Source organism: Petaurus breviceps, unplaced genomic scaffold (genome assembly GCF_028583685.1).
Source record: "Petaurus breviceps papuanus isolate PSGF00001 unplaced genomic scaffold, PetGlider_PUasm1.0 90650, whole genome shotgun sequence".
In the NCBI taxonomy this organism is placed as follows: Eukaryota; Metazoa; Chordata; class Mammalia; order Diprotodontia; family Petauridae; genus Petaurus; species Petaurus breviceps.
In genome coordinates, this window is record NW_027187299.1 from 6,443,822 (window position 1) to 6,509,889 (window position 66,068).

Genomic DNA, 66,068 nt, shown 5'->3' on the forward strand with positions numbered 1-66,068 from the left:
TCTCCCCTATGAGTAGAGACCACTGAGAGCTAATCATAATTAATACTTGCACTCTGCTCTGTAAGGACACAACAAAGCTTATTCTTAATTCTAATGCTATGTCTTCCCAGGCACATGGTTGTGCCTTTGGCATTTGTTGCTAAAAGTCTTTGTGAAACAGGTAATGGGACCTGTATTACCATTATTATTACACAGTTAATTTCCCGTGGTTTCTGGATGATCTGAGGGCACCTGGTCATTCATTAGTCCTTCCAGTTAAACACATAAAGATTAACATGTGGTAGGAAATGACATTCCTCAGTATGAAAATGCAAACCAACAGTGAATTAATGCGAGATTGCTGGAATTTTTAAGTACAACAAAGGGCTTCAATTCAATTCAGTGAGCATTCTCAAGGACCTACCATGTGCCAGGTACTAAAGATATAGAGATAAAAGTGAAAATTGTCCCTTCCCTTGAGAAGCTTATAGTCTACTGATGGGAAACAACATATCTAAAAGTAAGTAAATTTGGAGTAGGGGAGAAAGAGGAGAGGAGAGTAAAGGAAAGAAAAGGAGAAGAGAGAAGGGGAATGGAGAGGCCACACAGCTAGTAAGTCTTTAGAGGTGGGATTTGAAACTAAGTCTCAAGTTCAACACTCTTAACACTATTTCCCAATCCAACTCAATCAACTGAAGCAGGAAGAGCAGGAAGAGCAGGAAGAAAATGTTTCCACATATAACAGAAACCTGGTGAGAATGTCTTGTGTTCCCTGTTTCTAGAGCATAGCTAGAAATGGGCATTTTTCTTTTGTAATTCAATTCTTCTCTTCCCTATCCACAGATGGAAAAGTGCTGAATCTTTAGTGACAGGACCAGAGTTCAAATCTCATCTCTGTGATTTACTATTTGTATGACCTTAGGCAAATCATTTAACCTCTCAGGGTCTCAGTTTCCTCATCTGTAAAATTAGGAGATGGACTAGATGACCTCTAAGATTTCTTCTGGTTCTATATCTATGGTCCTGCTTAGGACAGCCCCCACCCAGGTACACTATTGACTCCATGCATAGGGGAAACAACTTATTGATTCAGACTCTAATACACAAAGGGCCTTAGGCAGTCAGAAAGTGCTAGCTCCTTTATTGGGCACCCAAGCATGCCAAATGCTGCACAAAACATAAACTTAAACTCAATGGACTAATTATCTGAATTTAAGACTTTACTTACCAAAAACTGACTTATTCTGCTATAATAAAGTCGGTTTCCCTTTTGCACGGTGACACAGCACAATAAAAAGCATTAGCTCCAAAATTAGAACGTGTATGAGTTCAAATCCCATCTCTGACACTTACTACCTATTTGACTATGGACATGTCAATTAGCCTCCAAGGGTCTCAGTTTTGTCCTCTGTAGGATGAAGGGGTTGGACTATATGGCCACAGAAGTCCCTTCTAGATCTACCATCCTGTGATTGTTTGCCAAGAATGACAACCCTACCTACTTTTGCAATCTCCCATTCTGCTGAATTAAAAGAGCAGCATTTCCTCTCACCATCTGTGCTCTAGGAACAGCTCATTTCTGTGAAGCTCAGCTTAGGAGTTGCCCTTGCTTGGACATTTGTCTCCTCTGCAGGAAACAACAATATACCGCATGAGGCTGTTCATTTTATTGCTTTCCCCAGGGTAGGGGGCTTCTATACTGTGGACTATAAAAGAACTAACATTTCCCTGCACATTTATTACTCCATTAATCTCAAACGCCTTATCTTGTCCTCAACTATATAGGGTTAATTAAGTTCTATTCTGAAAACTGGTTCCACCATGGCTTCAAAAAAGAACTTTATCAGGTCAGTAGACTCATAGAATGTAAGAACTGAAAGAGACCTCTGAGATGTCTTACTACTTACGAAGCTCTGGGCTTGGGCTGGCATGTAGGAAGGAAGGGTCATAGGGCTTTAGAAAATCTTTCATCATTTTATGCCCAGTTAGACTTCAACTACTGACCAAAAAAATATCTCTCTTATCATTCAGGACATAGTATCACTGACATGGTACCAATTAAGGCTCTTTGCTAAATGCTAAATAGTTCAAACAGACATAAACTTCATTAAAACCCCCTAGTGAAGGGAAGGGAAGAATATATACCCTCTTTCATGAAGAGATTAAGTGACTACTCCATAATTATACAGCCAATTAGTGCCCCAGATAAATTCAACCCTAGGATTCTTAGCATTTAATTTATAAGTCTTTCTTAGATGCTTTTTCATTAATAAATGAAACCACTCAAGCACGCCAAAAAACAAAAGAAACTGTAATCTCAGATGATTGGCTCAATACATCTGTCTATCTATATATGTATAAATGTATACACATATGTATGTATATTTACATGTAAATATATTGTGTATATGTGTACATACACACACATAGCCATGCATACTAACAGAAGAATTTTTCCTTTTTTCAGAGAAGTGAGCTCATAAAAGTCATTCATTTCTTTGATTTCCCAAGCCTTACAGAACGTCTCTCCACCAAAGCAGGTTGAAGCCCTTTATAAATGAGCAGATAAACCCTAAAGAGTTACCTCAAGTATACAGACATTGAAGAGCTGCCCTGGATCACACAGTATCACAAGTCAGTTACTGACTTTCAGCCCAGTCCTCTATCCACACCAACACCCTGCCTCTTTGTAAAAATTACTTCTTAAGAAGAAAATTGGCTTATTGGATGAGCTCTCCACTTAATTCTAAGCTCACCATGGTAATTTAAGTGGGTATTCTAATGGCCACTTTACATACTGGAAAGCAAAAAGCATCTAGACTAAAAGAAAACTCCCAAGTCACATGAGAAGTTAAAGGTGAAGGAATAAAACCCAAGGGTCGAGGCTTTGGTCATAGAACACTTCTCTTTCCATCCAAGAAATACTTAGAGAAATAGAATATGCCAAACAACCCCTGGGAATTAGTTCATTGGACATGCAAGTCTAAATTCCTTTACAGCAGAACTCCTAGACCCTCCAATTCCCTCACACTATACTGTAACACTTAGCAATAGTTATCTGAACCCCTGCCACCTTCCAGTCATTCAAGCACAGTTCTCAGATTGGCTCAATGTGAGATTCACGTGTTAGGTTCCTTATTTCTTGTCCTATCTGCTTCAGTGCCCATGCCATTTCAGGAAATCTGCACACACTGTCTTCAGTCCCAGACTGGCTCATGAGTTCTTATTCCTCCCCATCCAAGGGCTGATTCAAGGGTGTTTAGAAGCTGTCTTCATTGTTTAAAGCTCAAATAAGACATGTTTGTGTGATGATAGATAATGAAGTGCAGAGAGGAACCCTGGCTTCAATTTCAGCTGTAATTGAATTGGAAATACAACAAACAGGGAGGTTTGATAATAAGCCTGTCATTCATTGACTGGGAGCTAGAACAGGAGGAGGCTTTAGAAGCCTGTCATTCAGTAAAACAGTATCAATGCCAAGGATTCCTTGTTTATCATTAGAGTCTCTCACCTGAACTGCCCTCATTCTCCTACCTCCTTTTCTAAAAGCTCCTGCAGCTCAAGACAGTATGGCACTAGAACATTGACTTTGATATCAGAGGAGCTGGGTTCAAATCCTTCTTCTTATGCTTAATACCTGTGTGAGCTCCAAGTCATTTCATCTTGCTGAGTCTCAGCTTCTTTATTTGTAAAATAAGGGAGGTGGACCAGATGACCCTTGAGATCTTTTCAAAGTCTAGATCTATGATTCTAGATTCATTATTCTATAATGGAATAGGATTCTATTATAACCAGAGATATAGGTCAATGGAAGCCAAGTCCTTACAAGCATATGAGTCATGTTCTTCCTGATACAATCTTCCACATGCACTTCAGAGTATATGCAGTTACTTTAAGGATGATTTCTGTATGTTTAATACATGAAGAAAAGGCCCTTTGGTTGCTTACTGAGCTGGAACTGAACCAGACAAAGTGATTCCCCTTTCCTCCCCAACTCTAGTGAGGAGGATGAAATGCTGTGGCCCTCCAGGTAGGAGTGGAGCCATGGACCTTTGCTTACCCAGACATGGCCTTTCCATTGCTTCTATCTCTTTTGTATGGATTCTTTTTGGCTCTTGGGTAAAAGAGCATTGGAAACAGTTGTAACCTTATGAGCTTTGAAAGGTTGGGAGTTCAAGCTGCCAGAAGTCCAGAAAGTGGAATCCATACCAGTTTGTCAACAGGTAAGCCCAGGGAGGGTTAACTTGTGGGATCTAGCCCCACAGTGAATCTGACCCAGATGCCATTTTCTGGAAATACTTCATCAGCTGTGCTACATTCAAATGGAACTTGGTGGGTTAAATGCTTTGTAGCAACTATTTAAGTTGGAGCCCGTGGACCAAGGTGATGTAAAGGAGAGTGTGCTCCTATTTTAAAGGAGGTGGGGAAGAGAAGGGGAATGTGTTTCTACATCTGTTTTTATCTTCTCAGTAACTATCCCCTTTGTAAAAGCTAGTTGCTATCAGTTGGTTAAATGATATTGGAAGTATTAACCCTTGAGTAAGTCAATGATATAAAGGAGGTAATAACTGTAATCAGCAATTATGCTCAAGCCAGTAAGGTTAGAGAGAACCCCCTTGCCCTTAATGGGGACCTTAGAATCCAAAAGGGGAGCTATAGCTAGCCAGTCCTCTGAGGACCTGACTCATTAGTACAAATGGGAGTTGGGATAAGGACACTACACACATACACACACACACACACACACACACACACACACACACAGAGTCACTCACAGAGTGTAAAGTCTTGACTTTGCACCTTTAGAGTAGTTATATACAAGAGAAAAAGCCACTCTAAGTTGAAGGTGGTCATGACATAAAAGGAAGAATGAAAGGGCTCTGAATGGCATCTGATATTCTAAGTATAACATGTAGTGTGCCTTATATGGATAAGTTACTTAACAAGTGTTCATTGAATAGAATAAATTAAACTGTAGCCTAGAAAGGTTAAATGATTTGCCTAGAATTCCTGTCTTCTGATACTGTTCTAGTATTCTCTTCACTACATCATATTGACCACATTTTATACTACAGACTATGCTATGTCATCTTCTCTGGCTGATGAAGATGCTGTGATCACCTTCAGACAGTGCTCTGAATGCATCTGGATAATAGGCGGCAGGGTACAGTAGAGACAGAATGGGCTTTGAGTTTGGAGACCCCACATGCCAACACTATTGTTTAATACTTGTATCACCTTGGGTAAGTCACTTAACTTCCACTGGCCTCAGTTTCTTCAACTGTAAAAGGATGGGGTTGGACTAGATGTCCTCTAAGATTCCTTCCAATTCTGATCTATGATCCTTGTTTTTTACTTTTTTGTTTTGTTTTGATCAGACTTGCTATTCATTTGTACATATGGGCAAACTCTCCTTAACAAAGCTCCCTCAACCAATGCAAATCAACAATAGTTCTGTGACTTGACAGTGTTAGAGAGTGACCTGAGGGAGACACTGAGAGGTAGACTTGATCAGGTCAGACTTGATCCCAGGTCAACCAGACTCTGAGGATGCTTTGGGGGGGTTTCTTTTGATTGCTAACTGAAAAGGCACAGGCTGATGCAGTGATAAACCTACCAGCCTGAGGACATAGTAGCCCCTACATTCACATCACCTGGCAAACCTGGAATTGATGCAGGGGCTTTAGTCTTATGTGGGCCAGCCCAGGCCTGAGGCTAGAGCTCCAGCCTCCTGGGCCACTGAAGAGACTGAACATTTCTAGGCTAACTGGAGAGCTTGGGTACTTTGCAGGTCAGATTCAAGACTTCTATTCTGGAAGAACCTTAGAGAGGATTCAAACCACTAGACAATCCTACTACTGTACCCAGTCTACTATAGAGTCCATAAATTGTTATTATGGGAAGAAAGATCATATAAAGTTAGATCTACAGATGGAAGTCACCTCAGAATCCCCCTAGTCTAGCTCCTTCATTTTATAGATAAGAAAACTGAGAAGCAGAAAGGCATAATAACTTGACTAGGGTCATATAGATAGTAAAGGCCAGAGGCAATATGTGAACTTGGGTCCTCTGACTCTACAATCTATGCTTTCTCCACTCTAGCACACTGCCACTCAAGGGCATTCAAGGTAAGACGAGGGGAGAGGAGGGTAATGAGTGAACGTTCAGTGAGTTCATGGAACCTCCAGCACCCACTATATACACAAGATGCTAATATATACTAGAAGCTATTTTTTAAGGCATAGGAACTAAGGTTGGATAGTTGGAGTAGAGTCAGATTATGGAGGCCCCAGGTGAATAATTGGGAGCTGTTATTGGCTAAAACTTCAATTTTAGATTCATAGATTATTAAACAAGAAGAAACCTTAAAGGTTCCTTTTCATCCAATGTCTGCTTCAACTCTGCCTTCTCTCTACCCTGGGCAAGTCACAACCACAATCTGCTTCAGTTCTCTCATCTGTAAAATGAATATAATAATAGCACCTTTCTCCCAGGCTTGTTGTGAGGATGAAATGAAATGATAATTGTAAATTGCTTAGCACAATGCCTAGCACATAGTAGGTGCTATATAAATGTTAGCTATTATCATCATCTACCACCACAACATCCAGTCACCAAGAACTGTTTATGCTTTTCTCACAATACTATTATTTCTTGAATTTACCAGTTCTTTCCCTTTCCCACTGCTACCATTGAAATAGTCCTTCGTGGGGGCAGCCAGATAGCACAGCGAGTAAGAGCACCGGCTCCAGTGTCAGGATGACCTGGGGATCGAATCCGGGCTCAGATACTTAGCACCCATCCAGAAACAACTGGCTGTGCAACCTTAAGCAAGTTCCTTAACCCCAATTGCTTAGGGGTGGCCAGGTGGCTCAGCGAGTAAGAGCACCGGCTCCAGTGTTGGGATAACCTGGGGATCAAATCTCGGCTCAGATGCTTAGCACCACACCCAGAAATAACTGGCCGTGTAACCTTGAGCAAGTTACTTAACACCGATTGCTTAAAAAAAAAAAAAAAGAAAGAAAGAAATAGTCCTTTGTTACCTCTCACCTGGACTATTACAATTGTCTCCTAACTGGTCTCCTCAGTCCCAGATCCTCCCTCCTACGTTATTTTGCACTCTGCGTCTACTTGAATCTTCCAAAAGCACTTCTTGGATTATGCTCCCTTTCTGATCTAAAATCTTCCATGCCTCTTGCCCCCAACTGCCTAAAAAATAAAATCCAAACTTCTCAGCTCAGTGTTCAAAGCTAGTCCCACACTGCTTTTCCAACCTTATCTCCTACTGAACCCAGTAGAATTCAGTCAGTCAGTCCCTAAACAATTCTTAAGTATCTGACCTGTGCTGGATCTGCCTGTCATCCCCTTAAAATACCTTATGCTTTCTTACATTGAGGATCAAGTGAGTTTATCTAAGTAAAGCACTTTGAAAACTTTAAAGCATTATATAAATATTGTTATTATTATTATTATTGCATCTGCAGAAGAATCTAGTTGGCATCTCCTATCTTTCCTCCCTTCTATTCTCATCTCTTCCTCTCAAAATGCTAGTTTAAGGCCCAGTCCAAATCTTACCTCTTCCAAAAAGCCTATTTATAGTGTTCTAATTAGAAAAGATATTTCCCTCCTCTGAATTCCTATAACACTTATCAGTATCACCTGTAAGACACTTAGCAAAGATGGTTTTATATTATTATTATTTGTGTAACTGTCCTCCCCCCCAATAGGGCAGCTAGGAGTCAGGAAAAGTCATCTTCCTGAGTTCAAATCTGGTCTCGGACACTTACTCGCTGTGTGATCTTGGGCAAGTAATTTAATTCTGTTTGCTTCAGTTTCCTCATCTGTCAAATAAGCTGAAACCTTAAGGAAATAACAAACCCCAAATGGGATCATGAATAGTGGAACATGACTGAAATGACTGAACATATAGAACATGGATCACCTTATGTTCCTTTATATTCTCTGTGGTACTTAGTATAATGCCTCGCACACAGTAGGCATTCAATAAGTATTTGCTGAAAGAATGAACATGTCTACACCAAATCACTTTGCTTCAGGACATTCCACTTTTCCCAATCAATTCCAACCTCCCTGGAAATCTACATCTGCCAGCCCTTCAATTGTCCTCATCTCCTCCTGGCTCTGAATGCCAAATAGAGGCACAAGGGACAGCTGCACAGTAGACAATGGACTGTAATAGAATCAAGCCAGAATGTGACCACTAAGAGTGGGGGAACATTGCCTGGAGATCAAGAAATGATATCAACCTGACTGTGCCCCAGAGACACAGACTGAAAACACACAACTTATCTCTTTTTAAAACATTAGCTTTCATTCAAATGGTTTTCCCCAAGGTGGCTGATACAATTTTTTGACTCATGAATAATTTAGCCTTCCAGTCCATTGCTTTTACTGTTTTAAGAAGATTGAACACAGCATCTTAAAATCAGAATGTCTCCACTGGTTTTTCTGTGTTTCTGTGCCATATCAGTAAGGACCATATTATAGAATCCCTATTCTCTGTCCTGATGTTCCCTCTACTATCCTATAGTCCACTCCCAACTTCCTTTCTCCTAATACTTTACATTGCATCTTCCCTTTTTTTCTGCAAGAGGAGCATTTAGAATAGTTCTAAGAAAATATTCTTTGTGCTCTTAAATAAGCAACAGAAATAGTTCAGTTGTAAAGGGAAATACCACACTAAAGAGATTGTTCGGTTGGACTCATCTGTAGAACCTAAATGAGTCCTAAGCTCTGTCCTTTTTTATCTAATAGGTGTACATTTGATCACAGAGGAGATATCAGAGTTACCTCCAATCAAACCCACACATGCTGACACATAGCAAAGAACTGCAACCACTCCAGAGGTCCCTCTGAAAATAGAGTTTATAGAAAAACTATGTAATAAGTACATGAAATGGGAGGAATCCTAACACTGATTTCTGTTCAAGCTTATTGTCAATAAAAATTCAAGTTAAAATATACGAGCTGGAAGGGACTGGAGATGCCGTTTCATCCAAACTCCTCATTTTACAGATGAGAAGATTGAGACCCAGAAAATTTAAGTGAATTGTCCAATGTCACATAGGTAGTAAGTGACAAAAGAAGAAGGAGGTGAGCTCCAATGAACCCTCACATTGCCTCCCTTAACATCAATAATGTTTCACATTTAAATTTACTTATTTTCTAAGGGGAAAAAAAACTGTCAAACTGGAAGCTGAAAAAGGAAGAGTGATTATCTTTATCCTGAGTTCCCAGAACAAGAACACTTATCATGACTCTGCACTGAAAAGTTATGTTTTTTCCTTTTTTCTTTTTCTTAATTATGGAGCATTTCCTTGTTATTTCATCTAGTACCACCTTTCTGGACTTCTCTTTACCAGACATCGTATAAATATACACACTAAACATAGTTAGCAGTCCTCAGCTAAAATAAACAGTTGTTAGCAGAAAGAGCACACTACTAAGTGGGATAAGGCCACACTAAATACAGAGAACTACAATATATACACTGTATATTTGTCTTCCTGTTTCTTATATCCTCTTTCAGAATGTTACAATCATAAATACCAGACAAGAAAATCAGTTTCCAGCTCAAAACCATTTCACATTTGCTCTATTTTTCCATGTACAGTCTTACACAAGATAATTAGATGATTTTCAACATATCAGTTATTAAATGGAGTCTTAAAATAGAAGTAGGCTATATATTAAAAGAGGCTATTTCTCCAACAACTCCATCAGAACTCAAAGCAAAGTTTTGAATATACAAAGTCCCCTTCCTTAAAGTAGCTCACCATACATTAGCAAGCTTAAAAGAAATGGTAAGTAGCTGGTCCAGAATGGGATCACCTCTTTGGACAGCCCAGAAATCAAGCTGATATTGTGGGGGATTCAAGCTAGCTCTAAACCTGTGGGGATCCGGGATTTTGGATAGTAAAAGAAATTACATTTTTATTTTCACTAACCTCTAGAAGAAATTCAGTGTTTTCTTCAATTTAAAAAAAAATCTCATTCTAAGAAAGTGTCCATAGCTTCACCAGACTGCCAAAGGGATCCATGAGACAAAAAAGGTTAAGTACCCTTACTCTGATGATATAAGCCTCCTGTCCAAATCTAAACCTCTAGATCTAGATTTTGGGCTTATATTATTCCAAAGTTGACAACTGTACATTTTCAAAGTCTTCCTTTTTCATAGTTTCTGTTTTATTCCACCATCTTGACTCTTGGAAGTTCCATTTCTATAGTTTCAAAAAATAAATATCTATAAATAACCTACCTTGATGGAATTTCACTTAGTCACTGGGTATCATGGGAATTTGCCAAGCCTGCTTCATAGAGGTCATCCTACAGGGCCTTAGTGGACTTAATAATGCCCTTGTGTCCCGAAAGTACTTCTAAATAACCCTCTTTTGACAAAGAAGAATTCAGAATTTCTCATTTCTCTTCAAGAAAATAGCTGAATGGGAATCATAATCCCTCCCTATCTGCCAGGATCATTATGAGGTTCATATGAAGAAACATATGTGACAGTGTTTTGGAAACTATGAAATGCTTACCTAAATGTAAGACATTATGAGGAATCACAGTTATGGAAAGATACAAAGATGAAAATGATAGAAGGGTAAAATGACAAATCTTGGAAAGGATGTGGAAAAATTGGGACACTAATACAGTACTGGTGGAAGTGTGAACTGATCCAACCATTTTGGAGAACAATCTGGAATTATGCCCAAAGAGTTATAAAACTTTGACCCAACAATACCAGTATTAAGTCTGTTTCTAAGGTGATCAGACAAAAAGGAGAAGAACTTGTATGTCCTAAAATAATAATAGCAGCTCTCTTTGCAGGGGCAAAAAACTGGAGATAGAGCTTATGTTCATCAATTAGGGAATGACTGAATAAGTTGTGATATATGATTGTGATGGAATAGTACTGTCTGTAAGAAATGATGAGCAAGTTGATTTTAGGGAAACATGGAAAGACTTGCATAAAATAAGGTCTTGAATATTTTGATGTAGAATACTGTGAGATAAAGAGTTCAGTAATATATGGAGTCCTGCCTCCATTGTGTAGCAGAAAGCACCCGAGCATCCCCAGGCTAGCACAGGTTCTTTGATCTGCTTTTCTAAAGGAAAGCAACTCAAAAAGAGTTAACAATCTTACTTTAATCAAACAAACATATATCATTTACCTAGTTCAGGGGGGAAAGTCAGTACCCTGAACTTCAGAGAATACAAACAGAAGTTACAAGCAGACAAAAATATAGAGAAAATAACACAATTGAGTAGACAGGGCTTCTAGCTGTCTGATCATTACATCCATACCTAGTTAGTCACCAGAGAGAAGCACCAATATCTGGGTTTTCAAAGCCAGGGGGCTTAACAACTGCCCTGAGTCTCATCTGGCCAAATCACACAACTCTTCCCAAAATGAGCCCCAAAGCAAAACCTTTCCTCAGAGGTGACCCTCTCCAGGGTCAGAGAACATCACAACCCTCATGATTCATTGGGCCACAAAGTAACAAGGTGTTGGTGTTCCTGAAAAACAAACCTTCCACCACAGGCTCCAGGCAAGCACATGCAGCCTATTAGGGGTCAGAGTGTATTTTCAAATAAGGAAAGGTCCTCAAATTCAATTTAGGCTTATTAAGGGGCAGGGAAGATCTTCAAATTTCTATTACCATTACACATTGCCATACAAGGAGTTTGCTAAGGGATACAATGTTAGCAGATAAGCACATTCTGTCTTGGAAGAATGATGGTCAGGGCCTCTTAGCTCAAGGACATTAGAGAGAGCAAAGCTGGCAGCATGGCTTGAACTTGAGAGTTTATCCCTGGTCACTGAGACCATGGGATACTGCACATGCCTAATAGCCTTTATGCATATTAACTTACACGCCCATGCATAGATTATCCCTCCATTTTCTGAACATGGGACCTACGTAGACCCATATTCAGGAGGGGGAAACAGGTTAAGGAGCAATATGTAAGTGGATGGGTTAGGAAAATGGTAACCCAGAGGAGATGCGACCAATCCCAGTTCGAAGGGACCAGGAGGAACTAATTCATAAACAGCTCAGTTTCACTTCTGTACTGTGTGTATGTATCCCTACAGGATACAATGCATCCGTTATGGAGTGTAAATAAACTCTTCTTTCACTTCAGTTCAAGTTTCATTTCTTAAGGGAGTGACTAAACCCCATTTCTTACATACACCTTTCAGAGACAGGGCATAGAATCATAATGCAAATCTGGAAGACACCTCCAAGGCTATCTAATCTAACCCTCTTGTTTTTCAGATGAGGTCAGTAGAGGTTAAGTGGCTTACCCAATATCATGAGCTAGCATTTGAGGCCAAATATGAACTCAGGCCTTCCTGATTCCAGTTCTCTGTCCACTGCCCTACTCAGATGCCTAAACAGTATGTCTCTAGGACAGGTAGCACCGATGGACAACCAACTAAATACAGAATTGAATGGGGGAGGGGAGTAGACTAAATTGCTTTAGGAAAATTGCAGAGCTCTTTTACTGACCCCAAACTTTTCATGAAATACAAAAACTATCTTTTCAATACTAACATTCTATCAGTGTTGCTCTAACACCTCTTCAGTTCGCTCAAACTGGACTTCTTTCTGTTCTTTACAGACAATATTCCATCTCCCATCTTCGTGCCTTTGGATAGGCTGTGTCCATCTCCCCCCCCCCCCCAAGAATGTATTTCTTCTTCACATCCATCTCTTAACGTTCCTAGTTTCCTTTCAAATTCACCTCAAATGACATCTTCTACATGAGGCTTTTGTTGGTCCAACCCAGCTAATAGTGCCTCCTCTAAAAAATTGCCTTGTCTTCATGTTGTACATATTTTGTACTTTTTAACTTAGTACATACGTGTACGTGTGTAAGGCAGCTAGGTGGCACAGTGGATAGAATGCTGGGGCTGGAGTCAAGGAGACTCATCTTCCTGAGTTCAAATATGGCCTCATATACTTACTAGCTGTGTGACCCTGCATCAGTCACTTAACCCTCTTTGCCTCAGTTTCCTCATCTGTCAAATTAACTGGAGAAGGAAATGGGAAACCACTCCAATATTTTCTTTGCCAAGAAAACCCCAAAATGGAATCACAAAGAGCCAGACACAACTGAACAACAACAACAAAGTATGTGTGTAAATGCTGTCTGTCCTGATGGAATGTAAATCCCTTGAGGTCAGGGACTGTTTCAGTTTTGCCTTTATATCCCCAGCACCTACCATTGTGCCTGGCAAATAGTAGGCATTTAATAAATGTGTGTTGGTTGTATTGTAAGACAACAATAAATATGAATAATTCAGAGAACTGTGGGAAGACAATTAATGCAAAGTAAGGAAGATCCATTAAAAATAATATATACAATGACAACAAAAATATAGAAAAGATAATAAAATGAATCTAAATGCTATCTAGTCCTAATGGATAAGCTTGGCCTTGGAAAAGAACTAGGAAAATTCAGTGGGGAAAAAAGCACTGACTTTGGAAACAGAAAACTGGGATTTAAAGCTGGTCACTGATGTTTATTACCTATGTGAATTTAGTCCAGTTGATTAGCTTCCCTGTCTCAACTTAATCTTGCACATAGTAGGAATAGTATATGTTTATTGATTGATCTAATAAAATAGTCTGATATAGTAGATAGTAGTCTGGGTGTAAGTCAGGAAGATGAGGGTTCAAATTCTGACATTTATTAACCAGGAGGGAAAGTCATTTAACCTCAATATGCCTTAAGCAATTCTCTAGTATTTATTTACTAAGTCATAGACCATTCTGAATTGGAATCTTCCAATCTACAATAGTGACAGGTGTTCCAACAGCAGGAGTTCCCTAAACTGATGAAATACAGACTCTCTGTATATGTGAGCATGTTCACTGAACCTGAGCAATGTTTCTCTCCCTTGAATCTCTAACCAAAGTGGAACAGAAATGCAAAGTAGACACACACACACACACACATACACATACACACACACTCTTTTTTATACCAGAGGAAAAAGAAAAATATTATGAAGTACCTGCTTCCCTGGGGGGGGCGGGGGGGAGAGGGGGACAAATCTAATGATTTAAACAATAAATGAATTGTCACTTCTTCAAATTATGAAAAAAGCATGACGACTTTTTGTAAATCTTATTCACTTTGGAGAGGGCAATAGAAAATTACATGAGTTGGCCTTGTGAGAGGCCCAGGGTTGGGAGTGTAAAGAAATTGCTTTACTTGTGGTAGAGATATTTAATGTTAGTATCATTTAATAGGATAATGTCACATGAAGCATCACTAGGAGGGATAACACTAACACTCTGCATACCATGTTTTCCCGATAATAAGACACTGTCTTATTATTTTTTTTTGAAAGAAAAACACCAGAGGACTTATTTTCAGGGGAGGGCTTATGTTGTCCTGCCTCAGCTCTCCTTCGCGGCACTGCTCTCAATGGCGCCAGCAAGCAAATCACTGGGGAAGAACAGGATGACGCGCTCACTGCTGCAGCTCTGATTGGATGCAGCTCGGAGTGCGGCGTGCGTTTCACCCGGGGGGTAGGGGGGGGACGGTGCATACAGAGGGTACCGTAATGTAGCATGTAGCGCAGGGGATCACCTTCACTACAGTAGCGATCTCAATAGGGCTTATTTTCGGGGGAGGGCTTATTTTAGAGGAATCTTACACAGTAAGGGAGGGCTTATTTTCAGGATAGGTCTTATTATCAGGGAAACACGGGTGACAGAGTCAGGATCCAAGTTGATTTTGACAGGCTAAAGCAACAGGCTGAATCTAATGATATGTCATTCAATGGCAGTGAATGTAAAGCCTTACACCTGGGTTCAAAAAATCGGTCAGCCAATAAACATTTGCTTATTAAGTGCTTACTATGTGTCAAGCACTGTGCTAAGCCCTGGGGATACAAAACAAAGACAGTTTCTGCTCTCAAGAAGCTTAAAATCTAATGGGGAAAGACAACAATGGGGGTATGATGGGGAACTCCAAAAGCTCAAGTAGTACTCAAGTATAACATAGAAGAGGCTTGTATACATAAAAGCTGTTCTAAATGTTTTTTTAAGTTTTTAAACATCTATGGGTTTTCAGCAAATTGCAAATTCAATGAGTCTGTGACTTAATATGGAGTCAAAAAAGTTAATGTGACCTTGGGCTGCACTTTGAGGGAAAGAGCTTGCAAGAATAGCAACATAATTGTTCAGTGTTCCTCATCAGACCTGATCCATAGTATTATGTTCGGTCCTGGACACCATGATTCAAGAAGGACATCAGTAAACTAGAGACTGTCCAAGAGAAGGCAGTCAGGAGGGTAAAGAGAGGGGTGGCATGGATTACTAACAATCATATACAATGTCAGATGAAAGATTGAAGGAATTGGGGATGTTAAATCTGTAGAAGAGAAAACTCAATGGGAACACGATAACTCTCTTCAAGTATTTGAAGGATTGTCATGGAGAGATTAGATTTTTTCCATTTGGTCCCATAGGGCAGAATCAGGAAGTTGCAAAGAGGTCGACTTGGACTTGATATCAGGAAAAGCTTCTTGATTTGAGCCATCCAAAAGTGGAAATGAGTTACCTGGAGAAGTGATGGATTCCGCTTTCTTGGAGGTCTTCATGCAGAGGCTGGGCAGCACTTATCAGGCATTTTATAGTGAGGATTAATGTAGATACAGGTTGGACTAGATGGTTACTGAAGTCCCTTTGAACCCTCAAATTCTGTGTTTCTACAATATAGATTAGCTAAGAATTACCTGGCTCCTCCTTTATGATTCCTCTGTTTTAGCCAATTGTCCCTACTTGTCTGCACCTGTATGTTCAGGCAGGCCTTCCTAGCATCAGACCAGTTCTGCCTCTGGCTGGGAAACATGTTAGGAACACCTGTCTCAGAAGAATGTTACTTCACTAGCAAACTCTATTCTGGCTGGCAGTGCCCTCCAACCTCCAATCCTCCTGACCTTTGACCTGGAATTTTGACCCATAGCTGATCAATTTACATTCATACATCATTGATCAAGTACTATGGATATGAAGATGAAAAACTTTGTATCTTCTGCCCTCAAAGAGCTTACAATCTAATGTGGAAGGGCGGTTAAAATGGCTTTTTTAAAATTACACTTTAGATGATCTAGTGCAGGGGTGAGGAATCTGTGACCTGGAGGTCACATGTGGCTTTCTAGGTCCTCAAGTGTGGCCCTTTAACTTCACAAGTTTGGGTTCAGTCAAAAGGTTGCAAGAAGGTCATATATTACCTTGAGGTCACAGGTTTCCCACCCCTGATCTCTAGTGCTTAAGAAAATTGAAATGACAGAATATTATATAATACAAAAGATTTAAAGAGGAAAGGCTCATTCATACCTGGAGAAAAATCAGGAAAGGTTTCATGGTATGTAATGGTCTGTGAGATGTGAGTGGTCAGCTGGGTGGTACAGTAGATAGAGTGCTGGGCCTGAAGTCAGGAAGATCTAAGTTCAAATCTGACTGCAGACACTCAGTAGGTGTGTGTGACCCTGGGCAAATCACTTAACCCATATTTGCCTCAGTTCCTCAACTGTAAAATGGGGCAACACCAGAGAAAGAAATGGCAAACCACTCCAATATCTTTGCCAAGAAAACCCCACGGACAAGTCCATGGGGTCATGAAGAGTCAAACACACTCAAAAACATCAGAGATGTTAGTTTAATAACTTTCATAAATGAGGGGAAATGTGTAAATATATGATGACAGGAAAATATCATAGAACAGTATATAGAACAGTCTGACTGAAGCATAGAGTACAAGAACAGGAATAATCAATAAATTATTTGAACTCAGTTTATTTTCCAAACACTCTGCCTGGGATCTTAGGCCTTGGTTCTCAGTCACTTAGCCAAGGTTCCTCATCTTGGCTCCCTGGTCTCCTGGACCCCTTCTTTGTCTGGACTCATGATCTCTGCTGATACCTACCAGTTTCCTTTCTGTCTAGCCAAATTCCCAGTCTTGCCTCCACCCTATTATACCCTATTCTGTTGCTGCCCAAAGCTTCCTAAATTATTGTCCTGTTTTAAAACCATTTGGTTCCTTTAAAGTCAAGTAACTCAATTATTTTTCCCAGAGAATATCCAAGAGAAATAAATTAGAAACACCTGGGGCAGAAACCATGCCATTACATGTCTCTACAAGTAGCAAAGTACTGTTAAGGTGTAATTTAAACATTGGCACTTTGACTTTAAGGAAAGGGGGTTCCAAAACAGTGGAAAGGTCAGAAAAATATGTAGAGGAAGAGACAGCTATCTATAGCTAGTTAACTAGATGTCTATCTCTAGCTACATATATCCATAAAAAGCCATCTGATATCTATCTAATCACAGAATTTCATGGGATCTATCGATAGAGATATGGGCATATAGTCCAGAATTACCTGTTAAGAAGTGAAACAAGGGGGCGGCTAGGAGGACCCGAGTTTGGTTCTGGCCTCGGACACTTAACACCCACACAAAAACCTAGCCACAAGTTACTTAACCCCAATTGCCTTCCAAAAAGCAAAAAAAAAAAAGTGAAACTGTATACTTTTGTACTTAGAAATTGTTGAATTTTTAAAAAATTTTGGCTTGGTTTTTCCTTTACTATGTATTGCTAGATTTATCGAATTATGTTTTAAATAAATTAAGTAATTTTGTTTAAATATATAAAATACTATTTGGTATAGTAGATTTCCACATCTCTTAGAATCCATGACCAAACCATCCCATGGCTAATCAATGGTGCCTGCTATGCTACCAAAAAAAGAGATGTGACTTAAGCACCTGGTAACAGAAACTAGAAGAAAAGATGAAGAGAGGGAAATAGACCTCTTCTTCAGAACATGCTCTCAAATTTTAAAACAAGCCAAGAATATCACAGTATCCTCAATATTTGATAGAAGGAACTTCTACCAGAAAGCAAATTAACATTCCTTCTACTAACTAGTGGGGTAATTTGCACCTCTTGTAATTTTTTAAGGAATGGAAAAGAGTAGCAGTGACCTATTACCCTGGAAACACTGGTGAGCAGACATTGTAATAGCTTGCCTGATCTACTTTGTGAAAATGCTAAGAAACAGATAGAGGCTGGTTTAATGCTAAGAAACAGATAGAGGCTAGTCACAGCACAGCACCTAAAGTTGTTACCTTAAATCTTAGAAACCATATTCCCAACTTAAACAGACATGGACAAAGCACTTACTCCGGAACTACATCCCAGTTCCCTGGCATGATAGACTGGGTCTCCAGAAGTTTGCTAACTACTCCTATCAGTGCATTAGGCATAACGCTATAGAGCTAAGGTTTTGACAGTGTAACTCCTGATCCCCCAGCCATTTTGCTTTCCATTATCGACCAACCAGGGTAGTGGGTGGCACAGTGCAAGTAGTGCCAGGTCTGGAGTCAGGAACTTCCTTAGAATTCAAATCTGGCTTCAGACCCTAACTAGCTGTGTGACCCTGGGAAAGTTACTTAATCCTTTTTGCCTCGGTTTCCAAATCTATCAAATGAGTAAGAGAAGGAAATGGTGAACCACTACAGTTATCTTTGCCAAGAAAACCCCAAATGGGGTCACAAAAAGTTGGACATGACTGAAATGACTGAACAACTATCAATCAACCAGTAGAACTCAATTAACTTTTGGAAAAGTGGTTTAGCAAGAATATAAAAAATTACCATCACCCTCAAAGGGAACATTCTTCCTTTGTACACCCAAGGTACCTGGGGAGTGGGCTCAAACTTAAAGCATAATGAGAACAAGGGACCTAACAGCTCACATCCTGCACCTGCCAAAAAGGAAAAAAGACTGAGAGATCCACATCTTCCTTTTTATATGCAAATTCAGTTCTGGCTCAGCACTACTTGAGAATTTGAGATTTTTTTTATCCTCCATATGATCCCAATCCCTCAATAACTCATGGTCAGAAACCAGTTTCCGAAAATTCCATGTGTCAGATTGAAACCAGGCAAGGAATTTTTTAAAATTTACTTTTATTTATTTCTTCAAGTATTTTCTGACTATATGTAAAAGAATTTTTTTAACAAAAAAGTATGCTTCAATATGCATTATGAGTTCATTAGTTCTCTCTGGAGATGGATAACATTTTTCATCATTGTCTTGATCAGAGTAGCCAAGTCTGACAGAGTTGATCGTCATTATAATATTGCTGTTACTGTGTAAAATGTTCTTCTGGTTCTGCTCACTTCATTTTGTACAAGTTCATATAAGTCTTCCCAGGTTTTTCTAAAACGAACTGTTCATCATTTCTCATAGCACATAATATTCCATCACAATCATATACCACAATTTGTTCAGTCTTTCGCTAATTGATGGGTGTCCCCTCGGTTTGCAATTCTCTGTCACCACAAAAAAATGATCTGCTATAAATATTTTTGTGCAAATAGGTCCTTTTACCTTTTCTTTGATCTCTTTGGGATATAGACCTAGTAGTGGTATTGCTGGGCCAAAGGGTATGCACAATTTTATAGCTCTTTGGACATAGTTCCAAATTGTTCTCCAGAATGGTCAGAATGGGAAGCTAGGTGGTACAGCAGATAGAGCACTGGGCCTGGAGTCAGGAAGACCTGAGTTTAAATCTGGCCTCAGATACTTAATAGTTATGTGACCCTGAGCAAGTCACTTAACCCTGTTTGCCTCAGTTCCCTCATCTGTAAAATGAGATGGACAAGGAAATGGCAAAACACTACAGAACCTTTGCCAAGAAAACCTCAAATAGGGTCATGGAAGAGTTGGGAGACAACTGGAAAAACAACATGTTTGAACTAGTTCACAGGTCCACCAACAGTGCATTAATGTCCCAATTTTCTACATCCCCTCCAGTATTTTTCATTTTTTTTTCTGTCATAGTGGTCAATCATCAGATTGGTGTGAGGTGGTGTGTCAGAATTGTGTTAATTTGCATTTCTCTAATCAGCAGTGATTTAGAACATTTTTCATGTGACTATTGATAGCTTTGATTTCTTCTTCTGAAAACTGCCTGTTCATCCTTTGATCATTTGTCAGTTGGGGAACGGCTTTTATTTTTATAAATTTGGTTCAGTTCCCCTGGCAGGGAATATTTGTGCACTTATGTGTATAAACCCCCCCCCCTTCCGAAAGAAAAATATTAGAACATTCTATAAGGCTTTCATTGGCCAGTCCCCATATATATGCATGCCAGTTGCACATAAAGTGGCTTCATAGGCAGCTAGGTGACATGATTGATAGAGAATTGGGTCTGGAATCAGGAAAACCTGAGTTCAAATCTGGTTTCAAATCTAACTGTATGACCTTGGGCAAGTCACTTAACCTCTGTATGCTTCAATTTCCTTAACTGTAAAATGGGAATAGTAATAGCCTCTCCTCCCAGGGCTCTTGTGAGGATCAAATGAGACATTTGAAAAAAAGCTTAAAAATGTGACTGACACATAGGAGGTATTTAATAAATGCTTGTTTTCTTCCTTCATAGACATCCTTCAATTAATTACAAATTGAAGGACTTGTAAAAGATGGTAGAATATTTTATGAAGCATGGACATAAATATAACATCTTTTATTCTGCCATTTACCTAGGAAATCATAACCAACTCACCATCTAATCATGAATCTTTGAGGGGGTGGGAGATAAAGGGTTTTTTTCCTTATTAATGGTGATAAAAATTCACTGTTTCACCCTATTTCCCTTGTGATGAAGTACCCAGATTTGTTAGATGTCCAGTGAAGAGTTAGAGGGGGAGATTCCCATAGAAAAAAAAGTGACCAAGAAGATATATTGTTATATATGCCTACTTTCTCTTCTCTAGAAAAATCTTTATGAAACTAGGTTAGATGGACAGATCAAAAAATCCCAAAGGGAATGGAAAAATACATGTCCAGAGAACAAAGAGAAGCAAAATGAGTCAGAATCCACAAATCTAACTTTATACATATCCTTTAACCAACTAAACTACATATGTGTGTATGTGTATATATGTATGTGTGTGTGTGTGTGTGTGTGTATATATATATATATATATATATATATATATATATATATATTTTTTTTTTTTTTAAGAGAGAGAGAGAGTACCCAGACAGGTGATGGAGTTGGGGCAGAAGCAGTAGCTGTGTAGTGAGTACCAGTATCCATAGGTTCTCAGCAGCCATCTGCATCCTGCCTGGCTCTTTTAAGAATTATTCCCCAGTGCCCTGAGGGTGCTGGCCCCTTCTCTCAGAATATCTCTGCCTTCAGATGCTAAATCTCATTGGGAAATAGGTTCCTTTGAACTTTTCAAAGGTATAAAGGAATGCCTCCCATTTTTATGAGTTCTGTCCTGCTGTAGGCAGAGGAAGTTGCTGTGTATGAGGAAGGGGCCAATTAGAGCCAAAAGAGCCATAAGCTAATCCCTTATGGCACTGCTCTATGAGCTGGACTTGTTGCAGCCTGCCAAAGAAGTCTTCCTGAAGCTCAATTCTTGGACTAAAGTAGAAGAGATGGAGAAGGGGCTTGAAGGCAGAGAATCCACTTGGATTGCCTTTTTTTGCTGCTGAACTCTGGAGTACACTGGCTTGGTTCAGCTGCTTGTAATCATTAGCAGTTGTGAGAAATGTACCACCAAGGAGTATATAAACAGTGATTCTTCAACTGTTTGTTCTCAGGATCCCTTTTGCACTCTTGAAATTTATTGGAGATCCTCACAGGAGTTTTTGTTTATGTGGGTCCTATCTACCAATATCTACCATTTTAGAAATTAAAACATCTTACTATTATTATGGAAATAATTTTGACTTCACAAACCCCTGAGAAAGTCTCAAAGATCCCTTGGGGTCCCTGGACTGTGGCACATTTTGAGAACCACTGGCTTCAACCAATCCTGATGGTGGGAGAAAGCAGGGTGGCAAGTCCTTCTTGAATTAGCACCAGCATCTCTGCCTAAATATCCATGAGTTTGAGGTATGGTTGAATTCTCTAAACACTTCATTCATGGCTTAGATCAATGGCACTTCTTTTCCTGGGACCTAACCTGTGGTTAAGTTGCCATATTCCCTGCATGGGCCTAATAATTTCCCTAATAAAAACTCAAATTGAAACCTACCCCCTCCAGCCAATTCTGGGAAAGACGCATTTCATGGAAGGAGAGGGAACAAATGGGAATTATCTGGAATCAGGCTATATTTTCTGAAGCTGCTCCAGACACACATGACTAGTGCCAATCTGGAACTGAAGAGTCTGATGATGACTAGACAAGTAATGTAGTTAGAAATCTTGGCATATTATACTGAAGACTCTTTCTGACCAAATTTTCAACCCTCATAGAACCTAACAGAGAACATAACATAATATAGAACATAAGCCTCAAGGTGGAGAGAGAGGCAGGCAGCACCAGTGACCTACTCAAATCTGGCCCAACATGTGTCCTTGAACACATGGCACTGCCAATTCTCCTGCTCCTATTGTGTTTCTTCGTTTCTCCTCTTGGGTGAATGAGTATTAGAGATTAAATGGACCAGGCTGTGTCCTTGTGAGCTTTGAAACATCAGAAGAGTTACCATTGGTTCAGTAGCCAAGCCTGGGAAGGAGCCAACCCTGTGGAGCAACCTACTTAACCCAGACCAGCAATGGATCAATCTGGTAGCCAAGATTCTATACTATCCAAACAAAGGAGTGACTCACCCATCAGGTATGCCTTACCCGGAAGTGAACTTTTGAACCTACTGTCCCCAAGGACTGAAATATAGGGGGTAGTATATGCCCTAATTCAGGATGCCATTTTGGTACTGTGGGTCTTAATTTATCTTTTCAGCAAATATCTCTTTGTAGAAGTTAGTTGATGACAATTAATTAATTGATCTTGGAAAATCAAGTTATTAAATTGATAGTAGGGTGCTAATCACTGGTATTGAGGAAATATTAGCTGACTCTGGGTGACTACTATTGGGAAGAATACACCATAACTGGGACTTGAAATAATAGCTTTAAAAGATCCCTGCAATCCATCAGGGCTACTCCTAGAATGGTAAGGGAGAAATGGAGCCATCCCTGCTCTGAGAACTCAACCTGCTTGTGTGTAAATTGGGATATTAAGTCCAGAGTCTCACTATACATAGACTGCTACAGTATCTGAAGAATTTAAAAGTTCCATGTCTCCTAAAAAGCAATGAAAGAATTAATGAGTGGTGAACATGAGGATTCTTCGAAATATTACCAGTGAAGAACTACACCAGAGAAACAGTATGAAAGATGGCATCCAAAGTATATGATGTGAAAAGGAGCTCAACTGTTCATGTAGCAAAATGGAAGTGTGACTGATAGCCTGAAAGCTCCTCTGATAATAACATGTTGATATATCCAGAATAAGGCCACCAGCACATAGAGTGTCACTCCTACCCCCTGAAGATTTATGAAAGGACATAGATCAGGGTTGCACAGATAGGGATGGGTAGGGATCTGCACTGACTGGCTGAGTACTGAGTTCAATTAGATTATAGATCTAAAAAAGGATACATTTAACCTAGGAGGTCATCCTTTACTGGATAGGACTAACATGCCAACAGTGGGGCTAAGCCCTGCTTATAAGTGTCATGGATGAACTTCAGACCTAAGCAGTGGAGAAGGTTAAAAAGGAGAAGAAAGGGAGGGACATTCAGGGAGAGAAAAGGAGATAAAGTAGAAAAATAAAAGGGGTACATAAAGAGAGAGAGAAAGATTAGAAGAAAGCCACCAGTAACTATTTCAGTTTTTTCAGTGACACCTGTGTCTACTACTGCTAGGAAATAAGGTCATAGAAAGTCACTCTTGAATGCAAATTTTTTAAAAATTCTGAAGTTTGTCTCAACCTTGAAAATTGGCAAAGGTGACAAAAAGATGGAAGTAGTCAAAGCTAGAATGGTTATGCAGAGGCAATCCCACTAATACAGTGTTGGTTGAGCTATGTCTTGGTCAAACCATTCTGGAAGGATATTTCAAATTATGCTAAAAAGGACTAACCTGTCCATACTCTTTGGCCCACTGTTAATCATATATATCCAATGATGTCAGAGAGAGAAACTTCTCCTATACATCAAAATGTCCACAGTAGCATATTCTTTTGGTAGGAAAGTGCTAGAAACAAAGTAGGTACTCATCTATTAAGGATCAGCTAAACACAAATATAAGAATATTATTGCACTATAATATTAAGATTTAAAAGAAGCACAGGAAGATTGACAAGAACTGATGCAGAGTGAATTAGCAAAACCAGGAAAACAATATGCATAATGATTACAACAATGGTAACTAGAAAGAACAAAAAACTGAAACTAAATGCTGTATAATTATAATAATCAAGCTTGACTCCAGAGAAAAGTTGAGAACTTGCTTCTCCCTCCCTTCACTGGAAAATAGGGGGATTATAAATTATGGATTTAGAATACAGCACATCCTATCCAACATGGTCAATGTGTTTGAATAGGTTTTTAAAAAAAAAAACTTTTTTCTCTTAATTCTTATCACAAAGTATGACTTTCTAGGTAAGAGTAGAAGGACTAATATATTCAGAAATTAATGTAATATAAAAACAAAAACTACAATAAAAATAGATAATTTTAAAAAGAAAAAGAAAATCTTCCTTTTGTCTTTAGTTTCATCTATTTCTTCACCTTGGGAAAATCAGTTAAGTTGGGCTTCTAAATGTAAGATACATGGGCACCATCCTGATGGTACATGTTAGAAATGGCACACTATGCAAAACACACATTTGATTCATAAAATGCATCTGGAAGTCTTATATATAACTGGCCAGCTCCCCCTGCTGTAATTTCAGGGAATTAGTGGATGCAGTGGGTCAGCAATAATGCTAACTCATAAAGAAAGAGGGAAAGAGCAGTCATTCTGAAAACTTGTTTCACATTAGAAACAAATCATGCCAGACATAGGGACAATAAATAATCAAGCAATTCAGGTCCATCTTTTTACAGGGAGAGTTGAGAAAGTCAATAATGTTCTGCTTATAAAATCAGTGAGGGATATTTCAAACATTTAAAATGCAAAATGATTCTTACATTTGATACAAAGAAAAGGACAAGAAACACAATCTGCCCCTAAGACAGACTAAGGTACTTGATGCATATACACAGTAAAGAGAAGGCTGGGAAGAGAATAAGCATTTTTATAGCATCCTCTACTATGTGCCAGGCACTGTACTAAGCCCTTTACAAACATTATCTCATTCAATCCTCACAACAACCCTGCAAATTAGATGCTGTTAATCCTCATTTTACAGTTGAAAAAATGGAGGCAAACAGAGTTTAAGTGATTTGCCAAAGGTCACATACCTAAGGGTCTGAGGCCAGATTTGAATTCAAGTCTTCCTGACTTCAAGCCAGCTGTTCTATCCATTGTACCTTTTAGCTGTGTATATGGTATCTCCCTCAATAAAGCATAAGCTCTCTTAGGGTAGGGACTACTTCTTTTAAGTCTCTGCATCCTCAGCACAAGGCTAGGATGTAGTACTTAATAAATGCTTTTGATTAATAGGTTGATCGGTACAGATTTCATACCTTTCATCATCTTGACAAATCCCTGGAGATGGCTCATTTCTTCAATATCCCCATTCAAATTGGACACTTAGAACTGAATGCCAGACAGGGTGTAAGGATTGCAGAGTACAGTATGACAATTACTTTCCCTGTTCTGGACACATTATTTCTATCAATGCAGCCTAATCACAATGATGGCATATGATTAATAGGAAAAAAATTAGGCTCTATCCAATTTATAAGGAGGAATCAAAGGATCAGAGAAGTAAAATGTCTTGCCAAGGTCACATAGCTTGTAAGCTTGTACTGGAAGCCAGGTATCTGGACTCCTAATTCCATGCCATCCACTCTCGTATGCCATGTCTTCATTTCTTGGTTCAGTGAATGATATCCCTAACTGGAGTAATTCCACAGATAAAGAGGGAGAAGAGGCAATGTGTTCCTCATTCGCCCCTTGCAGAAACCATACTGGCTATATGTTACTTTGACATTTCTCTTTCTACAGTATCAATTTATTTCCCAAAAAAAACCCTTATTATCCAGTGAAACTTATTTACTTTAACCAGTCAAATTTAATAAAATATTTTTATTTTGTCTAAACCTGCGATTTAATTAACATGAGTAATTCTTGGTGTGAAATGCCCTACGCCCCAGTGCAGACCAACACTTCATCTGTAACTTAAAATCTTAAGAGTCACCTGGGACACTGAGAGATTGTGTCAGTATTTGTCAGAGACTTTAATCCACATCTTTCTGACAACAAAGCTGGCCCTGTATGCATTATTTCAGACTGCCTCTCCAAACTTAGCTATCTTGTTAATGTACCACGATACTGCTCAATGTACATGAAGATATTTTAATGACCTTTTAACCTATTTTTTCCAGTATGGTGATGAATTTTGTCTATCCTCACTTTCTCCTTAATTTATCTTGTAACCAATGAGTAACAGTTTATAAATCAGTTGTCAATTAAGATTAGAGTCATAACTGTATGGTTTTTTTTAACAAACTGGAAGATTTTATTCTATTTAGTCCCATAACGAAGGTCCTTTCTAGCTCTAAATTAATGAACCTATGATCCTAAACTCTGAACCTATTTTGTGATTAAATGCTACCTCTGGTTTCAAGAAGGAATTTAATGGGCCAAGAGGGAATTCTCTCTCAATGTTTAGTAATGAATGAATGAATGAATGAAGCATTTATTAAATGTTTCCTTTATACATTCATACAAAGCACAGTGCTAAGAGTGAGGAATACAGACTGAAAAGTAAGACGGTCCCTGCCTTCAAGGAGCTCACATTCTAACAGGGGAGACAATGGAAGGTTTTAGCTATAAGTCAAATGGAAAGGTCCATGGTCCTCAAGGTGTAGTGGCAAGGCATTGGTGTTTCTTCTTTAATGTCATTTCCACTGAGAAAATCATGTATCTAATGTTGAACTATTTGATAATGTCAAGGACTTAAAAGGTAATAAGTGTCTTTCTTGGGTGGTTATTAGCTGTGGCTGTTGCACCTGAAGGAGCAGTTGCAAGGCTGTCTCTCTACAAGGGCTGCTTCCCAGGAGGATGATGGCTGAAAGCCTGGGGCTCGAAGCATTGCTACTCCCAAGGCTCTTGTGTACCTGACTCCATCTCCACCAGAATCTGAGGGGAGGTAGTAATCAAGGTTGTGGAGGTGGTTTGACTTATTATCTGGTATATCCTTTCTCCTGTCTCTCCCTCAGGGTGCCTTGCTGCTTAAGCAAGGGTTATCTGCCCTTTGAATGACAATGAATGAGTCATGATTTTTACATGACACTTTAAGGTCTGCAAATCGTTTTTTTATATATTATATCATTCACATCTTACAACAACCCTACAAGGGAGGTGCCACAGGTATTCACTATCCATCCTAATTTTACAGAAGAGGACGCTGAGCCTCTGGGACATTAAGCAACTTTTTGCTGGTCGCACAGTTCATAAATACCAAAGCCAGGATTCAAATCTAAATCTCCTGACTTCAAAGCTAATCCTCTAATTACAAAATACCACAATTTCATAAGTTTGTTTCTCTCTTTGACTTACTGAACACTATCAGAACTACCTGAAGGTATTGTTTAATTAAGTAAAATAGAGATAATGGCATTTTCCACCGAGTTATCTCAAGGTTATATGTGTTTTAAAAATAGCAAGAAACACACAAAAGACTTGTATAGGCTCAATTATAAAATATTCCTTAAAGAAATAAAGAACAACTTAAATAACTGGAGGAATATTCAGTGCTCATGGCTGAACTATACCAATAAAATAAAAACAATACTACCAAAATTAACTTATATTATAAGTGCTATGCCAATCAAATTACCAAAGAGATGCTTTATAGAACTTGATTAAATAATGACAAAATTCATTTAGAAAAACAAAAGATCTAAAATATCAAGGGTAATAATGAAAAGAAGGAGGAATGTAGGGAAAATAGCTCTTCCAGACATTCAACTATATCATAAAGCAATAGTCATGAAAATTGTCTGATTCTGGTTAAGAAATAGACATAGATCAATGGAACAGACTAGACAAAGCAGAATCAGAAATTAGAGAACTTAGTAACTCAGTTTTTGTTAAAGTGGAAAACATAAATTACCTAGAAGAAAACTTCTTAGTTGATTTTTAAAAAAACCCTGCTGGTAAACCATAAAGCAGTCAGGCAGAAATTCAGCTTAAACCAACTTCTTATATCACAATACATTTTTAATGGATATGTGACCTTAATATTAAAGATCATGTAATTTAAAAAATAAGAAGAGAAGTAGATCATATACATCTCAGCTGTGGATGGAAGAAGTATTCTTAAGCAAGAGATAGAGGCAATTACAAAAGTCAAAATAGTTAACTTTATGTGAAAATGAAAAGTTTCCGCACAAACAAAATTAACGTACCTAGGATAAAAAGAAAAGAGGTTGAATGGGGGAATATTTGCATCAAATTTCTCTAAGGGTTTGGTATCCAAAACATATAAATAATAAATAAATATTCATAAACTATAGCAATTCCCCAATTGAGAAGTGGTCAAAGGATATCAACAAATAGTTCTCAAATGAAGAATTGAAAAGTATTCATAACCACATGAAAGAATATTGCATATCACTAATAATAAGAGAAATTTAAGTCAAAACAACCCTGAGGTTTCACCTCATATCCTACAAATTGACAAAAATGTTATTAACCCCCAAAGTGCTAACGGTCAATGTTGGAGAGGTTATGGAATAAGAGACACACTAACATATTGTTGGTGGAGCTGTGAAATAGCACAACCACTTTGGAAAGCAACTTGGAATTATGCAAATCTGAACCAGAGAGTCTATTACTAGGCTTCATTGATAAGAAGAAAGTCACCATATTCACCAAAATACTTATAATAACACTTTTTTCATGAGAAACAAAATAGATGTTCATCAATTGCAGAATGGCAAAACAAATTTTGGTACATGAATATAATGGAATCTTACTGTGCCACAAGAAATTTTGTGTGTGATGAATACAGAGAGGCATGGAAAGATCAATATGAACTGCAGAGAGAAGTAAGCAGAGCCAAGAAAACAATATCCACAGTGACTGCAACAAAGTAATTAGAAAGAACAACAACACACTAAAAAAATCAAAGGTAAATGTAATAAAATGATAACAATTAAGAGGACTCAAATGAAGAGATATGAGAGGACACTCCCAATCAACCCCTTTGTGGAGGTGGGAGATCCACAGATGTTATATAATGTACATTTTGAACTTTTTGAAGGTATCAATCAGGCATGCTGATTTTTTCCTCTTTAAAATACTATATGTTATATGGAGGGTTTTCTGGGAGAGGGAAAGGGAGGGATACTTGGAAAAACTATGATGATATAAGAAACAAGACATAGATAAAAACTTTTCTTAAAATAAGCAAAAGAAGAAAAAAAAAGTAAGGAAGCTAATTTGCCCCAAACTGACTTAGATATACCGAGAATGGTATCTTGTCTTGGATGTGTTCTTTTTTTTAAGTAGCAAAGCACTATTTTTAACAAAAAAAAATTGGTTTTTTTTGGTAAAAAAACAAAAAATGTTTTTACATCACATATATTTTTCAATATATCCCTCTCCCTTTTTCCTCCCACAGAGTCATCGATAATAATGAAGATTTTTTTTTAAAAAAGGGTAAAAAAAAACCTGTTCAGCAAAACTAACAACTCATCTATAATGTCTCATGTTATGTGCAATGTTCCACATTGTCCCTTACTTTTACATAAAAGGGAGGGAGACATATTCTCATACCTCTTCTTTGGGGACTAAGCTTGGTCATTATAATTTCAAAGCATTCGTTTTCCAATGATGAAAAACAATAAATTTAAGAGAATGTCACAGAGACTTATTGTACTAGGCTCCTGGTGTCAAATGACAAGGGATTAGAAGTTAAATTGCTTATTTAAAATAATCTCAAAGAAAACCAGAGGAAGGCAGACACTGACTGAAATCTATGTTGTCCAAACATAAAAACAATAGGGTAGATAAGGAAAAAAAAAACTTGACAACATTGGGAAGGGGGGCAAATTTTTTATAGGAAGTTTATGTAGAAAGCCAAATTTGTATCCTAAGACATAAAGCTGACTTTATGAGCTATATGGCAGTAATCTTCAACATTATGCAAGAGCAAAGCTAAGCTTTTGGCAGCAAGCTGGAACACATGAGTGCCAGGGACATTCTGTTAACAAAGCACAAGGGGTGAGGAAAGGGGAACAAGTCATTCTTGTGCACTGTTGGGACAGCAAATGCCATTGTATTTATCTGGCATCATTGCCTTTGTCAGTGAAGGCTCACTGGCTACCATTGGTTTCTTTCACTCAGAACTCATTTTGCCATTTAATTATAGATTCAGCTGTCTGATCTCCCAATAAACATCTTGCTGCTTCTACCCATAAAGCATTCCGTCCCCACCCTTTTTGCCTATGTATCCTCACACACTACATAGATACACACACACACACACACACACACACACACACACACTTTTTTGTAGCAATCTATGTAGGTCAAGAAACCTCACCTTTCTATATATATGACAGTACAGTGTTGGAAAGATGACCTGCTAGAAACAGCTGGATGGGGCTTTCCTGGGAGACTATTCTGTCATTGATGTATGAGAGGTCTTTCAGGACCCATGTGACACTCTCAGCCCCCAACCTACCTTCCTGTTCATTTATATTTGTATAACTTTCAATCATGCTGACAGAACTGCCAGTCTCTCTGACTCAATCATAGGTACACTCTGTCTTTAAGAAAGATAACCTGCTTCCCTGTTCTCTTCCTATGGCTTTATGAAAATGGCACTATATTCACTCTACTCCCCCCACCCTTTCCACCCAGACTCCCACCCCTGACTTCTGCAAATGAGTTGACATGTCTCCAAACACTCTTTGGGAGGCCAAACTAGTCCAAACTCCCTTGTCAATCATCCAGACAAAGACATTTTTAGCTGATATAGAGCCAGAAACAAACTCCCTCAAGTGTGTCTGAATTCAGTTTGAAGGTTGGGGAGGAGGCACCAAATCCAACCTAATGACACTAAAAGGTAAGAAACAAACAAAAAAAAAAGATTTACTTGTGTTCCCCTTCTTTCTGGCATTATTCCTAGGCTTTAACAAAACTAGCATACTATCATAGCAGAAAAGTGCTGAACCGATCAAGTATCGTGAGAATTATTTTAATATATTTGTTCTAGCTCATTACTTACATGTTTTTCAATTTAATAGGTTCTGATAGGAGACTATGCCTTCTTCCTGTCTTTGTAGAGATAGGGGACTATAGGTGTAAAATACTGGAGGTAATTAAAGCCAGACTTGGTTGATGTGTTGGCTAGTTTTGCTGAACAAATTTTTCCCCGTTTTTATTCTTTGTTATAAGGAATAGCTCCCTAGGTGAGGGGAGAAACAGCAAACAGCATATCATTAAAAAATGAAGGTGAAATAAAACAAAAGATACCAATAAAATTTTTAGAAGAAAAATATAACTTACGAGGATTTTCCATTTATCATAGGAGTCTGAGAATCCTGTTATTCGTACACCTGCTCTAAATGGCAGATTAAATCTTTGAAGTTTATGACCACATGCAAAGAAGAGAGACAGCACATTAGAATGACTGAATACAGTTAAAGAAGCTCCATGGTAGCCAGCTCCCAGAACAATAACTAGAGGTAGTTTAGTATATTGGAAAACATATTAGATCTCATATCTAGAGACTTGGGTGCCAGTGTTGGTTCTGTATCCTAACAATAGACATTTTTATCTCTCTGAGATTCAATTTCTACATCTATTAAATGGTGATAATAACTATCTATCCCACAGTGTTATTGTAAAGAAAACACCATAGAAAAGTGACTTTGTTATTGTAGACTAGTTCAAAGCTTGGGAAGTTTCATCACATACATAATAAAGGAAAGATTTTGGAACAAAGGATTGAAGTGGAAAAGGTATTCTTGCCTTCTCCCTTCCCCCACTTCATTTGCATAGGAAATCCAAAGCATCTTAAGAAATTGGAAGAAATAAAAACAAAACAAAAACCAAAAAATTCTGAGCCTCAGACTCTATCAAATCTCTGAAGATTGCTGGAAGGTTAACCCTAAAATGATTAGAGGGAGATACAGATTTTCCCTTCAATTGGGAATAAAATAGGAGTTACAAGGTCTTTCTGACCCTAAATCAGATAGAAGCTTGGAGCAGAGAGATTAATACTGATGAGAAAGAAGAAATAGGTTAAAAAATAGACTAAATGCTTGTGGGTCTTACTTAGCTGCCTGGCTGTGTTGCTTTCTAAAAAGGAGTTCATCAATCCACAAACATTTTAAAGAGCTTCCTATATGCCAGGCACTGTGCTAGGTCCTAGAGATACAAATACAAAATTAAGACAGACCCTGCCCTCAAGGAACTTATGGAAAGAAAGTATCTAAGGACTTTTTTCCCTAGTCTGAGGACTTGATATGTGAAAGTGCTGCCTTTCTCACTACAAAAGTCAAAGCATAAGACCCTGGAATCCAAGCTAACTCCACTCCTTTTATGGGGAAAAGATAGTCCCTCTGCTGAGAACTTGATCAGAAGCCAGCAGTGAGAAGCTCTGCGAGGTGTCCAGTAGTGACCATATGACCAGCACATAAGCCAGTAGGAATAGAACGATGACATAACCAGAAGATGTCAGCAACCCTGAGGCACCAGAGATGTGTGACCTCTCTACATAAGCACTTGCTCCACATGTGTCTGCATTAGCAACCACATTAGCACACACAGTGGGCTGCTAGCACACAGGGTAGGTTGCAAGCACAAGTTCTTTGATCTGCTTTTCTAACAGTCTTACTTAAATTAAACAGTGCAGACAGATAACTAGAAAGAAGTGAGTATCCAAGAAAGAATTCAATAGATAGGGCTCCAACTGTCTAAACAGAGTAATAGATACATGATCACCAGACCAGGGAGCACCAATATCTGAGTTCACAAAGGTGGTGGGGGGGAAGAGAAGCCTTAACAATGGCTACCCTGAGTCTTGTCTAGCCAAATCAGAAAGAAACATTCTTCCCATGACTGGCCCCAAAATAAAATACCAACCTCCCAGTAAATAGTTTTCAACTAATAGGCTCAGAGCCAAGAAGGCATCACAACTCATGTGACTCAGTGCCTAATTGGCCCAGTGCCAAAAGGTGAGAAAGCCTTCCTGGCAAGCAAGTTTCCCCCTAAGCAAGCTCCTCCTTAAGCAGGTTTCTCCCACAAGGCAATATAAATTTCCCTGAATCACTTGATGGGCTGTATGTGACTCAGGATGTATCACAGCTATGAACTGGGTTGGAACTGAAAACAACAAGACATCCATGATTGAAATACCTGTGTACCTTTAGACCTGGGAACATGGCCCATGTTCCAAGGGAAAAAGGAACACATGTGGTCACATTGGACAAGGTAGACAGGACAATGTGAGTTCCAAGCACCTCTTGTCTCACAGGAAATCAGGAACTGCTCCCTACCCTGGGAGATGAGGAGGTGCTGAGGGCCACAGTCCAGTTGCCGGCTCACAAGAACATCTCCCATGAGACGGCTCACTTGATGAGCAGCAGCTGATATGGCTGGTTCAGCCCTCCTCCATTGGTTCACATTCCCCATGCACAAGGAATTCGTGCCTGAATAGTGCTCTCTTTAAAAGTATATAAGGAGCCAGCTTTCTTCCTCCCAGACACCATCCCTGTGCCCCTCCTTCTTAGAATACACTGTAAGTCATTTCTTTCCCTTGTCTCTGGTCTCTTCAATCCTCCCTGAGAACACAACCTAGGGCTGGCCCCTAGGTTAGCAGAGTTAGCGGCTGCTTATACAAGGAAGATCCTATATTCCATTAATACTACATTTGGCCCTAAGATCTTAAATGTTCATCACATATGCCAAAAGAATTTTAAGGGCAACTTGTATCTGGATAGGCATTAACATATCAGCTCAACAAAATTCCCACAAAATAAACATACCATGAGCTTCACATTTGCAAAATACATAACAACGTAACAACTTATTAACAGGGTGACCACATGACCTCAAAGAAACACAAAAGTATATAACGTAACATAGCATACCCCCCACCTTATACTTGTTTATACAATCAGGGGATCCTAGGCCAGGGTCTTCCCTAGCACAGCACACCCCCAGGGGAAGCAGAGAACACAACACACTTCACCTCTGCATCGCAGTAGGTTCAAAATAGAGTATTCAAGTAAAGTCCTCCTGGGGGTGTGTCCTTCTCCCTGCACTGCTGTTGCAGGATCCCACCTAGCACTCTCAGGTGCACACATGCTCTAATAAGCTAAAGAGAACAAGTTTTAACACTGCTCCATCCCCTGCTTCCAAGCCTTGGGGGCGGCTGGGTGACAAAGCCAACAGGGTGGGTCCTCAGGGTTTGTGGCACTTCCCCCAATCCCACCATAGACAACTCCACTCTCTGAGTCCCAACCCATCCCAAGGGGATATGGCAGGAAAGTACCCTCACTGCTCCTGCTTTTGCTACAAAGCTTTCATGTTGGCCTGGGGCCAAGTCCTGAGCCCCATGGCTCCTCCTCCTGCAGGTCTGTGGGCCAACAATTCCCAGCTCCTGCCTAGGTTCTGACACAGGCAGCTCTCTGTTCCTGTTCCATGTCTCACCTTATAGGGGAAGGGACTGCTCCACTCCAAGCTCTCCCTGTTCCTGCCTGAGTTCAGGCACAGTGGGCTCCAGGGGATCCTGTCCCCTGCTTCTGTCTCTGGCCCATACCACCCCAATTCCTGGACAGCTGGTCCTCTCCCAGCCTTACATTGGGAGGGGTCACTCTGGTCTGGACTCTGGGCATAGCAAAATAATACAACAATTGGTAAATAATAGATAACTATCCCAGTCCCACTAAACCCTATACTTTCCTCAAAGGTGTTAACAATCTTACTTTCTATCAGTCCAGTGTTCCAGTGTTCTGACAGGTTGGCATCAGAGGTCTCTTCTCTTTATCAGAGGTTTCCTCTCCAAACCTTGATGAGTGATTCACCTTCACAGCCGGGGACACCCTTGATAATGGCTAAATGTTTTTCCATGAGCAACCCCCTACCACTTTCCTTTAGTCTGCACAGATCCTGCCAACTATGCCAAATGTAATAGTAACTGCACTAGCACACAGGTGGGCTGCTAGCACAGATTCTTTGATCTGCTTTTCTAAAAGAAAGACAGCTTTAAAGGGGTCAATAATCTTACTTTAATTAAACATATATAAGTAGAGAGAAGTGAGTATCCAAGAAAGAATCCAATAGCAAGGGCTCCAACTGTCTAACCAGAGTAAGAGGTACCTGATCACAGACCAGGAAGCGCCAACATCTGGGTTTCACAAAGCCTGTGGGCTCACTCTTTTATTTTGTGATTTGGCCAGGTGAGTCTCTGGGTAGCCATTGTTAAGGAGTCCCTCACCTTTGTGAACTCAGATGTTGGCGCTCCCTGGTCTGGTGATTAGGTACCTATTACTCTGTTTAGACAGCTGGAGCCCTGTCTATTGGATTCTTTCTTGGATACTCACTTCTTTCTATGTACCAGTCTGCATTGTTTAATTAAAGTAATATTGTTGACCCCTTTGAAACTGTCTTTCCTTTAGAAAAGCAGATCAAAGAACCTGTGCTAGCAGCCCACCCTAGTGTGGTTGCTAACACAGTGTCTTACATGCATATCCATCCACAAATGCTCCCAGACACATCCTTTATTCCCACTGTTAATGTGTATATTTGTGGGAGACTCTGCCCAAGGTTTATGGGAGAAATGTTTTGTTGCTACTTTGCTTACTAAACTATTTCATTATATGTTTTTCCTTTGATCTCACTGAATCTATAGCAAACTAGTAAAAATAAACACATCAGTGGGTTTGGTATTGAGTAGATGTCAAACCATAGAGTTAATTGAACTTGGGGCAGCGTTGCTGGGTTGAGATGGGAGGCACATGCATGTGAGGTGCCACAAAGGCTATATTATTATTATAGGCATAGATATAAAACCAAAAGCAAGTGAATGAGAAATCTGTCGGGAAATGGGAGCCAAGCCAAGTAGAAATTGGAGACACAACTTAGCAAATCACCATAATAAGAGCAAAGTGAAACTAATAAATCGTTTTTATTCTGTAGTCAGAAAACTTTCTGTCCAAACAACTAAAATTGAGTGGAGTTAGACAAAGATCAATCAATTAGCAAAGAAGCATTTCATAAGGGTCTGCTGGGTACCAGGGACTGTGAAAGATGACAGGGAAGTAGACAAAAACAAAATAGCCCCTTCCCTCAAAGACTTCAATTCTATTGAATGAGGCAACCTGTATATATATAAAAATATACTAAACACATACTGAGCGGAGAGGAACTAGAAGCTGGAGGATGGGAAAATGTTCATGTAGAATAGGAATGTCAGATTCAAATAGAAATGAGGGCCACTAAACCATGTATAAGGATCTCTGAAGGTGGCTTAGAAAAAGAACTGACTTAGAAAACCACATACTAATATCATCAATGTCCTATTATATTTTTTTTGTCAAATATTTCTCAATTATATTTTAATCTTGTTCCAAGGTCACACCTGGGAATTTTGTATTTGATAAAGAAGATAACACTTAGGGCGGCTAGGTGGCGCAGTGAATAGAGCACCAGCCCTGGAGTTAGGAGGACCTGAGTTCAAATGCGGCCTCAGACACTTAACACAAAAACTAGCCGTGTGACCTTGGGCAAGTCACTTAACCCCAATTGCCCTCCAAAAATTAAAAAAAATGATAACACTTAAACTGAACTTCAAAAGAAATATGGATTTTTTAGAATTTTTTTTAAAAAGGGAGGTGAAAGTAGAGTGCATACCAGACATGGGATAGAGCTTGTGAAAAGGCAAGGAAATAAGAAATGTGGTGTCTTGTGTAAAGAATAGCAAGAAACAAAGTCTGGCTGGAACCAAGACAACATGAAAGGAAGTCATGTATAATTAGACTGGGATAGTAGGTTCAAGTTACATGTGAAGTATATTAAATGCTAAAGTAGTTTGTATCATATACTAGAGGTAAGACGGAGCTACAAGAATTATGGAGTAAGGGAGTAATATGTTCATGCTTGTACTGGAGGAAAATCACTTTCACAGGGGTATGGAAGAGAGATGATGCCAAAAGGTATTGGCTGAACATTGTGGTATTAATTTTGGAATGTCATATGGACTAATCTGGATGAGTTGGGGAATAGAGAATTACCCTCATGCAGATTGTGTGGCTCTTCTTGAATATACCAGGTTGCTAAGTAACCCTACACTTTGTTATGGTTCTTAGGTCATGGTCTATAGGCAATAGGACATTCTGTTCATAAGAATCTGCAGGGGTATGTGAGCTCAGATCTGCATTGGGACACATGGAACTCAGGTGTCCTGAACACTGGACTTGGCTTGCTACTGCTCACTCCATAGTCTTAAGTCAATCACTTCACCACCAATTTTTAAAACTGTATAATAGCAAGAATGATAATTTCTTACAAAGAATGCAAAGTAGTACCATTTGTAAAATACTTGGCATGCATAACATTCTGTACTTTGGCTTTACCTCTGAGTTATAGTAATGTTTCTACTCCATACTCTCATATCTCCAAAAATTGTTCTCTCTGAAGTTACCAATGATCTCTTAGTTACAGAATCCAATGGCTTTTTCCTTCTCCTTGACCTCTCTACAGCCTTTGACACTATCAGTCACCCTTTCCTCCTTGATACTCTTTTCTCTCTAGGTTTTCAGGATACTTCTCTCTCCTGGTTCTCTTACTATATATCTAACCATTCCTTCTCTGCCTCCTTTGCTGTATCCTCATGAAGGACAATTAGGAAAGTGCAGTACCTTGGAAGCCAAGACAAATAAGCCAGGGGAAATTAAAAAGCAACAGTTATACAAACCAAACAGCAATAACTGCACAAAAAGCCTCAAACACGTGTCCTCTCCTCAGAAAGCTTGAGGGAAACAAATATGTGGCAATGGTAAGAATCTTACCAAATTTAAAAATAAGCAAGGACATGTGGGGGGGGGGTTATTTCAGGAGAATCCATAGAATTGGAGGCATTTGCTGATACCTCATCCTTAGAAGAAGGTTCAAACCCAACTACTCCACTAGGTATCCATCCTCTTTCCACTGGAACAATGTGTTCCTGTTTTATTAAATTTATCTTTGACATCCTTGTTTGCCATTGGCTCCTTTTTATGGCACAAGCTTGACATTTTCCTAATTATATTCCTGGTTGCCATATGTAGGGGCAGGGAAGAACAAGGGGGAAGATACAAAGGATTTCCAAGACACCTACTGAAACACAGCTTGGTTTCTCTTTGGAAGCTGTTCTTTTTCTCCTACTGTTTAGATATTCTGTTTTTTAAAAGATATATGCCACCATAAAGTAAGTTTGAGCATAAAGAAACTCTGGCATCAATATCTCAATGCCTCCAGCCTAGCAATAGGGTAAACGTCCTACTGCTGAAGTGTTTTGGCTCCAGCATATGAGCTAGCCATCAGGATCGAGGACTGGTTGGCATCTCTGCCCAAGGTGAGGGTATGACTGGTTTTAAGAGCCAGAATCACACCATTTGAGCAGATGGACACAAACACCTATAGCCAAAATCATGTGTGCCAAAGATGGCTGAAAAAAGCAGGAGACCAAGCCACGAACATCAAAACAGCTGTCAAAAGCTGTATTAAAGAAAGCAATTTTTGGCTAAGAACCATCCAAGCAAAGTCAGTTTTCCACAGAACTACATTTGTCCTCTGGAGAAGTCATGAATGTCAAAAGAGTTTGTTGGAGTCAATGACTCCAAGTCATAGAAATAGTAATATATTGAAATGAGTGAAAGTTAATTTTTTCCTGTGTGTTTATTTATCAAACATGTACAAATTAGCAGCATTTATGGTTGCATATTGGCATGCATCTTTTATTTTTACAGTGTGATGAATAATCCAATTTAATAAGCATCAATTAAACACTTACAATGTGCCAAGCGCTGTGATATATGCTGGGATTGAGATCAAAATGAGAGAGTCCCAGTCCTTGAGGAACTTAGGGCAAATGTGGTTTTTAAAAATAAGTAAATAAATAAAATGCTTTTTTAAAAGGTTGGGAGGACTTATTTATTTGTCTGTGGAGGAAAGAATTTTAAGAATTGATTGACACGGGTACAGCTAGGTGGTGCAGTGGATACAGCACTGGCCCTGGAGTCAGGAGAACCTAAATTCAAATCCAATCTCGTATTCTTACTAGCTTTGTGACTCTAGGCAAAGTGACTCACTTTGCCTTCTCCCCCCACAAAAAAAAAAAAAGAACTGATTGACACCTTTTTAAAATTTCATCATGGTATCACAGAAGTATATTTAGAAGATGCCTCAGAGGTCATCTAATCCAACTCATTTTTTTTACAGATGAAGCCCAGGGAGGCTGAGCTTGAGTAACTTACCCAAGGTCACACAAGTAACATTAAAGGTGAGATTCAAACCCAAGTCTGCTACATTTGGTAGATCTTCTATGAATAGTTGGACAAGAGGGGCAGTGATCATGTCTTGTCCACTATAAGATCACATGTGCAAGTTTCATTCTTCCTGATGTGGCCCCCATTCTATCTGTTCAACCTTATTTCTCACTATTATGAATACTTTGCTGCTCCACTGGGGCCAGCCTTATTATTTTCCTTCAGAGGGCTTGTTCTAGACTTCAAGCCTTTAGTCACACTATTTTCCCCCACTTGGATTTCCTTCTTTCCCTTTCATCCAGACAAATTCTAACCATCCTTCAAGTCCCCTCTTCTTCATGAAGTCTTCCCTGATTGCTCTAGCCCATACTAATCTACTACATCTCTGAATTATTGCACTTATGAGTTAAAACTATATATGCTAATATGTAATATTCTTTTTCTTTTTCTTTTTTGCTTTTTTTTGGAGGGGGAAAAGCAGGGCAATTGGGGTTGAGTGACTTGCCCAAGGTCACACAGCTAGTAAGTGTTAAATGTCTGAGGCTGGATTTGAATTTAGGTCCTCCTGATGCCAGGGCTGGTGTTCTATTCACTGTGCCACCTAGCCGCCCCTAATTTTCTTATTATTATTTCATGAATATTAACTTACATTTCTTTTGTGATCTCCATAGAATCCAAATAAGTTCTGGGTACATGAGACTAATTATTTGTTCCTTATGGCACCTAGAGTAAGAAAATATTTGAGACAAAGTAAGCAATCTACTCACAATACCAGCTCTGACTAGATTACATACAATTTTAATCAATTTCCATGATAAAAATGTATCTGTGGTATCTTTAACTTTATAACTTTAATAAAGCCAGATTCTAGTAAGGAAGGATATTAACCCTCTTTCACAATAATTTATCCTAAAGCAATTTTTACATGGCCCATCCTTCTTAATACTGTCTTTCACTATTGACATTGACAGGGAACTAAATATCTATAAAAAGAAAGATAAATGTCTGCATTACACTGGAATCAATGGCAGGGGTCACCACTCCTGACCTTTGAGACTATTATACATATGAGCCCATTAACCACTACCTAAGTCAAATCTTGTAATTCATTTATTGCATGATTGCATACTATGTGTCATACCCTGTATGAGAACTCAAAAGGTCTTGTGGCCCAGAAGCCAATTATGCACAGGAAAAGAAATGAAGGCAAAGAGCTCTGAAATTCACTGGAAATTAGCTATGAAACCACAAATAAGCAATTATACTTAAGAATTCCTAACCCATTCCTACCTTGTTCTACCTTCTACATGAAGCATTCCCCAACCCTCTCTTAATTTTAGTATCTTCCCTTTGTTGATTTATTTCCAATTTATCCTGTGTATGGTTTGTTATTTGCATGTTGTCTCCCCCACTAGACTGTGGTTTCCTTGCAGAAAGGGACTGCCCAGAAGCATCCCCAGCACATAGCACAGGATTTGGAACATATCAGGTACTTAATAAGTGTTTAGTGACTAACTCACTCAGCTGCTGTCCTCCCTTCTTATCTTCCAAGTCAAAGCAGGGTCTTCCATACCTTCTTTGCTCACGCTGGGTAGAACCAGAGAAATTCCATCCTTCTCCACAGAAGACAAAGACAGAGCAGGGTAAAATGCATATCATTGAGAAGTTAGGGGTAAAGGGCAGGAGGGAATCATTGTCTTTAGAGCCACATGTCCTCACTATATAAACTCATTATTTAATTTCTCATCACATTATTTTGCCATCAATAAAACTGGTATTTCATTATTAGTAACTAACCTTTGCACAGTGCTTTATGGGTTACAAAGATACATACATATAAATATATGATGTATATTTAGAATACCTTGAAAAAATGCTGTAACTATTATAACGATCCTCTGGTGAGGGCTAGGGGGTCTGCTGGGTAGAGTTCTAGCCTTGAGTTTAGAAAGACCCAACTTTAAATTTTGCCTCAGATGTTTATTAGCTGAATAACCTTAAACAAGCCACTCTGAGCTTTAATTTCCCCATCAACAAAAATTATAGATTATAAAAATTATCATTCCCCTATCTAGAAGAATTCAAAATTACAAAAAATATAATTTACCCATCTGTAAAGATTATAGAGCATAAAATTATAATTTTCCTATCTATAAAAATCTTGATTATAAAGGTCATAATTTCCCCATCTATAAAATTCTTTCCATTATAAAATTAGAACTTTTCCATCTATGAAAATGACAGATTATAAAATTATAATTTCCCTATTTATAAAAATTCTAGATTATAAAAATTATAATTTCCCCATCCCTAAAAATTCTAGATAATGAAAATTATAATTTCCCTGTATATACAATTATAGATGATAAAAATTATCAGTGAGGACATTGAGGGTCAGGGATGTTAAATGGCTTGCCTAAAGTTATATAGATAATAAGCATCTCAGGCAGAATTCAAACTCAAGTCTTTCTAACTTCAAAATCAGCACTCTAACCACTAGACCACCAAGCCCCAAAAAGGGCATAGTTATTGCCTATAGGCAAGAGATCCCTATTACAGTAATAGTATTCATAGTATTGATAACAACAATAGTTGTATTTTTTTCTCCTGGTCTAGAACTGTGATTTAATCAACATAAGGCACCTCCAGTGTGGGTGCCCTCTCCCAAGGGGAACAGGAAACTTGACTGCAACTTGTAGACATATAGAGGGTTATCTGGGATGCTGAAAGTTTAAACAACTTGCCCAAGGTCACAAAGCTAGTATACGCCAGAAGCAGGACTTGAATCCAGCTCTTCATGACTCCAAGGCCCAGCTCTCTTGACATTATGTTCATTATCATTGTTATTAGCTCAGATTTCATATTATGAGAGATTTAGGGCTGGAAAAGTCTTTATAGATCATTGGGCTCAACCTTCTTTTATGGATGAAAACTGAGACCCAGATAGGGGAAGTGACTTACCTAACTTTACAGATAATAAATGACAAAGCTGTCATTCAAAAAGGTCCCAGGACTCCAAGCCCAGCATTTTCTACACTATGCCATGCTGTTTCCAAATAGTTCAAAATTTTCCTCTATATCTTTTCTCATTTATCTTCCCACCACCTCTTCCATGTGATAACAGGCACAGGAAGTGATGATTTAACAAATAAGGAGAATGATAGAAAGGTTAAGCTATCTGCACAGGGATGCATAGCCAATCAGTACTCGTCCCAGAACCAGAATCCAGGTTTCTTGACTACAAATAGTGGCTAGACTGAAAGCAAAGACTGCATAGAATGGATAGAGTGCCTTGAAAAAAATGTTATTCTCATTATATTAGGAAGATTTGTATAATTCCACTCTTGAATAGAAGGAGGCCCCCTCTTCTTTCTAAGCAGGTGGGCTTCATTTTTCCATTAGTAAAATAGGTTAAAGGAAGGTCAATTTCTATAGTTCTGGAAAAGTCAGACATCACAGACTAATTTCTTTTGGTTTTGAAATGCAAGAGTTAGACCAGAGGGGATTTTAGCCTGGCTTAGACACCCTGCTGAAGTAGATGCAGATTGTGTCTGAGTGTCTGTCTGGCTATGTGGAAAAAAAACCCAGCAACATGAAAACTTGATTGATTTGTCACTTCAAATAGATACAGAGGAGAAAAACATCAATTGAAATAAATGCAACATAGAAAGAACAGAATTACCAAGCCAATTAAAGACAGAGAATAAAATGGGGGGGGGGGGTAAACTTGCAATGTTACAACTCAACTGTCAACTATGAACTCTAATGCTTTAGTCCTATATGTATCACCTTTCTTGAAAATGTCTGATTCCATGACAATAACTGTATTTATTATAATCAATTGCTTCAGGCTCTCATGCTCAGTGAGAAATGAAGTCCTCTAATGACCTAGATGTGTTCAGGTTACTACCTGAAATGAAGATATAGAAAAACGAGGGCAATGTGGCCCCTCTCAGAAATGGATTCTGGTAACTACTTCTTGATAGTGTTTATGAATGAGTACACATTTGGGTCCTATGTAAATAAATGGTGGGGCCTAGAAAATAGGTAAGACATATTGCCTCCATGTCCCTCAAAAGAAAGTAAATCTGTCCTCTACTCACCTGAAGGGTAAATGTAGCTATTTGAGATAAAATGCCAAATTATTTGACAAGAGAGTATGAGAAATATTCCTTTGTCATAAATACCTAGAATCTTTACCTCAGAGGCCACATCTGCACATAGAAGGCCTGGCGTTCATTTTGGAGATCTCTCATTTCTCTGAATTATTGCCCCTTTATTCAGAAAAATGAGAGATTCCCAAAATGAACCCAGGTCCTTCATATAGGCAGAACCTAAGAACAGTGGTATCCAAGTGCTCATAAGCACTTGTGCTCACAAGGCTTAAAACTTAACACAATTTTATCTTCAAAATTAATGGTTATAGAAAGAATTAAAACCAAAGTCCTTAAAGAGTCAAAGCCTCCCTAGATATCTATCTCAGTGACTAGAAGGATTGCTCTAGGGAGAATTCTAACTTGGGAGAGGGTATGAGGAATGTGTTCTTCCTCCTTTCTCTCTACTCTTGACTTCATGTATGTCCCCTAAGCTCCTGGAAAAGAGTCACTCTGCAAGCTCTGCTCACTGTCTTCTATGGCTATGCTTCCTGTAGGTTAACTTCCACCATCACTATATGTCTGCCTCCTGTAAACCTGCTCTCTATGTAGCTATGAGAACTGCTAAATGAAAGGACCAAAGAGATATGATAGAGTATAAAGGGTGCAGAATTTTGAACCAGAAGATGAGGATTAAAATGCTTGCTTAGCTTCTGGCAAGGACACCTCTGCGATCTTAGGCTCCCTGAACCTTAGTTCTCTTATCTGTAAGAAAAAGAAATTGGATGAAGGAATCTGTAAGGTCTCTCTAAAATTCTATAACGCACTCTGGTGCCAAATACATTACAGCTCTTTTTTGTCCCATGACCTTCCCACTCCAAGGTAAGAATTTCAGAGTGCTATAGGAATGCTCCCTTTCGCCCTATGCAGTTGAAGTCCTGCTTTCAATCCTCAGTTGGCTAAGGGTGTCAGTCTCATTTGCCTCCTTGCCCACCCAGAACCTGACCAGAATACCTCCCTCTTACCGTACCTCTCCCTGAGTCTTGAGGTTCAGATAGGCACCCAGCCAATGGTGTTCTGGAATCAGCTCATACCAGCTCATGAAGGACCATTGTTAATGGTGGAGACTTTACAGCTCATAAATTGGCAAAGCTACAAATCAGGACTTGATCTATTATTTTCTTGATTGTCAAAACTTAAGAAAGTGGTGGAGAAAATGTTATTAATGAAGACTAAATTTAAAAATGTGTCAGGGTTGCATTTTTTCCCCAAAGAGCCTTTATCTGCATTAAACCTTTATCAGCATACCTTTGTGTCCCTTTATATACTCTCTTCCTCCATGTCTATCTACACCTACAGTAAAGATCTCTAAGAGGAGATGGAATGGGGGCAGTCAGTTACTCTGTGGATATCAGGAGATAAACCTGTAACAATAATAATTAACATTTATATAGTACTGAGGCACTTTACAATTATTATCTTATTTGGTCCTCACAAAAACTCTGGGATGTAGGCACTATTATCCTCATTTTACAGATAAGAAAACTGAGACAGACAGAGGTTCAGTGATTTGCCCAGGGTCACACTGCTAGTAAGTTTCTGATGTCAGATTGGAATTCGAGTCTTCCAAGTCTGGAGTCAGGAAGACTCACCTTTCTGAATTCAAATCTGGCTTCAGTCATTTACTAACTATGTGACCCTGGGCAAGTCACTTAACCCTGTGTGCCTCAGTTTCCTCATATGCAAAATGAGATGGAAAAGGAAATTACAAACCACTCCAGTATCTTTGCCAAGAAAATCCCAAATGGGGTCACAAAGAGTTGGAATTGACTGAAAAATTACTGAAAACACACACACACACACACACACACAGTCACTTTGCTATCTAACTGCTCTGCTAAAGGCAAAGGAGATTTTTGAAGTTCTCACTACATATCTTTGAAATGAACATTTTCCACAGGATTTCAGAGCTGAAAGGGATTTTAGAGGTCATTTATTCCAAATTCTTTATTTTACAGATAAAAAAGACTAAAACCTAGGAAGATTTAGTGTTTGATCCAATAAGATAATATTTGTAAAAACCACTTAACACAGTGCCTGACACATAGTAGGTACTTAATAAATGCTTATCCCCTTCCCTTCAGGGTAGCCTTACACAAATCACAGTTAAATATTCAGCGGAGCTGGGATTCAAAGCTAGGTCTTTTGAATTGAAATCCATAGTTCTTTTCACAATATCACATAGACACTTGGTTTATTGTATGTCAGTAGGACCTTAGTAATAACAAATGTACTAAATCTTGGATATTTTAAAACATATGTCAAAAATTTAATTTTTGTCCCTTTCTAATAAGGAATCAAATAAAGAAAGAGTAAGGGTTTTTTTTCTTCCTTAAGCTGAAAAATACTACAGATAGATAGATAGATAGATAGATAGATAGATAGATAGATAGATAGATAGATAGATAGATAGATATAAAATGGTATTAAAACTAAATCAAGTTATATAATCTAGTACCAATATACCAAGGTCATTTGCCAAGCAGTGTATACTGAATATATCAACTTGTAGTCCTAGTGGCATCATGATGTGATAGAAAGAACACTGGATTTGAAGTCAGAGCCTGAGTTCAAAATTCAGGTCTTCTCCATTCTGGAGCCTCTATGATCTTGGACCTATATGACCAAGTCATAACCTCCCTGGCACAATTTCCTCATTTATAAAATGATTAGTTTGGACTAGAACATTTCTGAAGTCCCTTCAAGGTCTAATTTGCTCTTGGATTTATTATTTCTCATTATTCCTAAAGAAAGAGGCATTTAAAATAAAGTTTTCCAATAAATCGAATGCTGTATCACAAATGTTATTATGTAGAGTTATATTTGTAGATATATATGTATATATACACATTCCACTGTGTTTATGTCAAATTACACGTGTATAATATGGATTTTATACACACAGAACTAATATGCCATAGAACTGCCCAGCATCAGGCCCTCAAGGCACAGAACAATTAGTCCATCAACATGTCATTAAGACTTCCTAAGCAGGAAGAAATTTCAAGAGAAGGGGGAGGTGGGGGAAGTAGAGAGGGAATAGGAGAGGAGAAATATGACCTGAAGCCAAGAGCACATTGAAATACACAGGAAATCCTGAGCTTTGTAGGGGGTTGTTGCCCAGAGCAAAAAGGTTGTTGCTCTTTCAGAAAGTACCTATAAGCTCTGGAAATGGGTTCCTTTTAATAGCTGGGTGGGCTCACCTACCTTTGCCTATTTCTATGTGTTGTGGGAAATGTGTTTTGTGATCTTAAATCACTGTATAAATGATGGTTATTATTATTTGCTGCTCTAAACACAGGACAAGTAAGTCTGAAACAATTTATTTTAAAAGCAGATTATGATCAGTTGCTATGAACTAAGGATTGAGGCACTCCTCCCTCTTTCCATCCCCTTCCAAAGTACCCAGTTACCCAGTTTTCCATAATCTAATCCACTGTACTCCTCCCCCCTTCACCTAACCCTTCACTTTAACTCAGATTTCTTTTCCAAGGTAATTAAAAACTTACTAGTTTTTGGGGGGTATGGAAACTACTATTCCATTTGGGGTCCTTTAGGCTAGGGATGATTATTGTCATCAATCCTTCCCAGGACCACAGAGGTTTAAATCTGTACCCTGTGGAAGTCCCAAAGTGTTCCAACATCTTCTTTTTTTTCTTTTTGGAGGGGGGAAGGCAGGGCAGTTGGGGTTAAGTGACTTGCCCAAGGTCACACGGCTAGTAAGTGTTAAGTGTCTGAGATAGGATTTGAACTCAGGTCCTCCCGACTCCAGGGCCAGTGCTCAAAGCCTTCTCAAGATACAGGGGTATGGGCCATGAGTACTCATGGCCAGTTTCTATAATATGGCTAGCTATTTGAGTCATGATTCATCTCCACCTCCCCCATTCACACACACATGCTTATTGTTCAGTGAATATTGACTGTTTTCTTTTATTCAAACCTGAACTGTGATTTTTATTGGTATAGGGAACTCCTGGTAAGGAAATTCCCTCTACTTAGAGGGAAGACAACTTAGAGTCTTAGTTGCATGGAAACTGGCAGTATAAATAATTTGCTCAGAGTCCCACAGCCAAAATATATCAAATGGGGGACCATCATAACCCAAGTACTCCTAATTCCTAGGCAGTGTACTATCTGATATACTCATCCCTGCTTCTATTGTGATATAGGCAAAATTCCCTATCTTAACCTTGTCAATGGCATACATTGTTTGCTAGCTTAGTTTTATATAGATGCCTGTTACTATGGTGTGAAGAAGTCTTATACTGCATTATTTGTTTCTTTTAAAAAATGTAATAAAGTAATGATCATTGTAACTGAATCAGCAAACAACAACAATTTGGAATGTGAATGGTAGAGAGGAAGAGAAAGAAGGTTAGGTGCTAAAGTTTTGAAGGAGGATAGCAATCAAGGATTCCAAGCACAACCTTGTAAAAGTTTTAGATCTCCATCACTTCTTTTTCCTTCTACATAGTGGCTAGCTAGACTTAGACCACTGGAGCTAAATACATGTAGTCCTATACCCATACCTTGTCTTTTACTTGCAATTGCAGTATGCCTATAATTAGCTCTGGATAAGCCTGACCTCTAATAATGGGAATTTGACTCCCTGTTCTCATATTCATTGGTTTATCACCCTACCTCAGCTTTCCAAGAAAAGTGGCTAATTATAGTAATTAATAAAAAACAAAAAAAGAAAAGAAAGCTACTAATTATAGTATCTTTGGTTCTAGTCTACTGTTTTCCCAAAGAAGGGGTGAAGTAAAAAATATTCTCAATGTACAAATATGAACTAGGAATAGTATAGGTATACTCCCTCCTGGAAAAGGGATTACTAAGCACAAAAGAATCATTGTGTGCATTATAAAATGACTAAGTTTTCACTACTAGTACAATAATTTGGAAAGCTAATATTCAGGTCTCATTGAGACATAAACAGTTTTGCTTTGGTTTTGGAAAGCTACTAATTAATCATTTTACATTTCACCTCTGCAAATCACAGTGCAAATAAATACCAAAAGGGATCTTCTTTCCCACGGTATCTGTCTCTCCAATGTCAATTCTTCCCTTGGTGCAAGGCTGCTGCTGGTACTGCTCTAAATGCAATCGTTAGGAGACCTGCTGTTTCTCACCATCACTCACATGTCTTCCAAGACATTTTTAATACTTACAAGGTCTCTGCTAAAGGAAAGAAACACACAAAAAAAGAGAAAAGGCAGCCAGAAGAATGGGTACAAGCCTAATTACTTGAGCGTATACTCCATGTGGGGAGCCTCTAACACACTGCATTATGTCATCTGCAGTTACACCCAAAAGAGAGCTATCAGCCCTCTTGTTGATCAGATAAAATACCCACCCCCCTTCTTAGGGGAGAGAGAGAACTAAAGGACCAATTAGGGTTTATCATATCATCCCCAAACACCAACTTTCCATAGTAGGCCATTACATGGCTAGGCAGCATTCAGGAAGTTCATCACCCAAAGATTCAAGCAAGAAATCATTTTGTCCTTAGTGTCCCTAGAAGTTTCCAGGGGAGCTCTCTCTGCATGTTCTTTGGAAAGCCTCTACAGGGTCATTCATTTCCATACATGTTATTTTGAGCAATGATCTCCAAAGTGGAGACCAAACTCCAAAAGGTACCAGGATGTATTCCAAGAGGTGAGTGACAATACGACCAGGAGAGAGAATTGAAATAACAAGGACAGTACAAAGTGAGAAAAATTAAATAAAGACTCGTGTAAAAACAGAAGGAATGAATTAAATCAGAAGCAGTAGCTTATAGAAAGAGATACGTAAGGAGAATCTAGCACTAAGCACAGATAAAGTTTAAAGCTTTTCTTTGTATTATACATGACTCAATTCCATCTAAATATTAGTAAAAGCACACTAGTAAGTTCAATCAGAAATTATTTCATATAAACAACTATTTCTGCTTCTTAAGCAAATTGGTACCTTAGACGGTAGAATGAAGGTCACCCTGGGCCACTGGGTATACAACCAGCAGAATATTCTAATGAGTCTTGTCATTATTACAAATTACTCTATTTTACATCACTCTACCCTTTGGTATGCGTTGCATGCAATGTCATCATTGCCAGCTTCATTACCACCAACACATTTCAGTTTTTGAAATGTAATATGCCTAAAGATGACTTCTAAAGGCCACTATATGCCCTCAATCTGACAGTTTGGGTGCTATTAGTGGGAGTAGATAAATACTGTACTTTGTTGTATCAAGATAATAGACCCACTCTTGTTATACTGGAATAACTGGAATAATGACAAGACCTTGAAATTATCCAATACCTTTGACCCTGATCATACAGAGTTTCACAACAAATTTGTGAATAGGTAGAGGGTAGGCACTGAGGCCTTACGCTCATTACTGTCCCCGAGATAGTGAAAGGTAGTGATTGAGTAGAAAGCACACCTAATGAGAATTAGGAGACTTGGGGGGGGGGGGTGTACTTGTCTTAGTACCGCTACTAAATTACTAACAAATTTGTGTAACTATGGTTATACCATTCCTTTTTTGGACCTCAGTTTCCTCATTTTTAAAAGGAACAGATTAGCTTAGATAATCCCTAAATTACATTCTAGTTCAAATTATTTGATTCTAGGTTCATCTCATGGTATTTCCTAACAGGCAATATCATCTTCCAAGCAGGATGTAGTGGGGAGAGGGTGGCCAAGACTTTCTGGTTTTTTAGTAAATAAACCCCTTTATTACTGATGCAGCCCTATCCTTAATTTTTCTCTATAACAAATAGTGTTATCATCTCTAATTTACAGATTGAGAAACTGAAGCACAGTGACAAATTTATCCAAAGTAACAGCCCTTCTCACTCATAGTACTTAGATACTAATCTAGGCTTAACCATCTGAGAAGAAAGGGACTCTACTCTGTAAGTCTGTATGGAATATTTTAGCTAGTGTTTATGGCATAACTGCTTGTTATCTTATATTCTTATAGGAAGGCATCAACCAAATCAGCCAGTTTATTCCTGTTCACCCCTGTCTCTGAAAAGATGACCCCCTTGCCAAGGCAAAAACCTCTAGATTCACTCATAATCCTATTCTATCCTTTCTTTTCTTCTCTATCAAGTTGTTCCATCATCTTCACTCTCTCTAATCTCCAGTATCTATCTACTGGTAACTCTGTTTACAAATATGTCCACATGCCCCCATCCTTTAAAAACCTTCATTTGATCCTACCCCACTACTCCCTAGCTTTCATCTGATGTCTTTCTTCTGTTTCTTAGCTCAATTTCTTGAAAAATCTATCAACACTAGGTGCCTCTATTTCTTCTCTTCTTATTCACTTCTAAACCCTTTGCAATATGGCCTTTGACATTATTATTCAATGGAAACTGCCCTCTCCACAATTACCAATGATCTCTCAATTACCAAATCTAACAGTATTTTCTCAAACTTCATCTTTGACGTTATCGGTCATCCTCTCCTCCTGGATACTTTTCTAGAGGAGAAATCCCTGTAAGTTTTTGTGACATTATTCTCTCCTGGTTCTTCTCCTAGGTATCAGACCATTCTTTCCCAGTCATTCATGTCATGCCCACTAACTGTAACCTCCAATGCTCTGTCCTGGACTCTCATATTTTCTCCCTCTATATTATCTTTCTTGGTTATCTCATTAGCTCTCATGAGTTTAATATCATCCCTATATAGATGATTTCCAGATCTATATATTCAGCCCTAATTTTAATCCTGACAAAGTTGCATATCACCAACTATCTTTTAGACATATTTAACCAGATATCTTATAAGCATCTCAAACTCAACAATTCCAAAACAGAATTAGCTATCTTTCCCCTTAAATCCTCCTTTCTTATCAACTTTCTTCTTATTGTTGAGAGTATGACCATCTTCCCAGTCATATAGACTCACAACCTTGGTGCGATCCTCAAGTTTTCATTCAAATTCATGCCACATATCTAATCTATTGACAAATCACAGATTCTACCCTCACTATGTCTTTTATACATTTTATACAAAAAGTTCTCTTCTCTCCATTCAACTGCCTCATACAAAACCTCATCACCTCTCATTGGGACTATCACAATAGCTTTGGAACTGTTCTTGCCTCACATTTCTCCCCACTGCAATCCATCCTCTACTCAGCTGCCAAAGTGACTTTCCTAAAGTATACATCTGGTCATGTCATCCACTTGCATAAAAACTCCAGTGGTTCTCTATTACCTCCAAACTTTGTTTTGCATTTAAAGCCCTTGATAACCTTTCCCCTTTCAACCTGCCTGTCTTCTTCCACTTGATTCCCCTCTATACACTCTATGACCCGGTTCCACTGGCCTTACTTGCTGTTCCTCACACATGATACTCCATACTACATCTCCTTCCTTTGCCCTGGCTGTCCCCCATGGCCAGAAAGGTCTCCCTCCTCACCTCTACCTCCTAACTTCCTTGGCTTCCTTCAAAATTCAGCACAAATCACATCTTCTACAAGGGACCCTTCCCTGTTACCACTTCTGCTAATGCCTTCCCTTCAAGGTTACCTTCCATTTACTTTGCATACAGATTATAAAGTACCCAGTTATTTTAAGTTGTTTATTCCATTAGAACATAAGGTCCTTGGGTGGTATTGTTGCCTTTCTTCATATCCTTAGTGCTTAACCCAGTACCTGAAACATAGTAAGTACTTAATAAACACTTATTGACTGACTGCTTCCTTAACTCCGCCACTGGTAAACATTGTATTTTTTTTTAATCCAAATATATTTTGCTATCAATGTTAGGAGAAACTTGAAAGCATCCCAGCTCACGGCAACTAGATTGAATGAGGAGCAAATTTTAAAAAATAAAATAAAAGGAAAACAAAGAAATTAGTTATGAATGGGGGCTTGGGAGGGAGTAGCTCTAGTTGTATAATCAAAGAAATGAACATCAGAATGACTAGACAAGGCCATGGAGGCTGGTGGATCTCTTGAGCTCCTGAGTTACAAGCTGCAATGGAATATAAGCCAGCTGGATGTTAGAACTAAGTTCAGCATTAATATGGTGAACCTGAGGGTATGGAGCTGGGGGGAGGCACTAGGTTGCCTAAGGAGGGGCTAACTGGCCCATGTTGAAAACAGAATAGGTCAAAACTCTTGTGATGATCAGAATGGGATTAGCCCAGTGAGAGGCCCCTGCAGTTCCCAATGTGGGTGAGGCAGAAAGACCCAATCTTTAAAAAGAAAAAAAGAAGGAAAAAGTTGTTTGTTTTCTTTTAAGAATCAGATTGAATTTCCATATTATGCTGACATGGTATATTTTTGTTGTTAAGCTGTTTCAGTAGTGTCTGACTCTGTGACCCCATTTTGAGGGTTTTCTTGGCACTAATACTGGAGTAGTCTGCCATTTTCTTCTCCAGCTCATTTGACAGATGAGGAAACTGAGGCAAACTGGGTTAAGTGACTTGCCCAGGATCACACAACTAGTATGTGTCTGAAACCAGATTTGAACTCAGGAAAATGAATCTTTCTGACTCTAGACCTGATGCTTTATTCACTGTACCACCTAGCCACCCCAATTACCTAAGAGTTGACAATCTGTATTGGGAGAAGGACTTTCCCCACACCAATGAAATCACAAGGAATAGAGGGTGGAGGGCTTATTAATGTATTATATTTATTATTAAGTTTATTATGAGAACAACCTTGTGATATAATTTTATTATTTATCTGAAAGTCACAAAATTTAAAATTTAAGTTAGCTACAGTGACCTTTCTTTTGGTTGTGGAGTAACTTTTTAATCTGAAAAATAAAGAAGATTTGTAGAGTCAAAATTTTAGTCAGTCTCTTCTGCAATAAATGTGTTAAAAGCACACAGAAATGGAATGTATTTTCAGAAGCAGTGTTCTAGTGCCACCCCCAGGTTCACCATAGGTCTGCTGGTATTGCAGGAGATCAATTCCTTCCAGGAACTCCCATTCCCTTCTCTGAATTTTAATGTAGAATGGAAAGTAGGGTCATTTAATGTCAGAAGAGATCCCCAAAGGAAATGCATTTGTAAAATATTCTAGGGAAAAAAAAGTTTCTAAAATTTCTACCATTGAGTGGTTTTATAGTTTCAAATGAGATAACATATGTAAAAGAAAGTGCTTTGCAACCTTTAAAATACAGTGTGAATGCTAACTCGTATTGTTATAAGTAAATCAGTATCTGTACTAGATAGAGTAAGTATAATTGTTCCTAATGGAAACCCAATGGGAATCTGTGACCTGGGAAGCCTATTCGATCAGGAAATACTGAGAGTTGTTTTGGGTATGTTTTGTTTTTTCCTGACACCAAAGCAAAAATCTTTCTCCTTACAACTTTTGTCCATAGCTCATATTTCTGCTTTCTGGGACCAAGCAGAACAATTCTAAAATGTTTTTGCCATGATATGGTTCAAATATTTGAAAATAGCTATCCTATATCCATACTCCCAGAAATCTTCTCTTCTTTAGGCTAAACATCTCCAGTTCCTTTAACAATCCATGTAGAAAATGATCTCTAATTCCCTCACCCTCTTGCTCACCCCATCTGAATGCTCCCTAACTTCTCAATAACCTACCCAGAAGCAAACACAATTCTCCAAATATGGTCTGACCAAGAAAGTAGCACAATGATCCTCCTAGTCCTAGACACTATGCCTGTCTCAAAAGTCTAATTGTCATAGAATATCAGTGTTAGAGCCCAAATGAAAGATTGTCAACAATAATACTAGTAACAACTTACATTTATATGTACACATATATTTTACATTAATGTGTACAAATTTGATCTTCACAATAACCCTATAATTATTATGCCCATTACTACAATTTTTTTAGCTACTACAATTTTTATGCCCATCTTACAGATGAATAAACTAAAGCTCAACGAGATAGATTTGACCATAATTTTTCAGTTAATAAGTAACAGAGCAGAGACCTGAATCTAGTAACTGATTTTACATCCTGCAAGTTCTTTCTGCTATGCTTTGCCCAAGTAATAAGCTCCTGTCTCTGTATTTCTCAGAACAGAGGAATATTGCACTCTAGGGAAACGTGTTCTGGGTACCACATTTTAGGAAAAACATTGACAAATTGGGGAATGGCTAAAGGAAAGGGGCCAGGATGGTAAGAGTCTAGGAGACCCATTCCATCTAATGATTAGTTGAATGAACTGGGAAGGTTTAACATGAAGAAGAAAAGTCTTTTAGGGGACATGATAGCTATCTGCAAATATTTGAAAAACTGCCAGTGGAAGACGAATTAGAATTGTTCTGCTCATTTCCAGAGGTAAAAGTAGGAGCAATGGTAAAAGTTATGGAGAGATTTTTTTTTAAATCTTTCTAATATTTCAAACTATCCACAGATGAAAAAAGGCTCTGCCTTGTTCCCCATCACTGTAAATCGTCTAATAGATGCTGGTCTGGCCACTTTCAAGGAGGTATTGTTAGGGGGCTTTTGTCATATCTCACCCTGGAAAGGGAAGAGCCTTACTGTGATTGGGCAAATACAGGACTGAAATACAGACAAGGGAAATGTCTACCTGGGGAAATGGATGGAGTTCAAGTCAAGGGTTAAGCATTCAACAAAAGGCTAGGCTGGGTGGGATCCAGAAGTTGTCAGAGCACCAAAAAAATGTAGGATAGGAACTCACTGCCAGGTAAATAGGTAGGTTGGAAAAGCCTTTACCAATTCTAGGGTATGTACATGGTGTTAGTCAGTCAGTCAGTATTTATTAAGCATTGCTATGTTCTAGGTACTGCACTAACTGGCTGGAGGGGGGAGGAGGGAGGGCAGGAATACAAACATGGAAGAAAAAAAACAGAAAAACAGATCTTCATCTCAAGGAACTTACAATCTAATGGAAGAAGACAAGACCCAAGAGAAAACTGAAAAGAAGGGAGGGAAAGAAGGTACATTGTCCCTGGCTTCTATGACTTCTCTGCCAAGAGGTATGCTTCATCATCAGTCTTCTGGAGTTATCACTAGGCCTTGCATTCATTGGTATTCTTAAGTTTTTCAAAGTTGTCTTTTACAATGAGGTAACCAATGTATAAATTATTCCCCTGCTTCTGCTCATTTTACTCTGGATCAGATCATGCAAATTTTCCTAACTTTCTCTTATTCTAACTCTTCTTATGCAATAGTATTCTATTTATATACCATAATTTGCTCAGTCATTCCCCAATGTATGGGCACCTACTTTTCTTTCCAGCTCTTTGCTAAAACAAAAAGTGTTGCTATAATTTTTTTTAATAAATATTGTTTCTTTCCCTCCATCTTTGATCTCTTTGGGATATACTTCCAGGTACAGTTGGTGGTTTCAACATTGGTTACAGGAAGATATCTATACCTGACCCCCTATACTCAAGAACTCCCCAGAGGGATGCCATCATCTAGGTTCCTATTTAATTATCTTTTGGCTGATTGTAGAATGTACTTCAAGTCATGTTGGGAGCCCTCCAATTCCTTAAGACAGTCATTATTTACAAGAATTGTATGGTATGGGATAAGTACAAGAAGATGGAATGAATAAAAGCTATAATTTGGATAGAAGAGCATTTTCTGGAAGAATAGGTAGATTGAGTTATAGTAAAATGTCACAATGGGCAGGAGGGGAGTATATTTATTTTGATTTTAGGAAGAGTAGTAGCACTAGAAGTACTTCCTATTCTTGGGTTCAATTCATGGTTTTTTGTTTGCATATTCAATCTGGGGGTCTACCACCCTGGAGCCACATTGACTTATAAGAATTCACTTCATCTACCCAACTCCAGTCACTGTATCATGGCATCTTCCTACCAGGCCACCTAGAATTGCCAGTCCTGCCATAGAAAAGTGAATCTTTCCCTGGAGAGTCATGAATAGCTAAGTCTAGAAATAAATCAATCAAGAAGTAATGTAAGATAAATGGGGGGAGGGGCTCCAATTACAGGTGATATAAGAGGAAATTTCAGAGTCAGAAAATTTCCTTTAGGAATAAGCAGGCAACCCCCACCACAGTACAAGTTCCATAATAAGGGAAAAAGTGGGGCCTTTCAGTCAAAGTGTCTAGGACATCATAGCCCTATAATAGAGGCAGGTATAAGATACCACAACCCAAGGGTGGAAGGGAATTGGCAAAGGATGCAACGAGCCTGTTGGCTGCCTGTATCAGGCCCAAATCCCTACTTCATAGGCCTGGGCATATCAGCAAATATGGCCAAGTCATGGCCAAGTCACAAGTGACTGCTTGTTAGGTTTGAACAAGCAGGCCTTTGTGGCCTGCTGCCAAACTGTTATGGCAGAGCCAAAGTACTACCGATCAAGCCTTGACAGGAAGGATTTAAAGGTACAGGAACCCATTAAAAATGACCTTCCTTCAGGCATTGTGCCCATCCAGTGAATAGACAAATGGGCCTGAGTTTAGGTGAACTACATCTGGTTCTAACAGAATTACTTTACAAAGTTCTAGGACATAGGCGATAATAAAATTGAACTATTGAAAAAACAATCTGGCATTTACTGGACTACCAGATGTATCTCCTAAAGCTGTGTTTTTAGAGTTGGTATAGATAATGACAGGTACCAATTTCCCTAAAAAAGGAGCTTCTATGCTTTAAATAAAGCTCTGGCTGTGGGCAGTACCTTCGCCTAGATCATGTGGTTCTTTTCTTGTAGGAAAAGTATGGGCAGGGCAGAGCATGGAGGAAGTTGATGTAGCCTGAGCAATTTGCCCCCATGACAATATTGGTTCTGCTGGTATCCATGAATTACAGAATCTCAGTTAGAGGAGACCTCAGAAATCATATAATTTAATCCATACCTGGATCATTCTATAAAAAACTACCAAATGATCATCAATTTCTTCTTAAAAACCTCTAAAGGAGAACTCACTATCTCCAAAGGTAGCCCATTCCATTTTTGGATAATTGATTAATAAAATGTTTCTTTCTTTACTCAATCTGCTTCCCTACAAGTTTCACCAATTGTCTTAATTCTGTCATCTGGAGCCAAGAAATATAAACCTCATCCCTCTTCTGTTTTCAAATACTTTAAAACAATTACTCTTTTCTCTTCTCCAGGTTAAACATTCTTAATTTCATCAACTTATATGACATCATCTTCAAATTCTAAATCATTCCAGTCTCCCTCCTCTAGATATCAATCAATCAGTCAATCAATAAACATGTATTAAATACCTACTAAGGTGCTATGAGCAATCAGGTGGTATAGTAGAGAGAACACTGGGCCTGGAGTCAGGAAGATATCTTCCTGATTTCAACTCTAGCCTCAGACACTTACTAGCACTTACTAGCTGTGTGACCCTGAGCAAGTCACTTAACCCTCTTTTTTTTTCAGTCTCCTCATCTGTAAATTGAGCTGTAGAAGGAAATGGCAATCCCTTCCAGTATCTTTGCCAAGAAAATCCCAAATGGGGTCACAGAAGAGTTGGATATGACTGAAATGACTAAACAACAAGGTGCTAAGCATACGGGATACAAAAAGATGCCAAAGACAGTCCCAGACCTCAAGACAATCAAATGAATTGTGATAGTCTCCATCTGTCAATGTCCCTTCTAAAATGGGGAGCCCAGAACTGAATACAATACTCTAAATATGGTCTGACTAGAGTAATATAAAGGACTATCATATCCTTTGTTTTGATCACTTTGACTTTTAAAATAAGAAATATTCTTAATTTGTTATTTTAATAAATCTATGTTCTTCTCAATGTGGATACATCCCCAAATGGTGTAGATCTCAACCCGTTTGCACCTCCTCCACCTACATAACTCCTGAACACGTCCATAAGTCATCCACAGGAGAACTATACAATGTACTTGGGGGAGGGAGGAGAATTCCTCGGATATCTTGATGTCATATGAGTGCATGTGTGTGTAATGGAACATATGGATAGACAACCTGTTAACCTTTACTCTCACAACATGATTAGCCCATCTCCTTTTCTAAGCCCAAATTTCTTTCATATAATTTATGCTACTTCTGTTAATTACTAATTCTCCATTTACAATATATTGCAACATACTCAAACCCATCTATCTCCATGGCCACTTAGAAGATTTGCAACATTAATTTTTCAGATACTATATATTCCATGACTCACGTTCATATCATGCTGGAAAGCCAGTTCTATGTCCTAGGTGACTCTTAACAAAATACAAGGAATATTGATATTAAAAAGATGTGCCTTTCTTTCAGAGAGAGAAACTTGGGGTCACTGCACAATTTTCCAAATGCAATGCAGTTTATTTTCCTTCTCTTATTTAATTGAGGACCCACTTAATTGTCTATCCATATAATATGCACAAAATGTGTGAACTGATTAACCAGCTCTATGGACTGTCCATCCAACTACACATTACAATCTGGACAACAGATATTTTTCACATACTTAGTAGACCTTTGTTTGCATATGGATGATGCCTCTTTGATAATTTATGAAACAGTCTTGTCCTGAATATACTTGCCTGGAGTGAACCCACACTAATGATGACTCTCTACTTCATCCACCCAAACTAAATGGTTGGGCTTGATGTTTAATTTGTGACTATACACAGGAGATGGAGAGCTTGTGATACAAAAGACAAGCTTGGATTTACTTCCTCAGGGGGAAGTCTGGACATCTATGCAACCCCTCCAGGGAATCACAAATATCAAGAAACTGAGAAACTGATACCGAATGAAAAGAGTTCTATACCAAGAGAAGAGCTATGGGATCAAAAACTAAGAAAAAAACGAGGCACAGAGTGGTAATTCAGCCTAGCCCTTCACTAATAATGGACATATATTTGGACTGTGCAAGTCTAAAGAAGGGTTGTCCATACTCTAACAACCCTGAGTGCCTTCCCCTTGCAGTACAAACACCACTCAGAATAGCATTTTACAATACAATATAATACAATAAGCCTAGATGACTCTATGAGTCCCTAGGGGAATTAAGGTTGACCAGAAATACTATAATTAGTTGACTGTACAGGTCCCTGGAAGAACATCACATGTTGTGATGTGGACTCATCAGAGGGAAAGGCTGTTTAACTCTCCAGATAGCAAAAGTGCTATTCCCTTGTTGAAGAGCTAAAAAAGTGCTATAAATCTGAAAAACGATAGGGCTTATCCATGAAAGGAAGAAGGATGGTATTTTATTCTCTAGAAACCCATAGTCCTTTCCCCCTTGTGAGGAGTGTGGGGCAGCCACCCTAGAAATCTGGAGGATTGTATAGAACCCATCAAAGAGGAAGGGGAGTTGTTGTTTTGTTTTGTTTTTTGGAGGGCAATTGCGGTTAAGTGACTTGCCCAAGGTCACACAGCTATTTTTGTGTGTGTGTTAAATGTCTGAGGCTGGATCCGAACCCAGGTCCTCCTGACTCCAGGACCGGTGCTCTATAAGGAAAGTTGTTTTTAACTGTGTGAGTCTAAAGTCTGTGTGTGTGTGTGTGTGTGTTCAAATTAAAGATTTCCTATGTTCAATGTCTGAGTTTGGATGCATACATGGGAGCTGAGTACCCTTTTTTTTATGGCACACATAACAAATAACATGGTGCCTGGCATTCAGCTGACATAATAAATGCTTGTTGATTGACTGATTGCTTTATTGTTTGGAGATCTAAACATTACATAGGCAAAGGAAGAATTCCTGTATCTTCCCTCTTTTGACATGACTCACTCAATCCCTCTTGAAACTGTCCCCCAGGTACATAAAATACTTTCTACCCTTGGTTTGCTCCTAGACTAAATTCACAGTCTTAATTTTAGTCTAGACAATTATTAAAATTCTGTAAAAAGACTAAAATATTGATTGTCTACCTACATGGCCAATTTTAATAGGAATTAGTCATTATTCCTAAGGAGTTTGTAAACCTTCAGTCGGCAAAAAAGGCAGTTCTCTTAAAGAAGACTGGCCATTTGTGTGTCTGTGTCTACTGTGGCCTGCTATGAGAAAAAGTAGTCTTTTTACTATGATAACATGGGCCAAATCTTGTTAACATGGGAACCCCATCATGCCATCTTCCTGCCATACCATTCTTGCCCTCTGCCATGTACCCTCCCGACCTGATCTCCAGTTATCATCTGGGGCCATGCTGTCCGGAGATAGCTCACGTCATCTAGACAACTCCAGCTACTCACTGTTTCACAATATCTTCCTGCTAGGCCTTGCTAGGCCTCCCACAGCTGCCAGCTTTAGACAGCAGACATCTCTATTGATCATATCAGTTCAATAAATGGTTCCCTCAGCACATCTCAGAAAAGAGTACCAGTCACTACCACTCACCTCTTCTTCCTCTGACCATTACTAACTTCTTACCTCTTTTCTGGTTTTACCTATAGTTCCTCATCATAATTTCTTAAATCATGAGAAGCTTTTTCCTCAAAGGATCCAACTCTGCTCACCATAAAGCCTCATACTTTATTAGTTACAGATATTCAGTGGTCTTTCTTCCTTCTTGTCATCTTTCAACACAGGTTAATATTCTCTGCCTATTTTTTTTTACCATACCTCTTTTCTTCCTTTTCATTTAAATCCTTTCTTCCTATTCTCCATGAAAGGAAGTCCAGAAACACTTCGTTCTCCCTGACAACTTCAAAAGTGGAGAACAATTCATTACAAAAGTTCTTTCACTTATACATTCATATGTGCTACTTGCCAGTGGCATTCAGTCAACCAAGAAGCATTTATTAAGTACCTACCTATCACTCTGCTAAGCAGCAGGGATACAAAGACAAGCAGTTTCCCTGCCTTCAAGTAGTTTTCATATTATTGGGAAAAACAACATGCACAAATATAAATATATACAAAATACTCATATAATATTTATTATTAAAAGAGTATTGACTCTGGAGTCACAGGCCTAGGTTTAAATCCTATCCCTGAGGTATACTACCTCTGTGATCTTGGGCAACTAAGCCTCAGTTTCCTCATCTGTAAAATGAAGAGATCTTGATAGTCTCTGGGATCCCTTCCAGCTTGAGAGCTGTGATCCTGAGTTGCAAGATAATTGCAAAGAGGCACCAGCAGCAGCAACCAAGCAGATCAGCAAAGGCATCATATAAGAGATGGTGTTTGAGCTAAAGGGAAATCAGAGCTTCTAAGAAGTAAAGGTGGGGGCGGCCAGGTAGCACAGCGAGTAAGAGCACCAGCTCCAGTGTTGAGAAGACCTGGAGATCGAATCCTGGGCTCAGACACTTAGCAACCACCCAGAAACACCTGGCCGTGTAACCTTGAGCAAGTTACTTAACCCCAATTGCTTAGGGGCGGCCAGGTGGCTCAGCGAGTAAGAGCACCGGCTCCAGTGTCTGACCTGGAACAAATCTGGACTTAGATACTCAGCACCACACCCAGAAATAACTGGCCGTGTAACCTTGAGCAAGTTACTTAACCCCGATTGCTTTAAAAAAAAAAAAAAAAGAAGAAGAAGAAGTAAAGGTGAAAAGGGAGTGCATTCCTGGCACAGAGATGAGAGATCAAGTATAATGGAAGAGGAACAGCAAAAAGGCCAATCTGACTCAATGCAGAGTGTAGAAAGGGTAACAGTGTATCAGAAAGCTGGGAAGGTAGGTGGGCACCAAGTAAGGAAGGGCTTTAAGTGCTAAATAGGAACCTGTAGTTGACCCCAGGGGTAAAAGAGAAACTCTTGACCTGTTTATAGTGCATTTCCCTTTTTTTTTTTTTTTTTCATATTTTGTTGAGGTCGCTGGCATGGTGTGGAAATTAATCAATTCTTCCCAAAGTCTCAATTCAAATAAGTTTCTCACAGCTGTTGTCCATGAAAAGGCTCAATAAGAAACTGATTCACAGCACATTCTCACCTCTTCCTACTCCTTCCCTCTTCATGAGCCTCATAATCTTCCAACATTGTCTTGCCTTGCTGTTCCTCTGGCTGCAGCATTCTCTGTTCTTGGTATTTCTGTGGATCTAGGTACAGGAGCTGAAGTGATCTGGCTCTTCAGGGTCCATTAGGAAACCTGGGTATGCTTCAGTCTATCAATAAGAGACACCATCAAGACAAAGAATTGAGGGATATAGTATAAATAACAGCCCTAGAAGCTGGGCGAACACAAGGCAGGTCTTCCATGGAGAGGAGGGTCTTTCACTGGATTTACGGCCTCCACTGTGCAAGGACCCATAGGAACTTACTTCCACCTACTACATGCCCTAGGAACTCCCATCTTTTTTTTTTCTCAAATTAACATTTCTCCAATTTGGCGAAAAGCTGGTCCTTATGTAGGTGCCAGAGGATGGCTTGTGCCAATTCTGTAAGTTTGGCAGGATTCTAAGAAGAGATGAGGATATTATCAAGATAAACTATTACACTCTAGCCCATCAAGAACACTGAATTAATTAATTATGGAAACACTTCAGGGGAATTGCACAACCCAAACAAAACTCAATATCCAGACCAGACTAGGTCTAGAAGGGTACTTTCCATTCATCAAATCTACTTTTCCAGATCGAGTTGTATGGTCCCCAAAGGTCCAATTTGGTAAATACCATTCCTCAATGTACATTCCTGAACAAGCCCCCACAACCTAGCTACTACTACCACATAAGCTCTTTTGGAAAAAGAACTCTTTATTCCTACCAGAATGAAATTTTTTAAAATTGAAAAAGCAAGGTTTTTAAATAACGATTTAATTTTGTCATATTGACTGACATCTTTCTCAGAATAAAACATCTTAACTCACTTTAACGCATTCCAGGTTGTCCTATCTGTCCTATTGTTTGCCAATATTTGATTGTGAAATTTGACATGTGAAAGTGGCAGGCTGACAACAAGCAATTTCTTTTTAATATGTTCTATGTGAAAATCTACTAAAAAGGATTTATTTAAAAGGCATTACATTCATGATAGGCCTACCAACCGATTTGTTTAGGCCTTTTTTTTTTTTAAGGTTCTGTGGGATATATGGACATCTGCTTGTTTTAATTTTTCTTTTTTAATTTCTGGGTTCTGCTGAGTAAAAGACTGAAAAAAGAGAACCAGAGTTAGATATTAGGGCTTTATATCTCTAAGTTGTGGTTGATAGAAATGATCTTTAAAATAATGAGTTCCATAGAAAACCTGCCTAGCACTTAAGATGAGCACAGAATAAGACATATTTTGGGGCATGGCCAATGTGGAAATATGTTTTGCTTAACTATGTATATTTGTTTGAAGAGTTTTGTTTTTGTTTTTGTTTTTCAGTGAGGAAGTGGAAATAAAAAGACAATAAAGTGGTCTGGTTAATTAAAAAAAAAAAGATGGGCAAAAGAAAGATAAAGAAAAAGGAAGGAAGGAAGGAAAAAAAGAAGGAAAGGGAATGGAAGGTAAGGAGAGAGGAAGAGGGGGGAAGGAAGGAAAAAGAGAAGGAAAGAAACCTGCCTAGACTTTGAGTTTTGTCATATAGTAAGTCTGGATTCCCTTCTTCACTGCTGGAGGTGTTTAATAGTTCCTCATACTATGTATGGGTCCACATGCATGGACCTCTTAATACTCCTGCATATCTCTCTGATGAGTTAATGGGTTTTACTGTCTAAAATGAGTAACTTGGACATTCCCAGAAGATTTCGTTAGTTTTAGGCTCATTTGTTTTCATAATGCTAGTTCTAATGGTTGTGGAATTTTTCCATCTAATTAAATTTGCCAATAACAGTTCAATTTTATTACCATTCTCATAAATGTCTTTGCTTCATTAAGAGGGAGCAAACTGTTTTAAATTCCTTTCTAGTTTCCAAGGGAACTTTGCATTTTAAAGTTTGGGGCTTTTTTTTTTTAAGCATAGGTTACACAGATCTTCCAACTTTAAAACCTATTTTATTTTATAGGCCATGATAGTTTTAAAAAAAACTATCTACCACACTATATGGATCTCTGAGACATCATACTTTGGAAATGAATCAATATGAAGTGTTTTCTCCATGTATCAAAAAAGATCTTCCCCCCTGCCAAACACGCTGATATATAGCATATAGTTACCCCATACCCAATCTGTGGTAACTGCAAGATTTCTATGTGAAATGTAAATGAAGAGTTTTAAATATTTTTAAATGTTTTCAGCAGAGATCATTGAAGAATTCCTTAAATTAAAAAGGGGTTGTATTTTTTTAAACACATATATATTTATGGTATATCTCCAAAGAGAAGATGTTATTAAAACATTATCTATATATGTATATATATAATAGGCTACATAAAGAAAATGTCCTTTCTGATGGGTAGGTAGTCAATGACACCCATGATAGAGTTGTAAAAAAGCTAGAAAGTATTTATTACAAAGCTGTAGGGTGACAGAAAAAAAAAGAGAGAGAGAAACTGAATGGCAGAATCTATTACAGAATAAGAACAGCCTTTATAATAACTGAATAGATACTAATAGAGGATAGGCACAACATATAAGAGAGCTTACACTGAATGCTGGAAAGAGAAGATAGAAACAAGATAAGGGTTACTGCAAGAAGCCACGGAAATGCTAGTAGAAGTGAGGTCATGTGATATAGTGGCAAGAGTTGACAGAGGACTTTGACTCTTTGTCAGGAGAAAACTGGATTGATATCCCACTTCTGAAATTTGCTTAAACTCTGTCATGTCAATTAAAATCCTTGGGCCTCATTTTTTTTTTTTACTCAAAAAATAAGAATAGGGTTAGGGAAGCAGGGAGGAAGGAGTTTGTGCTTAAAGCACCAGAACTATAGGAGTCATTATTATTGCCTAGGAGGCGTTATCTGCAAAGTCATCATCATTTATACCAGAACATACAAGGGGTATGCCTGACACCCAAACAGGAAAGGACCTCCAATGACAAAAAGCGGGGGATAAAGGGCAGTAGCTTGGCCTAAGTTTAGAGAGCGGGTATAAAATGAAGCAGGATTTTAGATCCAAAGGTGAGGGATCATCTGATCCAAAACCCTCTTTTTATTTTTTTTTATTCAATTTTATTTTATTTCCAGTTACAAATTCTCTACTTCTTACCTCTCTCTCTTTCCACCCACTGAGAAGGTGAGAAAAACAAAATCAGTCACAAGAATGTACAGGCAAGCTTTTCTTCTCATTTTAGTTATATGGTTTTGTTTGTGCCAAAACTTTTTAATTTTATGTCATCAAAATTGTCCATTTTACCTTCTGTGAACCTTTCTATCTCTTTTTTGGTCATGAACTCTTTCCCTATCTGACAAGTAATCTCTTCCACAAATGCTCTTTTTAACAATGAATTACTGAAGCTCAGAGAGTTTAAATGATTTGCCCAATATCACAAGGACATAAAATGTTGGATCCAGGATTCAAATCTGAATCCCCTGTCTTTAAATTCTATATTATTTCCACCAGTATTACCCTTAGATCCAGGCAAGTAGGACCCCTGCCCTAGCCCTAGATTTTGGATGATCCTTCTCAACATAGGCACATACACACACACACACACACACACACACACACACACACACACACACACACACACA

General features: G+C 38.6%; 1 long non-coding RNA gene across 1 annotated transcript; it reads left to right on the forward strand.

The window, feature by feature from the left end:
- The first annotated feature begins 30,981 nt into the window (after positions 1–30,981).
- On the forward strand, positions 30,982–58,347 carry LOC138143592 (uncharacterized). The gene is made up of 3 exons (XR_011163739.1): positions 30,982–31,079; positions 39,443–39,503; positions 57,977–58,347. It is a non-coding gene; the product is annotated as an uncharacterized lncRNA (long non-coding RNA).
- The last annotated feature ends 7,721 nt before the right edge of the window (positions 58,348–66,068 follow it).